This window comes from Thalia democratica, chromosome 6, assembly GCF_965202585.1.
Source record: "Thalia democratica chromosome 6, ktThaDemo2.hap1.1, whole genome shotgun sequence".
Lineage (NCBI taxonomy): Eukaryota > Metazoa > Chordata > Thaliacea > Salpida > Salpidae > Thalia > Thalia democratica.
Window position 1 is genome coordinate 6,587,918 of NC_139170.1, and position 72,089 is coordinate 6,660,006.

General features: G+C 26.1%; 1 protein-coding gene across 1 annotated transcript; it reads left to right on the plus strand.

Moving 5' to 3' along the window:
- The first annotated feature begins 31,902 nt into the window (after positions 1–31,902).
- LOC145837781 (exocyst complex component 2-like) lies at positions 31,903–53,429 on the plus strand. Its single transcript, XM_082945224.1, has 23 exons — positions 31,903–32,035; positions 33,516–33,692; positions 34,819–34,923; positions 36,177–36,331; positions 38,097–38,208; positions 38,879–38,959; positions 39,249–39,349; positions 39,605–39,731; positions 40,212–40,314; positions 42,014–42,126; positions 43,373–43,446; positions 43,972–44,124; positions 44,680–44,837; positions 45,141–45,262; positions 46,093–46,154; positions 46,674–46,814; positions 48,567–48,626; positions 49,246–49,384; positions 49,824–49,961; positions 50,372–50,427; positions 50,913–51,103; positions 52,900–52,953; positions 53,291–53,429. Exons 1-23 carry the CDS (start codon positions 31,921–31,923, stop codon positions 53,358–53,360), a joined length of 2,607 nt encoding a protein of 868 aa, XP_082801350.1. The 5' UTR covers positions 31,903–31,920; the 3' UTR covers positions 53,361–53,429.
- Positions 53,430–72,089: the final 18,660 nt, after the last annotated feature.

Sequence of the window (72,089 nt, forward strand, 5' to 3'; positions counted from 1 at the left end):
ATCAAATCCTTTGAGGCGTTTGCTAACGCGTTGTCATTTGTACTTTCCAACACGGAGATTGAACATTAAACTGTGGTGTATTTGTAACTGGTAGTATCTATTGGGGTGTAAATATCAGTAGTTGTGTGTTTTTGAACAAATGAGTTTGGCACTGCTTTGTTTTTCGAAACCGCCTGAGCTAATTTTTGGTCTTCGACAGATATCCTACTGTTTTTATCACAAATGTTTTATATGCCATCTTTTTCAGGAGCTTGCCAAAGAACGATCTCGGACTAAATAAGGGATCCCTTAGATATAATGTTTTTTTTGCTTTTTAAACGACAGCAACACAACTATCACACCAGTATTTTAATTTTATAGAAATATGTGTACTAACTTTTGCTTAACCTATAAAGGATAAAAAACATATTTTTTTAGCTAGAACTTTTTCTTCTTAGAAAGTTTATGAAACTTTAACCAATGTTTGTTTTTATTGAACTACTGGAAGAAAATTAAACTAAAATATGTTTATTTTCCGACTAAAATAAACTGTTTGACTTTTTGTAATAAAGTTTTACTTTGTAACTATTTTTTATATTATTTATCTGGAGTCTTTTAATATTACAAATTTTTTTCTGTACTAGCGTTTTATTTCATCAGCCTTAATTACTTTTAGCATTTTTTGCACGATGTGTTATCGACTAATCCAGCTTTTGTTGATGTAAGAAACCTTTGAGTATTTTGCTCAGCATGTACGAGATATTGTTTTAATTAATCCTCACACTCAAAAAACCACCAATGATTATTTCGTCATAGGTATTTGTAACATGTAAAAAGTTTTTTAAATATTTAGCTTTTTATAATATTTCTTCTTCTAAGCTGGAACAGCTAGGCATTACCTCGTAGTATTATAAAATATATAAAAATAAAAATCGGTATCCTAAATCGCTTTCACAGAAACCACTTAAAGGACTTTTGTTAGTTATTTACAAACTGTCAAATTCAAAAAAGACAGTTCAATTTTTTTATACAAGTTATTGCTTGTAATATTGTGCTGTTCAGGTTCAAAATATATACATATATATACAATTTGCAACTGTGTTGGAACGACGGGAAAGGTCCACATACCCGAGAAACAGTCCGAACAAAATTTCAGGGATTCGTGTTTGAGTGGCTACCACTAGATGGAGATTTCCTCAACATGTGCTGTGCGAATGACGGAACTGTGTTCGATACTGTTGCGAGTCACAGACAGTATTTTATTTGACTGTACAATTAGTTTTTGTCTGCTTTAGTTTAAAAAGTTTAAGCAACTTCATGAGCTGAAAAAGTTAAACTTTGAAATGTTAAGCGTAAAGAGTTAAAGGCTTTTTTTTAAGCTATTATGTTTTGAAAGTTATTATAATATTATGAGAAACTGTTTCTAGCAATAACTTTTAAAACAGCTTGCTGTTATTACGTCACAGAGCACTTTTAAGTTAAACTAGCTGTTGGTATGTGATTCTCAAAAAAAAAAAAATTTCTAAATGTTTTAGCTATTGAAAAACTCATAAACTTTGCTCTTTTTAAATTTTCGTTTCTTTATTATGTTTTGTTTAAGATTTAAGTAACATTTCATTTACTAAATTTTAACACTGATACCAGTTATTTGGTTATGTTTTTTCGTTATAATTGTACAACATGATCCTTTTTGTAACTGTTGAAAGTGGTACTTAAAAATTCTGTTATATTTAATATTATATTAGCAAATAAATTTCAGTATTGTAATTTTTTTCATAGGAAAAGGATCATGTCTGTAATATAAGCCGACTAATATGTATATATATATATATATATAATTGATATTTTGTGTTCATGACGCAGACTAGAGAGTTTTGTTGAAATTTTACTTTTTCCCCCGCTTTGCCTGTTCTGTGATGATTCCTTTTTTTCTGCTTGTTGTCGCTTTCATTCGACATCCTTGCTTTTACTCTATTTGATATACAACAAGTAACGCGACTTAATCTGTTCAGTTTTTGAAAACGAAAAATATAGGTGTATGTTTGTTTACAACTCTTAAGTTTGGTAGCGCTAAACAATATGCGTTGAAAGGAGTAAGCAGTATTTTTTTACAAGGTATTAATTTCAGCAAAAAGCGCTTGTCAGCAAAACCACTTGCTTTCTATCGAGCGATCTGAAAGTCAACGTTGGCAGTTTGATTTTTGCAGCTTTGCAGAGAATAAGTTGTTGTGTAAGTCAGATTCGTCCTTCTGAAAGCATACTGCACGCTTGTAACCAGTGGCGTCGCGTGGTATTTTTCTAAGGTGGTGCAGAAAAAAAAATCGAGTTGCCGGTGCTCGATTTGCCCTTACTTGAATTGTTCCAGCACGAGTTGCCTCTTCTCGAGTTGCTTCTACTCGAGTTGCCTCTGCTTGAGTTGCCTTTGCTCGAGTTGCCTCTGCTCGAGTTGCTTCAACTCGAGTTGCATCTACTCGAGTTGCTTCTGCTCGAATCGCTTCAACTTGTGTTGCTTCTACTCGAGTTACCTCAGCTCTGCTTAGCTTTGTTTTCATTTTTTGATTACAATAGCTTGTGGAATGATACTTAAACCTGTACTGTTTTAGGGAATTTTCAACTTAGCTTACTTACCGCAAGATATTGATTTTGCGGTAATACTTGAATAAATTTTGCTGTTTCGAGTTTATTTGCGGCAGTCAGCTAAGAGTTTGCGGCAGTGAAGTAAGCAAAATGGTCGTTTTCAAAATTGGAGTTTTATAAGAGATTTTGTTTTGAAAAATAACGAAAACGTTATAGATACTTAATTTTTTCTTACAAAATTTTAAGGTGGTGCAATTGCGGCAGTGCAACACCCCACGCGACGCCCCTGCTTGTAACCAATTATGTAGTTTGTTCTGTTTTTAGAATTTGTTAATATCACAGTTGTTGTGCTTTTATGCTGTACATACTGTTTTAATTTTATGTTGAAATGATATATTAAGCTTAAAAGTTTATAATCTTTTTTAATAAAAAAGAATTGTTCAGACTGTTTTGTTTAAAATTTTAGGTTTAGGTTTTAACGACAAAAGCAATAAAATAAGTAGTTAAATTGTCTGTTGGATAATTTAATAAACTTTTCTGTAAAAAGTTTTTATGCAATCTTGTGATATTTTTTTATACTTTTGTTGGAACAATCAAAAAACTAAATAAAACACAAATTTGAAAAATAACGTTTGTTTATTTTTAGTTTTAGTTTAATCATTTGTTATATACTTTTTAAACCATAGAAAGTTAAAATTTAATTTCAGTTTTATAAACTTTATATTTAGTTTGTTTTTTGTTGACATTTAACAAAAGTTCATTAGAATCGAAAAAATTGTTATTGTGTGTGTCCAGTTTAAAAGTTCATAGCTTATCGTAGATTTAAAATGTGCTTTAACATTACTAAAGTGAGAAACAAATAAACCAAAATTTTTTCCACCATTTATTTGTGTTTTAGATAATTTGTTAATTCATTCGAGTTTTTTGTACAAAGTGTTTTATAACCACACATTCAAAAATAATTACAATATAAGTTTTGTTAAATATTGATTAAGTTAGCCGATAGTTTAATATTTTACGTTTTTGATTAAGAGAGTTTAAAATATAAACATTAAGGGTTGTTAACTAATAAAATACTTTTTTTATAGTTATAATTAAAATGTGTACGGTTGGATTGTTTCTTTGTGTATAAATCTTTAATAAATATTTTTAAGTTTTCATATGACGTAAAACAGTTTAAAGTCATTAAATTGTGCGCTTAATTTGTTTCAAAGGACTATTTTAATTTTTTTTAGTTTGCTTTAAAAACTGCCGATTAAAAAATAAAATATCTAAATTTATGTAAATTAATTTTATTAGTAAAGTTTGTGCCAAACTACCTACTTTCGAGCATGCTTATTTTAACAAACGACCAAATTTGTTTAAGCCTTTGACACCTAACACTAAAATTATCTAAAAAGCATTTTTGATTACTTAAATGATTAAAATTAGTTTCAAAGACAAAATAAAGTTATACGACAGTCATAAAAAAATCTCCATCAATTTAAAAATAATCCAAGCCTTGCAAAACAGTCACTAAATAATCCCACGGCGTAAAAACTTAATTGTGTTAAAATTTCTATTCATGTGGGAATTGCTGCGCGCACTGTGTTACAATCTAGTGAAAAATATTTGCTCACGACAATAAACTTCACAGATTCTTATTATAGATTGTGTTCAAATTAAATAGAGTTGTTACGACATTGTTAAAAATGTGTCTCAAGACGATTTCGTTGTTTTTGATTCTTGGTTTTATTTCGCTGTCACACGGTTTGTTTATTTGTTTTGTAATTTGGTTGTAAATAAAGTTTTGAACTTTTTAAGTATGAAGTAGAGAAAAAATAATAACATCAATCTTTTAATAATTAAAAAAACATTTTACTTCATTAATTTTAAAAAACACACATTTTTACTCTTTTATCACTAGACAAATTCTTAAACATAAGCACTACTTTTCTCATATACACTTCTTTATCTATTTTTAGCATCATTACATAATATGTAGGCCATAATGAAATATTTTCATTATTTTCAAAGGTAAACGCTTGAGTGCATGGGCGGGAGATGACGTAGAACTTCACTGCCTTCCCAACCATAGACCTGGAACTAATGACCCTTTGGTTTGTTTATTTTATTTTTCATGCAACATGTTTTTTTTAATAAATCTTCATTCTTGTGAAAATAGTTCTGGAATATTAAGAGCTGTTTTGAAAGTTCTCAGCTTTGTTGAACAACTTTCATTTGTGCTTACTAATTGTTTTTCTCCATTTTATAACTAAAAAGTATTTTTTTAAATGTTATTCGTATGTTGTTCATTTAGATCTTTTTAACAATAACATTTCAAAGTCGGATGCAAAGTATTTGATTTGAAGTGTAAAAATCATTCATGTCTAAAAAAGTTCTTTTAATTAACAGTTTTAGTTTGTGTTTAAAATTACGTGAAAACATTATTTAATTATCATGTTAAAACTATACCAGGATTGGAGCGGATTAGTTAAATGGACCGCCATTGTAGATGGATACCCAGAAAGAATGATCCTTCACATTGATGGCAAAGTCGATAAAAAAAACTTCACTAGACAGTGAGTTTTAAAGTTTTATTTTAAAGTATTCCAATTTATTTGTTATTTTCTTTTAGTCACTAGCTTTCACGTACAAAAAACCAGTTAGTCAGTTTTTTAACTGTTTTATTAAGTTTAACGTGAGTGTTAAAGTTTGTTTAAAGTTTGTTTAAAACTTGTTTAATACTTAAAAAAAATGATAAAATTAAATTTCTTTGTAGCTACGAGTACGATCCGGACACGCACAGCATTCTTCTGGAAGATGTCTCCGAGGAGGACAGCACGGGTTGGGAGTGTGATCTTGACAACAGCAACTTGTACCCCGGAAAGGTACATCTCGACGTCTACAGTGAGTATACTGAACAAAAAATTACTTAATCAAGTTAAAGAAGAAAAAATATAGTATAGAAGTATTTATACAAAGTTTATTGATAAAACGAATTTTGTATATATTTTTTGAAGTAAGTAAAATAGTGCAATTATCTTTGCTTTTGTTAATAAATGTTTTACTTTAAAGTACTGTTGACTGTGACAACAACAACTTATCGATATAAAAACAAATATGTAAGTATATTCAAACTTAGTCATTATTGTAAGAATGACAGCTAAAGATATAAGAATTATGAAGTTTTTGTATCATTAACGAATTTTTTAAAGGCAAACCTGAAATTGAAGTGGTTCAGGAGGCAATGCACCTCGAAGACAGTGGTGAACAGACAAAGGCAGTGTGCACAGTGAACAACATGAACAGGAACTTCGACTACGAAGTCTTCTGGTCAGTTTACAAATTCGTGATGTTTTTGACTAAATGAAGTCGACTAGATTAAAAGCTTTCTTTTTGTATTTAACAGTATTATAGTTAGTTTGAAATCAGTACAGTTTAAGAAATTTGCAACTTTTGGACAATTTCATAAAACTTAAGAACATGATTTAAAAAAAAACAGTATTTTGAATGAAGTCGACTATATTAAAAGTAAAAACTATTTTTTTGTAATTAATAATATTATAACTAGTAAATTTCTATTTCAATAAGATATATTTAAGCACTGACGAGGACTTTGTAAAATTTGAGGAGTTGGTAAAATAAAGTTTTGAAATAGTAAATTCATACTATAATTAGTTTAAAATCAGTACAATTTATGAAACTTACTATTTTTAGACAATTTCATAAAACTTAAGAACATGATTTAAAAAAAAAAACAGTATTTTTTACATTTACACGTAGGTAACTTAAAAAAACTTTCTATCAAACAGGGCTTGAAATCTGGAAAAGGCGAGCATCAGCGAACCTGAAACTGTCGATAACGAGGACGGAACCTTCTCCATTCGGACCTCGTACTCCGTGGACACGAACCAGGACATCACCAAATCGGATCTCACGTGCAACCTGAAGCTGAAGAACTGGAACGGATCGGCGGGAGTTGAGAACTTCATCGAGAACAAGTCCATGAAGCTGCAAGTCATAAGTTTGTTGAGCAATTAAAAAAAATATTTTTTATATAAAAGCAGAGATGTTTTTAAGTTATGGTTAATGTTTTTTTCTAAAGGTAAATGTGTGTATGTATTAACTTAAAGTATTTACAAATTAACCTTGAAAAGGGAAAATAAAAGGTGATCAATGTTACTTATTAACATTGTTTATTAGTATAGCATAGATGAATAATCTACCTTAGATTTCAAAAGATGTTTGATAAAGGACTAGTTTTATAGAAAATGTGTGATTTAAAAATTATAAATGCAAATAAAAAATTTTCTTTTTGTTTTAGAAAAGTATATACTTTTCTATATAATTTTAATTTTAACGTGCAAGTGTAATACATGTGATGCGCTGTCGCAAACTTGTTGCTTTATAACAGTAAACGTATCTTATTCAATGTCGTAACGCAATTTTGCTCTCTTCCAATTCACTTGCTTTCTTTCAGCCACTACCACCCAGGCTCCCACGACGCCGACGCCCGGTAAGTTGCTGCTATGACGTAATAATTCATTTTCACACAACAAAAAATCATTCATGTTTAGTATACAGCTTCAAACTTAAAACACATACAGCATTTAAATATGATTATTAATATGAGCAAAGCTTTTCACAGATGTTTTTGAAGATGTTTTTATCGTTAAAGTAGGTTAAGCTAATGCTGCAACTTTTTGTTTTTGCTTTTTAAACTATACTCATCATACTATATGCATCACATATCTGTTTTAAAACTTTCCTTTTAGAAAATTACTTAAAATACTGTTTGTTTAAACTGTCGTTAATTTTTAAACTGTAAAATGAAAATAGTATTTAAAATCAGTTTTTTGCATAAGCGTTTTAGAAAACTTAGTTTTAGCTCTAAAATAGTTGTAATGAGTTCGCAGTAGTTTTTCAATTATTCATTTAAAATGAAAACTACATGTTTACTGTACTGTACGTAACAACTTTTTAGCATCTTCTACTAAAAGTTACTCTTGAAAAAAAAATTGTTGAAATAAGTCTGTTTTTCAAATGTTTATAAGCTTAAAACATTCTTTACTCAAAAAATAGTTGAATTTATCACCCAAAAACATATTTTAAAGTTAAGTTTATGACACTTTAAAAAAATAAACTGTTTATTTTCATTCTATTTTTAATTGAGACTGGTTTTAGTTTTAAAGTTTCTAACTAATAAACATAAAAATGCTATTCACAGTGGCACCAGTGTTCAGTAAAAAATATTGGGATGATGTTGAAGTATTCGAGGTGGGCACATCGAGAGACTACAAGTGCAAGGCGAGGGGATCCCAAGACATCACATATGTGTGGCACAAGAACGGAGAAAAAGTTATTTCATTTTGTCAATATATTTTTCAATATGTTTAAGTTTTTAAGTGAAAAGTAAACATGTTTTAAAGATTTTACATGCAACTTAGTATAAAAACTAACAGAAAAATATATATAAGACTTTTTATCACCTATTCAAGTTAGAAAATTTTTGATAAGGTTTAATTGAATATACAAGCTAGTTTATATTAAAGAATAAGTTTTGTTTTTGAATATTTTCTAATAATAAAAAAGATAAAGTAAAATAGTTTTAAACACTTTACTTGCAAATTAGTATAAAATTTAAAATAAAATTATTAAGATTTTTTATTACTAAGATCTTCAGGAAAGTAATTTTGTTAATATATCTAATGAAACATACAAGCTTAGATTATTATTCTAGTTTTGAACAGTTTTGAAAGTTTGGCATACATTTAAATCAGTTTATTTATGTAAGTAAAACTTTAAATGACTAATTAAAACAATTTGTTATTATTTTCTCAATATTTTATATACTTTAGGTGAGTACGAGACAAACTATAACCATAAAAGTAGAATCTATGGAGGAACACGGAGATGTGTACAAATGCATCGCTACAAACCAAATTGGAACCCAATATTCACAGTTCCAGTTGGATGTTCGGGGTGCACGACAATTCAAATTACGACAACTCAAACTCGACAACTCAAACTTGGACAATTTAAATTCCGAAAACTCAAAATCGGACAACTAAAATTCCGACAACTCAATTTGGACAACTCAAACTCGACAATTCAAATTCGGACAATTAAAATTCCGACAACTCAAATTTGGACAATTTAAATTCCGACAACTCAAATTCGGATAATAAAAATTCCGAAAACTCAAATTCCGACAATTAAAATTCCGACAACTCAAATTTGGACTATTCAAATTCCGACAACTCAAATTCCGACAACTCAAACTCCAAAAACTCAAACTCCAAAAACTCAAACTCGACAATTCAAATTTGAACAATCAAAATTCCGACAACTCAAAATCCGACAACTCAAACTTGGACAATTCAAATTCCGACAACTCAAACTACGACAACTCAAATTCGGATATCCTAAAGTACGACAATTGAACTTTTTAAAAATGACGACTAAAATGTAGACATATCTTACAATAAATTAAATAATGAAAACTACAAATATTTTATTAAATTTTGCTTTTTAGATTTGAGATATTAAAATTTTTATAGAATTATTTATTTCGTTATAAAAAATATATAAGTTTTGCTAATAAATAAATAAATTATTAATATAAAGTTATGTAATAGAAATATACGACTATATAGATAATATTTAAAAATAATTAATAATTTTAGACATAAAAATTAAGTAATCTTAAAGAATATTTATAATTGTTTTTGTAAGTATATAGAATATCATTATTATTATTGTTTATTGAAAGATAAAAAAGCGCTAAAAAATTTGGTCTAAAGACCTAAAGTACAAAAGAACTTTTCGGTTATCGAGTCGTACACCACATGCTTATAAAGTTTCTTACGAGCTATTACAATTAATTTTTTATCATTAAAATATTAAAATCTTTAGTAATAAAACAATCAATTAAACAAAATGAAAGAAAAGCATACTTAACTAATACTAACTGAATTTTGTGTTTAAAAATGTACTTTAAAACTTGTTTATTTACATAAGAACTAATAAATTTTTACAACTTTAAACTAACTTATAGAATAGGGGTGGGCAACGTACGGCCCACGGGCCGGATCCGGCCCGCGAAGTGAAAATGACCGGCCCCCAAACCTTTTTTAAATTTAAATGGAATCCGGCCCGCGGATAAAATTGATCCGGCCCGCGAGTAGATGATCCGGCCCGCTAAGCATTTTCAAAATTTATATTAAATCCGGCCAACCAATGTAACTATTACAAAATTTGTACAAAACCTTTTTAGAATCATTTTAATAAAATAAAAATGTAAGATTTTGACCCTGAAAACATTTGTAAAATTGGCTTTTTATTTTTGTAGTGATAAAAACCTTCTTTTGTTAAATTATAATTTCCTGTTTCGAGTCAGTTGAAGTAACCCTTTCTCAAATTAACCAAAAACAATTGTTTGCTGAACTAACTTTGATGATTTTATTTACCACAATGACTTTCATAAAAAATGGACGTGTTAAAAATTGCTGTCTTTCCCAGATGTATAGTGAGTTGTTTTTATACTTGTTTAGAAAAGTAAAAAAAATCTTTTTAAACATTGACAATTATTTTAAGTCAAACTGCTCAACATCAAATTTTAATAAAATATTTTAAGTTGAGACTACAATTTCCAGTCCTTTTTGCTATTGATTTTTTTATTTATGACTTTTTGATTAATTATATGGTTAAGTTTAGTGATGACCAATTGATGACAATAGTTTCACTTTATAATGAGTTTGGTCGTCGTTAGCAGACTTTCAACAACTCTAGCATTTTTTCATCACCCGTGACGCTCGACACCGAAAATGCACATAATAATATATAGTTATAAGTGCTAAACTTCAATATGACAGTACACTAAAAAAAAGTTCAAATCTTAAAAGTTTGACAGATTTTATGCGCTACTTAACCAGTCAAAGTTTGTTAATTTGAAAAAGATGGCAGTGAAGTTACTTGTTCTGTTTGGGTCTACACATATTTGCAAACAAACATTCTCAACCATGTATATAAACAAAAGTTAGCTACGTTCAAATCTCACTAATACCAATCTGCATTCATTACTAAGAATATCTATTTCGAATATACTTCCAGATTAAAAACTTTGATGATCCACAGATGTCTCATTGACTTCCTTTTAGTGTAATTATTCTTGCTAAACTCTTTAAACTTTACATTTAAAAATATAATATGACAGTTTTATATGTTAGTTTTTCGTTTAGTTCATTAGTGAAACTGATCTTAATCTAAAAGTCTATTAGATTATTATGATGTTTAATTATAAATAAATCTCTATTTTATTTAAGTATTTCGTTATTTTATGCTAGTACTTTTATAAAAGTATTTTAGATGAACTGTTTGATAATATTATTTTTAGAGTACAGAACTTAGTTAAATTTCATAAGTTGATCATTACTGTTTGATATTTGAAAGTAAAAGTACTAGAATTTTAAGCCAAAGTAATTTTTTATCTAGGTTTAAATGTTTTTTAAATATTATGATATGAAAATTTAAATCAAACATATAATTTTCGTTGCTTTTAGTAGATTTTTAGATAGATTTTTATATATTATTGAACGAGGCAAAGTTTGTCAACTTCAAAATATGACCATGAAGCTAGTCGTTTTGTTCGATAATTTATACATTTATAAACAAACATTTCCAACCATAAACATTAACAAGGATAAGCTAATTTCAAACCTAATCGGTATTTCGGTGCACTTGCACTATTCCCCAAACGGTCATGCAACTAGACTTGAACAACTGTAATATATGATTAACCTTAAGTGTTTAATCGAGATCTTTTAATTTTATTTTTTTGCCTTTTATGGTAAAACTGTTTATTATATCAGAATTATTTGTTGTTTTGTTTTTTTAAACGTGCAAAAATATGTAATGAATCTTTATTAGTTTGCTTAAATTAAAAGGTGATAGTTTGATTTTGTAATGTTAGTTAACTTTTAAATAATATTATTAATGAAAACTCTAGCCAAGGATTGCCAAAATTAGATATTTTAGAATAGTTAAGAATTTTTTAATGTTTTAGCTTAAAATATTAGGCTCTATTATTTTTTTGGTAAGTAAGTTGTTGTTTTTATAAGACTATCTAATATCAATTTGGTCCAGAGTTATAATAAATATAGAGTTATGAATATTTTATAAAAATTAACACAAAACCTTGGTAATTAATATATTCATTCAAATTTCTTAAATATCCGATCAATTTGCTTCCATTCGGATCCGGATCTTTGTCTAAAATTAGTATTTAGCCGGATCAGGATAATATTTTTAAATTATGATCCGGATCTTAAAAAGAATCCAGCTGAATCCTAACTCGAAATGCTCCGGCCCGCTGAGGACTTTTTTTTTTGGATCCGGCCCGTCAACTATTTACGTTGCCCACCCCTAATCTAACCTAGCCCATTATACCTAAATATATAACAACAAAACAAAGTCTTAAAACTTAAATCTAAACACCAGACTTAAATTTTTATGGTTTTTAATGTAAAAAAACGATTTTTCACAATAATACAATACCGGGGCACTGGACTCACACTAGTGAATAGTTTTATATTCCAAAAAAATAACAACAATGTACAACTAAAAGTTGAGTATTATAATAAATAAAAATAATTGCTTCGTTTTAAAGTAATTCTGTTACTTTTGAAGTACTGCTGAGTGCTGGAAATTAAATTTATATGGATCTTAACTTGGAAATACTTCTACTAAAATTCCATGATAGATAAAATGAAACATAAAAAGGATATTTTGTCGCTTATACAATTTAGGGACCTGGTTTATAACGCAACGTGCGCTTTAACTTGTATAACAGATTTCTCCAATATAACGAGTAAACTATAGTTGATTACTAGACTAATATCATTTACTTACTATTTACTAAAGGTTTAATAAATAAGTTACTTATACTAATTTAAACGTAGTTCAAATCTGTGATAATGGTTATTTTTACAATGAAATTGCGAAACGAAAAGATGATAAAATACTGCACAACATAAATCTAATAAATCGAATGATCAATTCTTTTAAAAGACGAAAGTACTTGAATCAAAAAAGCTAAAAACTAAACGTTCGTTTAAACTAAATCCATAAAGCTTAGAAAGCGAACTCAATTCGCTTAAACAAGATTAAAACCACTCATAAAGTAAGTGCAGCGAAAAGCCACACTGACTTAAAGTTGCTGCGACGCAGTCACAAATTAAAGCCCATTTTACGCACTTTTTTTTCGATTTATACTCCGCTTGTGAGAAAAGAAGAATATAAATAAGTGACAATTACCGCGTAAGCGGCAAGGAAACTTGTTTAATAAACAATTATTTTAGCTTTCTTCAACAAAGTTTAGATGCTTTTACGGTACCATTTAATAAAACCAAAAAACCCAAAACCTTGCGTAAACCTGCTATATGGTTTTATCTTAGTTAGGGTTAATCAGGCAGACATAATCCGAACAATCCTTCTATTAAAACTTAACACTTTTGTTAACAAAAAAAAAAAAAATTTAAAAGTCATATGTTTACCAAACCTTAAAATACAAACTTAAGTATAAAATAAACTTGACAAAATTTGTGTTTAAAAAAAAAAGTTTATAACCTAAAATTGAAACATTTTAGAAAATTATACTTTATATCTGAAAATGTATGTTTTAAAACCATTTGTTTTAGCTTTAATAACTAAAGCGATAATTCACTTGGCTACATTAAAGTTTTAAAAACATTTACCAGTACATACATATCTTATACCATTTTTAATTCCTGTTACCTATTCAACGTAATGTTAGTCGAGTGTGGGTTGGCGACTTTCCGAGTTGGCGGTCCATCTTTTAAGGGTGAGAATCATCAAGAAATACCTTAGCTGACCGATTATGTTGAAAATTAGTATACTAAAATATAAAACTTAAAAAAAAACTACTGATATAAAACGTTGATATACAGTAGTGCTGGGTATTAAAAAGGAAGCTAAAATTTTTCTTTTGTTTTGCAAAAGTTGCGGTTCAACTGAAAAATAGGCTGCAGGCTTGAGATAATTTTTGTTTCTTGGGTCTTACGTACCTACTTTATTATTTAAAAATACTTTTAACACTATTTTAAAAATATCTTCTAAAGCATTTAGAAAATATACAATTTGCTTGATTTCTGTTGACATAGTCTATGTAAAATACATGCATTACGGTTTGTAGAAAATTTTTAAATAAACCATACCTGTTCTAAAAGATCATAAAAGAAAAAATAAATAAATAAAACTTCCCAATTGGTAAATCATGAAAAAAGTGTACTAACAAAAAATAGTTGAAAATTTTTACTGAATCGATATCTTTCAGTAAAACACGCTTAAAATGAATATTTATATCATAAAGACTTTTAGAATAAAAAAAACTTAGATACATAAGCGTATTTTCTAACAAACAAACTTTAAAGTTATTTTCGTCAAAACTAATCATATTTGTAGAACTTAATTATTTTTACAAAAAAAACTAGAGAAGATAAAATTTTACTAAATAAGTAACAATCAATAAAAACACAATAAATATAATATTGAGACTTTTAGTGTTACAAATTTTTTTAGAGAATTTCTTCAACAGTTCTTACAAAAATCTAACTCAATATCTTTAATTTATAGAAAAAGTATACCCAAGTTTAATTATATATATATTTTTTTAATTAAACTGAACTTATGCCTTTAGAATACTTTTTGAAAAATTAAAGAATAACATATCGTACACTATCGATAAACTTTAAAAGACAAATCAATACTAGTGGTAAGAAGCTGTTGCTCTTTTTTGTTTTCTGCTACTTTGCATCAAAAAAATGCTGAAAATTTTGGTCTAAGGACCTGGTGCGCAAAAATAAACTATTTCTGTATGTTTTCAGTGGTATTTTAACGCAAGAAAATATATCCATACCTTTTGTTGCTTCACAAGACTCCTCTCTTGACCAGACATTGTTGTCAAAGTCGTAAATTAACACAGTACCGAGGTAAAGAATTACAAAAATCTTGCTTCCAAAAGCCATCACTTCAACTGGGTGAGATAAACTACGGGGAGGAAGTCTGGTTATCATTGCAAACTGGCCAGCAGACGAGTCGAACAACTCGCAGAGGTTCGCATCGAATCCACCAAATATAAACAATTTGTTCCTCACAGCAACTGATTTGTGACCGAATCTTTCCTGACACATATCGGGCATTTTCGACCAGACATCGGCTATATGGTCGTACGCTTCAACAGTTTTCAATCCAATTGCCACGATCATATCTACCGCCATGACCATGTCCACCAGACACGATAACTCTTCCTTCAAATACAGAGCACGCATACCTTGTTCTCGTTACGCCCATTCTTGAAGTTTCCTTCCATTTTTTATTTTTTGTATTAAAGTCAAGACAAGTTGCTGTTAAAGACCCTTCGACATATCCGCCGGTGATAAAAACGCTATCAATAAAAGCACAACATGAAAAACCTCTACGATCATCGTGCATTCTTGTTACATGTTCCCAAGTGTTAGTGGAAGACGAGAACTTTTCAAGGGACATTATGGTATGGTTATCCCCGTCAAGACCCCCAAATACATAAACTTCTCCTTTAATACAAACTGCTCCAAAATACGTACGGCCAACTGTCATTTGTGGCAAACTGTTTACTTCACAAATGTTGTTTGGATCAAAAGATTTAACATCAGTAACAACTCTAAACCCGTTAGAAAAATTAAGATATCTACCCCCACAAACTACTATATCAAAACAACTTTGGTTGCAAAGCCTGCTTGTTTGATCGTAGTTTGTTGCGTTTAAACTTACTTTATTAAACAAAGCGGCTTTTATATTGCTAGTACATTCACTTATAGCGCTAAAGGATGATTTTTTGTTTAATATCATATTTAATGCAGGAACTGATAGAACCGAAAGTCGTACCTTAGACAAAAGGTATAATGCGTATTTTCTACGTTCGGTTATGTCATGACACAACCAGGTATCTACTGCATCGAATACCTGCAGTTCTGAGTCAATGTTAAGTCCATTGCTTGTAAGTATTCTTAAAATAGAGAAAAAGTCTAACTGTAAAAAGTTATGAGATTCAGCAGTTAGTGGAAAACAGCGCTCAATAAAGCACATTGAAGCTTTAATTAAGTCTGATAGCCTGAAAATATTTGATAGCTTATAAAGAACTAAACTATTATTAAAATCAATTTTGGTTTCCATTAGTCCGCATATTCTATTTTCTTCATCTTTATCTAATATAACCTTGTTGTTCGTAATTGATATCATAAGATTGTCATCTTCTGCAACTAAACTCTTTTGAAAACTTACAGCTTTGAAACCTAGTAAAACTTATTGTTAGTATTTTTATTAAATCATGAAGCTCAATAGAAGCTATCTAGTTTATCGTAGACTAATAGTTTGTTTTTGTACATTAAACTAAATCAAATTAAATAGTTTAAAATTACAACGAATTTCTAATGTTGTTTCTTTATAGAAACTTAGTCGTTTAATCAAAATAATTTCCCTAGTTAAAAGTTAATATCAAGATCAAAACTATCGTAAAAATTAATTTTGTGTTTTTAGTTTGAAAATACTTAAAATGTTTTTAAAACTTTCGAAAAACGAGTTTTGCTTCATTTTCTATATATTTTAACATTTTAATAGTAAATTTTGTTGCAACTAAATAACTCTTACTTCTTTACATATAACTCTATTTAATTAAGTTATAAGTTAATTAAAGAAACTTTTATAGTTGCTTACTTTTATTTTCAAAAAACGTTTGTTTGAAAAATTTAACTTTGCTTAGAAAAAAGTAAAATCAAAACCATTCAAATTTTATTATTATTATTTTGCCACATAGTTTATCTTTGAACTAAAAAAATTATAAATTTTTTCAAACTTCAAACAATATAATTAGATCAAAAACACATTGTAGATTTTAAAAACTTCTAAAATTTATATTTTTGTAAAATTTAAAAAACAAAACTATAAAGTATATTTTTATTTATCTGATTGAACAAAATTTAAGAGTTTAAACACTTATAAAAACAAAAGTTGTAAAAATTTATGACTTAATAAGTTTAATCTTTTTTAACATAGTTTGTATTCTCAGGTTAAGAAACTGTGAAGATTCTATGTTATGTTGTTAAACTTAACAACTAGATTTTGAATTTTTTATTAGATATCTACTTTTAAATTTTTCTACATATTCAGTACTTTAAAAAAATCAACAATAAATAATAACAGTTACTTTTTACAGTTTTGCCAACATGATCTCGAGCCATGACACTTTCTTTGCAAAATTTGACAAAATCTAGTTTTCTTTTTTCATTTTTACATCTTTTATGTAGACTGTGTGGTGAAGCTCTTTTGTGTTTTAAATTAATTCTTTTCATATTAAGACTTTAATTTAATTAGTTTGTTTAATTATCAGTTTTACACTTTAACTAACTAAAATCTTATTTAATTTTCAATTACTTAAAAAAATTATGTAGTTATTTAATTTTTCTAATGATTAAGATCAGTCGTCGTCAAGCTATACAAAGTTTGTGCACTTCAAATCGCAAAAAAAAAGAAATATCTGCACTTAGAAAGTTAAAGTTTCCTAAACCTTTTCTACAACATCTAATAAAATTTTCAAAACACTATTAAAAACCCCGAAGACTATAAGGTATGAGTTGTGGTACTTAAGTTATTGGTACTACTCATTATAATTAAATCTTAACTTATTTAATTACTATTTTACAATTACTATATACTATTTTAGTCTACTTTATACAAAATCAGACAGACAGTTTCAGTAATGTATCATTGTCAGGGTTGCTAAATTATTTTGGAAATTTTTTTCCAGGTTTTCAAAATTTCCTACAGTTTTAAAAAAACCTATTTTTAGCTCTACTTTTAGTTTAAAGTTACGTTTAAGGTAAAAAATTGTGTTAAATAGTATAAAAAATATGGAAAAGCTACTGTAAAGCTACTTTAAATGTGATTTTTAACAAAAAAGTTTTTGATGATGACAAAAGTTTTTAATCTATATGATACTCTTTACTGGGTAGCTAAATTTCGCGAGCGTAGAAAATTGTACGAGGGAACAAAATTACACGAAAACAAAAAATTGCATGAAGATACTTCTTCATGAAGACTAATTTGCACGAGAGAACAAACTTGCACAAAGATAAAACTGAAGGTAGACAAAATTGCACGAAGGTTCATTTTTGCACGAGGGTATATTTTTACACGAAGGACAATTTTGCATGGGTTTTGTTTCCTACCCAGGGACTTGTCAGAAATGCGCGTAGAAATTTTTTCACGAGGGGACAAAAGTTGCACGAGAAGACTCTTTTGTACGAAGACAATTTTGCACAAAAAAAATTATAAAATACTTAAAAAAAAAAATCAGAACTAAACAATTAATAACTAAATTATAAAAAAATTTAAAAAGCAAAAATGTTTGTGAAAAATTTTAAGTATAAAATAACAAATCAATAAAAAATAAAAGAAATAAATATTAAGTAATAAAGAATCAAAACTAAAAAAAAAAAATTTAAGTGAAAAAAATAGTAAATTAAATGTCAAATAGATTAAAACAAATAATAAAAAAGTCAGAATTCAAAAAACTAAAAAACTAAATAATAAATAAATTTTAAAAAATCAAAAAATAAATAACATTTTAAAAAATTAAAAATTGATAAATTCAATAATAAATAAATTTAAAAAAAACTAAAATAAATAAAATCTATAAAAATTAAAAGTTTAAAAAAGTAATGATTACATTAAGTAAAAGTCCAAAATAAAAATTAATAAAACTAATAAAAAAAAGTCAAAATAAGTGAAATAATTAACTAAAAAGAAAATAAAACACAAAAAATTTATATAGTTAAAATAAAAACTAGATAATATAACTATATTCTTACCGTTATTAAAATATAATTACTAAAAAAGTTTTGTGTATTTTAATGAATAATGTTTTTTGTTAAAAATAGAAATTAACTTACTGGAGCTGTTGTATTATTTTGTTTGTTTAGTCAAAGGCTTGTATCTCCTTTTTTTATCTAAAAAAGTAAGAAGAAAACAGATTATGACAGTACTTTTTCGTAAGTCTGGGTTAGATAAAGAGAAAAAAATATAGCAGGAGAAACTTAAGAGCTAATTAGAGTAAAACTATTGCAAATAGTGATGCAACTAAGATAACGTTTAGACAAATAGAAAATATTAATAAAGAATTTATGTTTATATTTTTAGAAGCCTTAGATTTTGTAGATATAAAACCAAATAACATAAAATTGGCAGACCCTGCCAAATTTTCAATCAAAAGATCTCAAAGTTCCGGTATTTTTTACCCTATAGAGCCTAAATCTTAAATTTACGTTGAATATTTGTAGTAAAAAAAATTCTTTTTTTATTTTAAGATTTCGTACTTAGTATCGACTAAACATTTACGAGCTATAAAAAACCGAAATAAATTAAAATATGAGATCAAATTGCCTTATTTTTATTCTTATAACAGAAATATTTATAATATAAAAAAAATTTTAACTTACATTAATAAATGCTTAAAATTATAAAACACTTAAAAGAAAACTGAAATATCTAATTGTAATCTTTTATATAAAACAAAAAGAAACAATTTTAAGTATAATTTATGGAAGTACACAGCCATAACAGAACTTTTTGTATAATGTCAATAAAAGTTTCATTAGACGGATTTTCACCTTTCTAAATTTATCTAATTGTCTCACTATTTTGCATGCTCGTTTTTTTCTGTGCAAAAGTATCTTCGTGAAATTTTGTGCCCTCGTGCAATTTTGACACCTACACATATAAATATAATTTTTTATAAATTTTTCAATCTTGTTTTATTTCATATTTAAATTTAGTTAATTTTAATTTAATTTAAGTTTACATCAATACATGTTTATTATTAAATAACGGTTATTTTTATTAAAATAAAATTCTAGCTTTATTTTTATTAAAAACTTTATTAATTTCTATTAGTTTTTGAACACAATAATTTTTTTCAATTAAAATAAGCTAAATAAACAAAAATTAAATAAAAGAAATTAATGTAAACTTAGTTAAATCAAAACTAGTTATAATAATACATGCTTACTTTTTTTTATAAATTAAAACGTTTTAAATTTATTTTATTTAGTTATTTTAAGTTAGTATTTTTTGTGCAAAATTGATACTACGTGCAAAACTGTCTGTCGTGCAAAATTGACCTTCCAAATTGAGCTTCCGTGTCATTTTATCCCCTCGTGCAATTTTGTGCCCGCGTGCAAACTAGTCTTCGTGCAAAAGTATCTCCATGCAATTTTAAACTCAGGCAATTTTTTTCTCTTGCAATTTAGTCCCCACGTGCAATTTTGTCTTTTCGCAATTTAGACCCGTTCCATTTTTACTAATTAAAATTTAAAAACTGTTTAAAATAGATTTTCCATTTTTTAGTGATTTTGGTTTAAAATTCCAAATTTTTTCAAGTTTTTTTTTTCAAATTTTCTTAAGTTCCAGGTTTTTCTAGATTTAAGGCTAAGTTGTCAAATTTCAGGTTTTTTCTAGATTATTTTAGGTTTTTCAAGGTTTTAAATTTTTTTGCAACCCTGTATTACATAAAATAACCACAAAAAACTGTTTGAAAAATATAAGTTAGTTTTATAAATAATTTGAACTAGATAAAACTTAACAAAAGTTTAACTTTGAGTGAAAATTATTTTAAAACTTTATTTATTATAAACTGTAAAATGTTTAAAGAACTCAAATAATTAAATATTGTCAAAATAATACTTCTTATACTTAAGCTATAAAAAATATAGTTATAAATTTGCACAAATAAAAGTCTAAGTTTCAGTCTCCAAGTATATACAACAACTTTATATCACTGATAACTTTGCCTGAGATACTTGTGTTCTGGATGACTGATTTTGTAAATATCCTAAGTATTATATTACTAAAAACAACCCCAAAAAGTTATTAGGTCACTTGCTTTTGGTGTGGTTGTTCAGTTTGATGTTGTAATGAGTTATGAGTACATCAATGAGCCACATGTTGTGAACGTAACAGGTCTCAACAACAAACCAGTTCAGGATTCCAAATATGCCCCAGACAGGTGGTCAAGCTATAATCAGCAGTTCAAAAGGAAGCAGAGGCCTTAACAAAAAATCTTATTTAGTAAATGGATAATTCAATTTAAGGAAACATCAGCAGTATAGGGGTAGACAAAACAATTACAGAAGAAAATACAAATGTGAGCGTGAGCCTGAGGTAAAAAATAGATATTTTGAAATGTATGAGCCAGACTTTGATTACTATGAATCTTTATAAACCAGTGAATCTAGATATGACAAAAAAACCCATCTTATTAACATTTTTAATAAAAAAAAAGTTGTTGATTAAATACAGTTTGAAAAATAGGGAGAATGTATACCAATTCATTTAATAGTTTAAACACATTTTATGTAAGAGATAAAGCAAAAAAAAAACATAATTGCATCAGTATTAGTCAACATAAACTAAGAAACTAACTTCTGCTAGGGTATATTTCGTAATTAGTTTCAACTAGTTTAGAAAAAAATCTGATTTATGAATATTTAGAACTAAATGAAAATGAACGATTTAGTGTATACACTGACTTACTTTAATTTCAGTAGTAACCCATGTATGTGGTTACTTAAATATTAAACAGTATGGTTTTAGTATATTTTCAAAACAAGTTATAATAAAAAATATCAACACTTTTATAACTACTACTTATAATAAATAACACTTAGGGGTAACCTATATAAAACTAGAAATGACGTGTAGGAACATTTGCAAACCCTAGGAAATATATAAAGAACATTATACTTTATAAAACACTTTTAATATGGTCAAAACTTTTAGACCAGAAATAAATGTAACAGAAAAATACTTAAACAGTTTATAATTAAATTAGGACTGAACTACTGGAAAATAAATTAAAAATTAAATTATATAAATAATAAACATTTTTTAAAAAAAACTTCACAACAAATAATAAAATAACAATTAAGTTCACTTTTGGCACTACATTTGGAAGGCCTTGACTATAATCTCTACACACTTTTTGTGGCTGGTTTTTATTGATATGACATAGAAATGTGAAGTTATATTAAATAAACTGACTTTCTGGTTGACTGATTTTATATTATTCAACACGAAAAAATATATGGAAACAAGTGAAACATGTATTCAATTACAAAGTCACACTGGTATTTTCAAAAATTAAGTTTTTCCAGAATAAGTCTGAGTTGTTGTAACCAAAATAGAAATAGTACATACTATATTTTAACTTTTTAACGGTTAATTAAGTTTACAGTTAAACATATTTTTTATCTTATTAAATACATTATTGATTTAAAATTTATTTATACTATCTACTAAAATACTAATTTTCAATGAAAACTTTAAACTATTTACCTTATTTTGCTAAACTAGTTTTAAAACTTAATAGTAAAGTAAATCAAGTTACTAATTGACAAATGCTAAAATTAAATAGTTAAACAGCTTAAACAAAAGTTTTGGTACAAGTTTTGAAAGGTGGTTTTAGTTGTAGATACTTTTTTAGCTTTAGTTTAATGAAATATTGTAACATTTAGTTAGATTACTGATTTTAAATTGTCGTAAATAATTTTAAAACTCTTTAATAACTTTGCTATTAGATACAAAAAATGAGTTTTTACAATATATTTTCTAACGTTTTAATAAATAAATTACTATAAAGCACTTTTGTTTTAAATTTACACCTATCTTAAGTTTTTTATCTAAAAAATGTACAAAAACAAGTTATAAAGTTCATAAAAAAGTAATATTTAAACGATTGAAAAAAGGAATATAAATTAAGATTAGATGTTTCTGGATTTAAAATGAAAAGCAAAAAAAAAAAATTTCTCGTAACACAATATACAGCATACTCGAAACTTACTCTAGATAAGGGGTGGGCAACGTACGGCAGAGCCTGCAGGGCGGAAATGACCCCGACTGTTTTTTAAACTTTAATGGGATCCGGCCCGCAAATTAAAATGACCGGCTCGCGAGCAATTTTATATGTCTGCAAAGGGTCAATATTACAAAATTTTTGCAAAACTTTGTATCATATTTTTACGGAACAAAACTGTAAGAATTTGACTTCAACAACGTGCTAAAAAATTACTTTATTAACTGTGTACCAGTGGCGTCGCGTGGTATTTTTTTTAGGTGGTGCAGAATTTAAAAAAAAATCCCTAACTTTAAAACTATTTTTTTATCCTATATAAAGACTTTTTTCTACAACAATTACATTAAATTGCTAATGTAACTTGGGAAATTTTGTTTAAAAGTAAAACATTTATTTTTTCAAAAAAAAAATTATTTAAGAAAACAACTTTTAAAAAAAATGTAAATACTTTGAAAATTAAAGTAAGTATAGGAATATTAAAAAAAAATTAATTAATTTAAAAGACTCAAAAATTTTTAGCTTACTTATGAGTATTGATTTTTAAGAAGGCTTTAAAGTTAAAACTAGCAGTAGAAAAAATTTAGACAAAACAAATTGTTATTATAATGAAAATACAGCAACTTTAATAGTTTTTTATATTTTTGCCTCAACTTTATTTAAAAAATATCTGATTAAACATCATACTAAGAATGGTAATTTCATTAATATTTAACTTAAAAAAAAATAAATATCTTATCAGACTTGGCAAGGAAATTAAAAAGTCTACAAACAAAAAAAAAATTCTTCACTACAAAAAAAGAAACCCTTTCTTCACAATTTGATCTTATTATATGTAGTTTTTACAAAGCTACAAGATGCTTTTTACAGATTTTAAAAATTCAATATATTTTTTTAGATATAGCTGGTCAAAGTCAAAGGCAATAAAAGGTTCCTTATGGGAGGCACAAACTAAATCAGCGCTTAAAAAAAAGTGTTTTACCCCCCCCCCCCCTTTTATGCCCTTAACATTTACTTTAGAATTATTTGACTGAAATTATTTTATAAAGTTTTAATTCTACTACAACTCATCTTTTATAAATATAAAAAATTCATATTAACTTTTGAGATATGGTAACTCACAGTCAGAGGTACAAAAGAATCCTTATAAATATAATATAAACTCAAACAACAAATAAATCAAATCACTAAAATCATATCTTTTTTTGTTATAAGTTGGCCTCAAAATCTTTAGATGTTTCTTTTATAAAAAAAACAAATTGCTGAAATAGATATTTGAAACACTAAAAAAAAAATAACAAATTTTTTTTTTTTTGTATATATGAAAATATATATTGATACTTAAAAATTTAAATTTCTTTTTAACAAAAGTAAACAAATTTTATAAAACTTAGGATGAAAAAGTTTGATAAAAATTGCTTTAAGAATGATGGAAAATATAGGTTTTTAGTAAAATTGTATTCTTTTGCTGTTTTGATTTGCTCCTTGTATAATAAATCATTGTACTCTCTGGCTTTGACCGGTTGTAACTAAAAGTTCAATTGGAAATTTCAAGTTTATTAAAGAGTAACTATTAGCTTTTTGAAAAAGTTAAAATAAAAACAACATGTAAAAAAGTGCCTATAAACCTTCCCTCCCCCCCTTACCCCTCACTATTTTGCACTTTTTTTTTTACAAACATTAAGATATTAATTAGCCTTATTTCTAATTTTAATGTTTTTTTTGGAGGTTTAAAATTCAACAGTTTTTAAGGGTATCTTTTCTTTATTTGATTTTAATATGTTTTTCATTTTGATGACAGTATTTTTCTCAGGAGCTCAATTTTTTTAAGTTTAGTTGGTGAGGCTTTTGAATTTTTAAAGAATTTTAAAGATAATTTATAAATAAGTAACCCTTATAGCAGTAAAAAATTAGTTAGTTAGTTTTCATGTGGCCATAGGGGTAAGACACTTATTATTTAATTTTAAATAAGCTTGTTATTTTCAGAGTAAAAAACTATAACTGCTTTAGTCAGCCTGAATATTTTTATAATTTGGTCTGTTTTAATTTATCTTGGGTCATCTTGAGTTTTTAACATTTCTAAGTTATCCTGATTATGAGACAAAGCAACCATGTTTCAACAATTTTATCTAAAACTTTTGCTTTGTTTATAAAAAAATTAAACCAAAAGTCATATAAAGTAGACTAAATTTTCTTAAAATGTTAAACTACTCTAAGTAATCAAAGTTTCTAAGTTAAGGCTATTTACTTTATTTAAATATGTGACTGTTTCAATAATAATAATTTACATTTAATATAAATCTAAATTATTTTTCTGTAAGAGTGAACTAGAAGTTTATATTAAACTTTTTATTTTTTTTTTCAGAACTTAAACTTTACATTTAAAAATAATTTAATTAAATATTTTATTAATTTTATGATAACAAAATCAATTATAATTAAGTTTATGTATGCAGATTAAAATAAAAAGTCGAATTTCTTAGACTTTAGTGATTTAAGGTTCTTATCTTTTTTTTTTTTAATATTTCATTCATGACAAGTTTTGTTCTTTTATTGTCCAGTTTTAATAGAAGTGATCTGTTAAATTTAAATAATCATGTGGGTACATAAACTCAAGTTTAATCCTTTGCAGTAGCTTAGCTTTGTTTTTATTTTATGTTTACAATAGCTTGTAGATGATACTTAAGCATGTCCTATTTTAGGGAATTTTCAATTTAGTTTACTTACCGCAAGATATTGATTTTGCGGTAATTCTTGAAGAATTTTTGCTTTTTTGAGTTCATTTGCGGCAGTCAGCTAAGAGTTTGCGGCAGTGAAGTGGGCAAAATGGTCGTTTTCAAAATTGAAGTTTTTAAAGAGATTTCGTTCTAAAAAATAACGAAAACGCTACAGATACTTTTTTTTTTCTTACAAAATTTCAAGGTGGTGCAGTTGCGGCAGTGCAACACCCCACGCGACGCCCCTGCTGTGTACTAATAAATACACCATTTTCTCCTAATATTTCGTGTTGTTCTAACTTAGTTGGAATATTTTTTGTAAAATTATTCCAAGCAAAGTGTTTTTTTTAAGTACGATATTTTACATACGTACCTTTGTCAATTGTAATGTCAATTCTTTTTATAGACATTACATAAACATCTGACATGTCTCAATCAACATCTTAAGTTGTCAGACTTGAGAAAGTTTTTTGAATTTGAATGATTTAAAAAAGAGATCATCTGTATCCATAAATTTATATTCCGGACGGATCCGAAACTTTTATTTACAATAGAATCCGGCCGGATCTGTATCTCGACTTTAAATTAGTTTCCAGCCGGTTTCGGATCTAAAAAGTCATTATTCGGCTTGATCCGGATACTGGATCCGGTAAATCACTAATTCGAAAAGCTCCGGCCCGCAAAAGACTAAATTTTTCAGGATCTGGCCCGTTGATTGAAAAACGTTTCCCACCCCTATTATAGAATGAGACCAACAATACTTATAGCAAACATGTGGTTACTTGAATGATAGATTACAACCTCTATAAAAAAGTAAAAATGTAAAACGCTGAAATATTTTAACGTTTAATTTTATCAGTATTTTGTGCTATAAGTGTAACTTTTATTTTTTTTAATAATATTACCTAAACTGTAAAAACAACTTTACATTTAAATAGATATTTAAACTATTGTATAACTTTATAATAATTATAAAGAAGTGAATTCTACCATAACTTAACTTTTAAAAAAATAAATAAAGATAAGTACTGTAAAATTTTAATAAGCAAAAATAATAAATAAAAACAATAACAATGTTTTGAAAATGTTTGCAAAATAACAAACCATTTTACTGTAAACAGTTTCATGTTAACAAAAAAAAAAATTATACTAACAAGTTTCTAAGATATTTTAAAACTTTTACAAAACTAAACTATAAGTAAATCTTTTTTTTAAAGAACTATGTGACACATTTTACACAAGTGTTTAATATCTTAAATTTTTATAATTTCAACTATGCTATCTAGTTAATTTCATAAATTAAAGCATATAAATTTTTGGTAGGAAATAAATTATCAAAAAGATTAAAAATAAAATGATAATAAGCAATGTAAGTCATAATGCAAAAAGAATCAAGTTTTGTTTGTACGTTTTTTATATTATATTATAATAAAAAACTATTTAATTTAACTCTATTTTTAAAACTTTACACATATTATATTTATAATACACAAATATTTTATTAAAAATATAAAATAATTCATTGACGTTTTGTTTATTTTTAGACTCTTAATATAAGAATAAAAATTTAGTCATAGAAGCCTGTCAACTTAACTGTTTTTTAATAATAAAAGTTTTTGAAATTTCGAAACAAAATCCTTTAACATTTTACCAATATATGTTTTGTAGATATATAAGAACTTTACGGACGTTTTTTGTGCCTTAAACACATAAAATCTAACGACCGAGCTTTTATTAAAAACACTGATTAAATATAAGTAAATTAAACTTTTTCTTAAACAATATATTCATTTTTCAAATACTCAATATAAATATGTTTAGTAAAAAACAGTGATAAATTGTTCTGAACTTGAGTCTTTCAAACGTTTTCTAAAAACGTTTTTATTTAAAAACTTTAAATAGTAATAAAAATTGTTAAATAGATTTTCGATACACAAATCAAGTAAATATTTTGCGATAAATAAAATTTTTAGCTAAAAAATTAAGAGACAAAACAAGTTTTACTATTGATTTTATTTTGTTTACTGAAAGGAATATAAAATAACATTTAAGGTAGATTAAAAAAAAGTATCAAAGTAAAATTAAGAGTTAACTTAAACTTATATAAATAGGTTTATATTTTTATCTTAAAAGTAAAACAAAAAATAATTACCAACTCAAACATGCTGATTCTTTAGATTAATAACATATATCAGGTGTATAAAATCATTGTTATTTTTGCAAAAAGTAAAGCTAGAGTAATTTTTTTACAGTATTGGGCTGCAGTAGATATTATCATTTGTATGTGCCGAGCACTAATTTTGAGCTTCTCGTTATGCATACGTAAAAAAAATAAATTAAATATAATTTTTTTAAATGGTTTATGATTGTTTAAAAATTTCAATAAGCTTTTGTTTTCTTTAAAAATTTATTAAAAATAAACTAATCAAGGCTAGCTTGTCATTGTATTAACATTTAACAAAACCATTAATCTCGCTCTAATAACTTTTACGACTTAGCTAAACTTAAAAACAAAAAACACTGTATAATAGCTATAAAATATCTTCTATAACCTTTTTAAGCATAACAAATAAATTTGTTTGTATAAATACATCAAATAATTAAAAGTCTAAAAATTAACTATAGCTGGCTAATAAAAATTGTTTCAATATTAAATTAAAATAACTTTTTTTGTATACAAATTTTATATAGGATAACTTTAAATTATTTATTTTGTTATTTTTAAAGTTTAGTAGAAATTATTTCAGTATATTTTATCAACTAATACCGTATTCAACTGAGATAAAATTAGGTGTTAAATTCCATTGTTAAGCTTTCAAACATTAACATTTTATTTCAGCTTAGTTGTATGCAATAGTAGTTGAAAAGATTAAACTATAAAAAATAAATGTAAGATGTTATTTCTCTTTTTTTATTATACGATAATATTTGCAAATAACACTTTCGTATAACAACATTCCGTGTATTAAGTTACATTAACCGCAAAAAAGAAACAAGTTTCTGCTTATTGAAATTTGAATATAAAAATGTTTGAAATAAATGTTAGAGTTTTTTATGCAAAGTAAGTATTGCTAAAACTGTATAACAGTAAGATATTGTTTCCTTTTAAATCTAATACAAACAAAACATTTTTAATCAATTACTTTAAGAAAAAAACTTTTACATAAAATTTGATAGTTAAGAATTTTTAAAGGAATTATAAAGTATTTTCTAGAGAGTAATTTGCAGTAAATAACTTATTATGTTTATTAATTTTGTGATACAACGTAGTAAGAAAATAGTTTTAGAGAACAAAATAAGCAAAGCCTGTTAGAAATACAAAACAACTATTTATATTTATAATAAAAAATAAAGTATAAATATTTTTTGACATAAATATGAGTCTGCAAAGATCATCGTACATTAAAAAGTATACAAAAAATAAGTACAATCAGTATGCATTTATGTGTTTCATACATAAAGTATTTGTTATATAAAACATACACTAGTTAGTGCTTTTAGATTAATGCAAAAACCTTTATTAGAATAATTTTTACTATTAGCATTTACTACAAACAATATAAAAAACATGAATTATCCAAAGTAAAATTTAAAGGAAATAGTTTTAATAAAAATGAAACTTGTTTATTACTAAAGATAAGTGAAAAATTTTGAAGGAAATTATCGTGGAAGAAAAAAAAATCATAATCTTTGTATAGTTATGTGTTCTATACTAAAGACACATTTGGTTTCTTATATAAAATAAAACCTTTAGTTGATTTTTTAACAATAAAAGCTATAAAACTGAACTCGTTTTTTTCTTATACTCTCTATTTCTGTAAAATCACGTTTCTTAATGTTAAATGATGTCTTATTTTTGTTTTTTAACAGAAAATGTATAAAGTAAACAGTTGGTGTGTAGCTCAATAACCAAAAAGTCTTCCTATTTAAAAAGGTCCTCTGACGATAAAATGACTAAAAAGACTCCTTTGACAAAAAATTGGGTGTTTATTTTTTGTCGTGTTCAATAAATTATTCAAAAATAAAACTTTAGTGGAGTGCATACGAAAAATAGTTAAATTTTATTAAACAATTTAACTTTATTTCTATTGATACAACAAAATTGTTTTTTTGCTCGTACTAACTAAATAAATTAGAACTTTTTTTTCGATTATATGTTCAGTTGAAAAATGTATTCAAATGCTTTAAAAAACGGACAATTTTGCAAAAATTTTACTAATTGTTTACAAATTAATAATTGAACTATTTCAGTAGTAAAATAAATGGTTTTACGCTAAAAATAAAGTAGATTCATTTATATTTATAGCGCAAGGTATTAAGACGAATTAAATAATAAATTAAGTATTTTAAAATTATTAAAAAAATTTTATGAACATTTTAATTAAAGTAATGTAATTTAGTAAACTTAAAAATAAACTAAAAAAACTTAATTGATAAATAAAGAACTTAAATATTGAGAGACAACAAAGTATTGTCAAAAGTTAAAACATAATATAAAAAACAAAGTAATATTTATTCTGGCTTGTTTAGTTTTACAAGCAATATTGTATAACTGTTTAAGTAATCTAATTTTTTTTTCAACTAAGTTTTTTTTGATAACTATGAATTGCTTAATGTTTATTAAATTATTTTTAGTAGAACCAATGGGACTAACTAAACAAAATTAAAGCTTAAAAAGTTGATCAAGTATTTTCCAAGGGAATTTCCAAAACAAAACTAGTTCACAAACAAGAATCATAGTAAAATTTTGGGTTGTGTTTATGTTTTTATACTTGACCAACCAAGCTAACAACACATAAAAAATTGACTACCAAAAATGCAGTATCATATTAATAAAAATTGTCACTTAAGTTTTTCATTAAAAACTGCATTATTTTGGGTTTGATAAATTGTATATACATTGCTCATATTCTGTTCTTAACTAGTTTTGCTGAAACAAACTCTGTGGATTATTTTTTAAATAGATTTAGATATCATATAGTTTTGCACTAGAAAGAAAGAAGGAAAATGTGAAGGCTCATAATTCAGGTCAATGGATTGGTGTGGAGAACGACCTTTTGGTCATCAAGCTGCACACCAATCCATGCCTTCAAGCTAATCATTCTAGTTATACAACTTAGACTAGTTTCAAATTTATTGTTGTCTCTTTGAGTTACCATTTCCTAGGACAATACAATTTTATTTTAAAACAAACATTTTTTATATAAACAACTGATACTTTGCAGACATATAAATTAATTTTAGTCAAACTATTTCATTTCAGTTTTATCTTTTGTGTATTTTTGAATTTACAGCTTTTTAAATCTAACTCTTTAATTACATATACTGCAACTTCTTAAACAAGGCTTATACATTGTGACTTCTTTTACAAGCAACTTTTATATTAACAACATTGCAGACAACTTTTCAATGTTATATCTGTTAAAGTTATTTTATTTTTACTCAAATTTATGTATTTTTGAGTAAACAACCATTGGAGTTTTATTATAAAGTGACATATGAGAGACTTTGAAAAATATCAGCTTAAATATTTTGACTTTTAAAGAAAACAATTATATTTTAAAATACTTTGAGTATGTTGTTCAATGTTTTATACAAATAAAAGTATTTTATTTCTGTATTAACTATCTGTTTTACTATGTAACTTTTCAGTTAGCCATTTAAAATTACTTACAAATTTGTAGATTTATAAAAAGTAACCCAAAGAGGCTTCAATTTAAAAATCCTTGAAAAAATCAGGCTGGTTTAAACTTACTAGATTATGTAATATAACTATTTTAGGTTAGGGTTCCATTAAGCTGGAAATAAACATTCTTAAAATTTAGACAAAAAGTTCAAGGAAAACCTTGAATTAGACACACTTTGGAAAAAATCTGAAACTTTGATCAATTTTTATATGTAAAATAATGAAGCTTATAAAAGAAATAACTATTATATAAAACTTAACATACTTCTAATACTAAGTAAATGTAAAAACAAAGAGGCTCTCTACAATGAATTGTAGGTGCAAGTGAATATTATTTATCAAACACTATGGTTTTTCTTATACAATTGCTTCTCTATTCTTTTAACAGAAAAGTTCATCTGTCAGTTTATAAGATTAAAATAAAATAAAACATGAGCCAAAATGCACATAGAAGCTATAATATTAAGGATTTTTAAGTCATTGAATTAATTAGTTCAAAAAAAGAAACACTAAATTTGCATAAATGTTCAAGATTTATAAAATAGCAGCTAGAAAAATGTTTACAATTACTCAAAAGTTCTTCTGTTTATTTAAAATTAGATTAAATTAATTTGAAATTGCACTTTGAGATTAAATGCATAGGTAAATATGTATATCATTCAAAGTTTCGTTTACTTAAATCATATTTGAATTAGTGTTGTAGCATCTTTTCAGTAACTTAATTCTAAAAGTTTATCTTTAATTTAGCTTTATACTATAATGAAAGATACAACAATGCCCACCCTTAGCTTTTACTTTTGTTTTAAACTTTGAAATTTTAAAAATCCTACTTTTTGTCAGTCTCATCATTGACATTTAGTCTAATTGTTGCAGATAGTGTGTGTAAATTATGTAACCCACCAATTATTGTCCACCTTTAACTTAAACTATTTTTGACCATAAAATATTTTTGTTTTATTGATAAATTGTTGGTCTGCATAAATAAATTTTAGTCTAATTCTTTCAGGTTGTGTATGTAAATTATGTCAGCTAAAGTAGCTCCGGTTGTAACAGGGATTTCCCCAAGAGAGGGTCCACCCGGGACAAGGGTGACCATAAGAGGGGAAAATTTTGGGGAGTCAGCAGCTGATCTGCAAAGTAAGTTTTATTTAATTGCTGCTGTAATTTTTGTACTCTTTAAAATCTTTGTAGCTTGACAGTTACAAACTTGTTTGGTAGAGTTAGTTACAAATAGGATAGTAAATTTAACATAATTGTAAAATTAATTTTTTTTTGCTTATTAAATTGTTTTTTTTAAGATATATTATACAAGATTTTTCATAAAAATATGTTGTGTTAAATTGCAAAAAAAAGTAAATAAAAAAACAGTTAAATTTGTAGTTTTTGAAAAAAAAAGGGTTTAGCATATATTTTAACTGTATAGCTCAATTCAACAATGAAGTATCTTTGATAATATTAATACTTAGTTTTAATGAATAAAAACATCGGCAAAAGTCTGCAGAGCAGAAGCCTGGATTTTCAAATGCTGTGAGACAAGCTCAAGTTAAACATAGGTTGATCAGACCAGTTCTATTTAGTTTTAATGATTTTTAAAACTAGTTACATCCATACAGACTTACAAATTGCAATTAATTGTAATTGTTTTTTATGATGATATAATTTTTTATTAAGTTTTTAAAATTCAATTACTTATTGTTATTTTGTTTTAATTTTAAATAATACTAGTTTGTACTAAATAATTAATACTTAACAACAATAAAGTTTGTTCATTTACAACTATAAAAAGTCCACTTGTTATAAAAAGAAACACTTGTTTAAAAGTTATATGTGAAAACTAAACACTGTGATATAAATAAATTTAGTTTAACAATGATTACAGCATTAGCATTTAATATTTTAGTTTATGTTTAAAGTTTTACCTTTGATAAAGTGTTATAAATTTAAGAATTGCAAAAACTTTTGTGTAAAATTATATAACTAACATCTCTTTAAAGTTTATTAAAATTTTGACTAGTAGCACCCTTTTTTTTTCAAGTAGTATGCTTATAACAGCTGTAAAGTATTTTGATATCAAGAAATGGTAATTTATTAAGCAGTTAAAGTTATAGTAACAAATAGTTATTTAGAATTAAGTGTCAAACTTCCTTATATGATCATAGCTTAATGATTTTAGCTACTTTTGTTTAAGTTTTGGAAAAAAGAAGAGATACATTTATCTAATTAACAATACTAGTATAAATAGTTGCATGTAGTTTAAATTTCATATGTCATTATCAATAAGTTATTTATTCAAGTAGTATGTATACACAATCCACTTTAATATAAGATTTTTCAGTCAACATATGAAGATTTAGTATGAAAATCTATAAGTTTCTTGTTTTAATGTTGCTAAATAACATTCTATACTTAACAGTTTGTGATAAGGTATGTAGTACCAAATAAATATTCAGTATATGAATTCTTTGGTGATCATAGCTAAATAATATCATCTATTTAAGTTCAAGTTCTTGAAAGAGAGAACGAATGCTGAATAATAAATTGAATACAGTGTGAAACTGCTTATCATGCAATTTTAACAACTTTTCCAATCAGATATAATAAAAAAACAATTTTTCAGATCTTGCCATCTGTGGCAAGAACTGCACGATGACGGCCGAGTGGATGTCCCCGTCCAAGATTGTGTGCAGGACCTCGTTCAGCCCGCCAGGACCCGGTGACATTGTCGTGTTCACCAAGTCGGGAGGGATGGGAATGTCCACTGTCAAGTTCAACAGCACTGCCGCCAAACCAGTCGGTGAGTTGATTTTTTGCATATCAAAAAAATTGAACTTTTTAAAGATGTAGTAGCCATTTGTAACTATTGATGATTATTTAATACAAATTCAGACAATTACTAAGTTTCACCACTGAATGAATTATAAAACTGAATCTTTTTCAAATAAGTTTTTTTTCAACTTAAATTGATTCCTTTGTTAAATCAGTTTTAATCACATGTTAAGTATTTGTAAGTACACATAACTGAGTTTATAGTACTTGATGACTGATTTTATTAATGATTAGTATTTTAAAATTTTTGTTTAGCCATGTGTTTTTTCTTGAAATTTTATATACGCACTTATATATAAATTTAAAGTCTGTAAAACTTGCTGTTCGTATTTAAAAATGATTTTTAACTAAATGATAGTAATTATATGTTAAGATAAAGCAGTAAGTTAAAAAAAAAATATTACTGATTATTTTTATACTGACTATTTTATATAACTTAAGTTTAGCTCAATAATAATCACAAAAGTTCTCGTAGGCTGGTTTCAAGCTTCTTATACTTTGATGTTCTAAATTGTTTTGTCTTTATTTTTCATTTAATTTGAGTATACGTCAACAAACTTATAAGATAAATACAAAGACTTTTTTTTTAATTTTGAGTAGTTTCCAAAATATAATTGTTGTGTTAGGTCCAAACGAAGAGCTACAAATGATACTTAAAGAAACAAAATGAAACTTAAGATAAATTAGTTGAATTACCTAAAATAAGCTTGTAGACCAGGGTTTCCCAAAGTGGGCCAAGTGGCCCCCTAGGGGGCCATGAGCAGCAAAGGGGGAAGAGGGGGGGCCATAAGCAGTAAAGGAGCCACAGGGGGGCCATGAGGCCATAACTTGAAACTTACACTAGATATTCTTGAGTTGCAGATGAAGAGCAAAAAAAAAAAAAGGTCTTATGTGTATTTTATCGTAGTTTATGAGTGATCTATATGTAGAAGGGGGCCATTACTTTTTCAAACTCTTTAAAGGGGGCCATTAGCAAAAAAGTTTGGGAAACCCTGTTGTAGACCAACATTTTTATGTAGCTAAGTTAACCTCAATTTATAGCTACAAATGAAAAAATACTATTTTGAATAATTTTTACAATAACATATCAATAGGTCCAAATGAAGAATCACTTACGTGGGTCGACGAATCAGTCTACATTGACAAGCGGCTCGACAGATCTCAAAAAACTCACAGCCACACCAGAACTGATCCTCTTGGTATGTTGATCCATTGTTTTTTGAACTTCTAACTTTAACTTTTACAAACTTTTAATTTACTTTGTATACTTGAATTTTTTTTGAAAAAAATATTTAAATTTTATCTAAACAAAATTGAATAAAGTGTAAAATAATTTTTTTAAATAAGTTTAAATAAGTAATCACTACTCCCCTCTTGGTATATTGGTCTATTGTTTTTTGGTTTTACTTACAACAAAAATCTTGTTTATTTTAGTTTTAACGAGATAGTTATAGTTTCTCATGGTTGTTTTTAATGGTGTTTAAAAAATTTATTTAACCTTTGCTAAAAGACTTCAGATAAAAATCTTTTAAATTATAATTTTTTATAAGTTTGGTCACGTATACAACATACTAAGTTGACTTATTCAGTATATTTCTATAAAAATTATAATATTAATTTTTGTATGTAAGTCTTCAGCCTATTGTGTTAAACTTGTGTAAAGACAGTAACCCTTGTGCTTGCTCTTAGTAACACAGTTTACACAAATAAACGAAAAAAAAATGTTTTGTTTCATTTGTAAAGTTTTTGTTATATCATTAAATTTGAAATAAAGTTATCGATATATAAGGACACACTAACCAGGTATCACTATTATAAACTATTTAAATTTATTATTTTTCATCTTACTAAAAAATTAGTATCTATATTAATATCTTCTGTCTCTTTATTTATAGTTTTAAACTTATTTCAAAGTTTTTAAAATTTTAGTCGTTAAACCGCACGCGTACGTCTTAAAATTTAATATAAAGTCAGTGTGCTTGTAACAGGGTTGCCAAAAGTTATATAAACTAGAAACCTGGAAAAACCTGAGTTTTGTCAATTCAGGCTAAAAAACTAGGAGAAGCCTGGAATTTTTAACATGTTCACTAGTAAAATTTGATTTGACAAATTTTTTTTATTTGAAAAACACATTTAAAGTAGCTTTACAGTATCTTTTCAATGTTTTTATACTACTTATCACAGTAGCTTGCCTTAACTTAACTTTACTAAACTAACTAACTAAAAACTTAACTTAACTAAAAATAGACCAAAAATGTGTACTTTTAGAAACCTGGTAAAAACTTGCCAAAAACATTGGCATCCCTGTTACAATAACAATCCAGACGTCCAAATTGAAGAAACTTAAGCGTTATTATTCAGAACTTCTTCAAAAAAAAGTACTATAGTATGGTACACAATTACCTAAAAAAATTCTTACAAATTCACACGTAGTAAACATAATTAATCCCAGGCATCCTCCTCGAAGACACTTCAGATCCCGACGAGCCTTCCAAGTTCTCCCACATGTTTCCCAACAGGAGCAGTTTCGATCCCACCGACGAAAATTTCGTGCCCACCTGGTTTCTGCTGGAGAAACACAGGAAGACCTCGTTTCAGAAGCTCAAGGTATCAGTTTGTATATTTGAAGTTGATTGTAAATAGAAAAGTTGAAAATAATGATCAAGAAAGGAGCTCAAGGTATTAGTTTGCATATTTGAAGTGGGAACGGGTCTAAATTGCACGAGGTTACTAAATTGCACGAGAACAAAATTGCACGAGTGCACAGTTGTACGCTCGAGCAAGTTTGACAGCTACCCATTTAAAGTTTATTGTATATAATAGAATAGTTAAAAATCAAGAAAGATGCTCAAGGTTTCATGTTTTTGAAGGTTGTAACTAGATGAGATAGTTAAATTAAAATCATCACAGATTAGCTTGATACAGGTAAAACTACTTTCAGTAGCTGAAAGTAGTTTTATTTTTTTGAAATGTAAGTTTCAAGACAAGGTTTTAAATAATAGGTAGTTAGGTTTGTTCTTAATAGTAACAACATGTTTCTATTTTTAAATAACAAGGTTTCGTTTTGAAGGGAACTATAAACTGCTTTTCAGGAGCTAAAAGTGTTTTATTAAGTCACGGTTTTGTAAAGTATCGTACAAATTTTAAAAATTGTTGTAGATGAATTTGAATGAAAACTTAACTAAAATTTATTCTCAAATGCCCAAAATATTAACTTTTAGATTTGATAAAAAAAATAAGAGCTCTGATACATTACATAGTTTTTTATTTTTAACTGTTTGTCACGTAATAGCATTATTATTTATTTTTTTTTATTAATGGTAGAAAAATTACAAGCCACAACTAAAGTTTTTTTAATCAGCAATAAATTATGAATATTTATGTGTATTTAAATAACTCACGTTAATAGGAAAGATAACTGATTCAAAATTTACTGTTGTTAACTAACGAAAAAAATACATTCGTTACAACTAATAATTACGTCACAATCTAAATGAGGTTATTTAAACTATTTAATTTGTATTGTAAAGAACATTAATTTACATAAAAACAAAATTAATGTTCTTTACAAAACAAATTTTCATACAAACCTTTGCTGTTTATATGAAAGCTTAAAGTACAAACTGCAAGCCAGTTTTTATAGAATTCAAAAATATTATTTAACTTTGAGATATCTTGTTTTTTGTAAAAAGTTTCTGATACAACCGTGTGGACCGCAAATTTTTTGGGGTCAATTTTCTTGGAAATTTTAAAAAATCACCAAAAATCAATCTCATCTTTCATTTTCAAGCAATCTTCTTCAAATTTTCAGGAAATATTCTTAAACTATAAGAAAAAAACGTAACTTATAAATTTTGATAATTAAAAAAGATAAAAGTTTATGACAAAAAAAGTCTTAAAAAAAAAGAAAGAAAGTACTTTTACTTGAAATTTTTCAAAGTCTAAAGTAACGTTTTTTGTTATTGTATAAAGGTTAGACTCTAAAAATTTGAAGAAAATTGCTTAAAAAATGTAGGAGGAGATAGATTTAAAATAAAATATTCTTTTTTCGCTGTTTCAGTTTTTCCTTCCCATAGTGATCCTATTATGCGACCCGACTTTGACTGGTCAAACCTCAAAAACTAATTTGAGTTTTTTAAAACGGTAAAATGCAACTTTAAGACTAGTAAAACTCTATAAAATAAGATCAACTTGTAAAAAACATGGCTAACCCCCCTATTGTCTTAATGGTTACAAAAACATATTAGTCAATTATTGTGTTATGAGTTATAAATTTTGATATGTGTTTGCTTAAATTTATTCTTAAGATAAATTTATAGGTTTCCTGCTACAATATTATATGTTTTGTAATCCTTATATTCACTTCAAACAGGAAGGACACGCATACATGAAGAGAAGAGCGAACAAGCAGTCCAACAACATTCCGATACAACACGTGAAAGACAGTTTGCCCGTGTTCTTCGAAGTTCACGACACTCTGTCAGGTCTGTTTTGTCACAAGAACGTGTAACATAATACAAAATAACTGAATTTTATCATTAGTCTTAACACGAATCAATAGATAAATTTATGGTCAGCAGCAATTTAGTTAGTACGCTCTGTCAGGTTATTTTGTAAAAAGTATATGTATATAACATGTTGGATCTCCGCATATTAAATTAAATTTGTTTTATGAAGTTTTTAAATAGTGTTCGTCGAGTTGAAATAATTTTATTGAATGATGACTTTTCTTGTCATAGTTGACATAATACCCATAACATCCCTGCATATTTAATTTAAAAAAACTGTTAGTTTTTAAATAGTTGGTTGTCAAAAAAAAAACAAAAAATTGATAACTTATTGTTTTTTATGACCAAATTGTGTAGCTAAATTCGATATTTTTTAATGTTTATCATTAGCATGTTACAAATGTATTTTCAAAAACAAGTATCATGGAATATAAAAAATAAGTACTTCTTCTCCTTTTGTAAGTTACTACAGCTTTACAAATCTTATAAAACACTAATACTTTTTTTTTGTGTTTTCAAATTTTAAATTTATCGTATATCAAACTTGAATTTTTATAAAATTTATATTAACTTCTAGGTAAAGTTATTTTATTAACCCAGAGTTAGTCTTTTAGTCATTATGATAACGTTGTTGTTTCTTTTGCAGCTATCCACCACAAAATGCAGGAGGATCTGTCGACGAAAGGAAAAGAAAATATAACAGATGAAGTTGAACATTTGTTGACTGGTGTGTGAAAAGTTGATAAAATAATTATAGTGAAGTTTATTTAAAATATTTTCTACATACAAAAATACAGTACTTTTTTGTAAAAACACTTCCGAAATCTTATGTCGTAAAAAAACAATTGGAATAGTTAAACTCAAGTTCAATTAAATAAGAAAATAGTTGACTTGACAAAAATAACTGATATAATACACAAACATTTTTTGTAATAAATTATTTTATTATGTACTATCATTTTTTAAAAAAGTAGCCAAAAACTTGCTCTTGTCAACAAAATAATATCAATAAACAGAATCGAGTGAAAATGCGAACGACTTGTTCAAAACAGTGCTGACTTGCAAAGACAGAGCGGATTCAATTAGAAACACTCTGAACGTATTACAAAGATTTAAGGTAAAATTATTAAAAAACTTTAAGAAAATAGATATCTGTACGGTTTTATAGAGAATATACTATAAGAAAGAACACTCACTCCTATGTAAGTGAAGTAAAAGATATGTTTTCATGAAACTAATCTAAACATTTTTATCATTTTGTACATTTCCTTAAAGCCGTTGATTTATTTTGTATATAAACTTATTTTTCAAAAAGTACTTTGAATATAAAAATTCAAGCTAAATAAACAAATATTAATATTTTTTCCCACAGTTTTTGTTCCACCTACCACTGCAAATGAATAAAAATATCCAGCGTGGTGAGTATGGTGTGGTGATTAATGATTACGAGAAAGCAAAATCGCTGTTTCAACACACTGATGTGCCCGTTTTTCAGAAAGGTTGGAATATAAATTTATTACTAATTATTTATTTTCAAAGACTTGTTGTTTGTTTTAAAACACTTTTTTTTAACTACTATGTTAAATAAAGTGTTATATACTTGTTTTTATTTACCAGAGTTATTTTTATTAGACTTTGTTTATTTGATTTTTATTGGTTTTTTGTAAATTTTTCATAGTTTGCTTACTTTATTGAACTAATAGTTGATAAAAGTAAAAGGTTTTCAATTAAGTTCTATTTTCAAAACAAAACTCCATTCATTTACAAGAGTGATTTCTGTTTTAGTTTAATTAATTTTATCCATTATAGTTTTGCATTAAAAACTAAACATAACTAGACTTGTACTTATTATATAAAAAGTTAACGCCCCTTTATTATTTTTACCAAATAAGTAAGACCTTAAACGTTTACACTTTTAATAAGACTTATAAACATACAGTTTAAACTATAAAAACTTCTAACTAAGCCGTACTTTTCAGTTTTCAAAGTGGTTGAAGAAAAGATAGAGTCGTTCAGACACCAATTAACAGAGGAAGTGCAACAGTTACCACTCTCTCTGTCAAGACAGAAGACACTAATCAGGTAAAACTAATTATTATTATGATTGTGTATAAAATAATTCAATAAGCAAAAATGAGTTTTTAAAGATTAAAATTTTATACATTTGTGTTGGATTATCAAGGTTTGGTTAAAACTTGATTTGTTGTAACTGTATAAAATAACGCATAAAACAGAGTTGCTACTTTACTTGGAAACCTGGAAAAACCTTGAACTTTTAACAATTTAAACATTTTCAGTAGTAAAATTTCGATTTGATACAAAAAATCTATCATATAAATAAGATTTTTTTTCATCATCAAAAGATTTTTTTTTATTAAAAAACACATTTAAAGTAATTTTACAGTATCTTTTCAATGTTTTTTTTTCTGTTTAGGACAGTTTTTTACATTAATTTTAACTTAAAAATAAAAATAGACCCAAAAATGTGTACTTTTAAAAACCTGAAACGAAATTTGGAAAACCTGGAAACATTTTGAAAAAAACGATTGGCAACCCTGATAAAAGTAGTTCTATTAAAAAATTGAATAACATTTCCTTGTTTTTAAATACTTTTTTAACAATTAAGAACTAAAAGTATAAATATAAATACACATAAATAATATGAAAATTGATCATGGTTGCCAAAATACCTGAAAACCTAGAAAAACCTTAAATTTGAGATATTTTGAAAAAAAAAACCTGGAAAAACCTGGAATTTTTAACAATTTTGAGATGTTAAGTAGCAAAATTTCGATATTAAACAAAAAATCTATCCTAAAGATGAATTTTTTTTTGTCATCATCAACATTTTTTATTATAAAACACATTTAAAGTAGCTTCACAGTATCTTTCCAATGTTTTTATACTAACTAACACAGTTTCTTACCTTATTCTTAGCTGTAAACTAAAAATAGACCCAAAAATTTGTATTTTTAAAAACCTGTAGAAAATTTGCCAAAAACATTTGGCAACCCTGATTGATATATAGTAAAGTGAGCTACAGTTCAAGTATTCTACAATAACAATAGTTAGTTACAGTAGTAAACTGATTTTGAATATAATAAGTCACTTGCTCTGACAAGATTGATAACATTGATTGAGTACAGTTATGAAATATATTTTTGTAGTTGTTAAAACTTTAAATGAAGGTTAAAGAATAATTAGTTGTAGTAGCTGTACATTTGACAAGTAATGGTAGTTTTATAAATTTAAATCGAAACATCATTTAATTTCTTTAAAATAAAGTTTTAGTTTTTTGATGACAAAAGTAATACAATATATAAGTTAAATACTTTAGGACTTAACGTATACATTATATTATTATATTATGTATTATATTAAAGTTTTAAAAAAGTTATACAGCTAACTGCGGATGTAAAAAGTCATTCTAAATTTTATATAAGTTAAAAACATGAATTAAAAAACAAAACTCTAAATGAAATTAGTTTTTACAAACAAATTTATAATAGTAAATAGTAAGGTTAAATATTTTCAAATATAACAAAAATTTTTATTTTAAACATATATAAATACTTTGTTTAAAATAATATGATTTAAGTAGAAAGATATGTTTTTTTTTTATGATGTATTTAAAGGTATCTCTCAAATAAAAATAGTTAAAAAAAAATTCCTTTTTTAATTTTATTATAAATTTAATTGAAGGTACTGGTTAGCTAATATATGAAAATTTATTGAAACGCACAGTTTTAATCATATGGTTTTCTTATTATTTTATTTAAAGGTACTTGATTACGTTGGAAGAGGGTACAAACAGCGACCCCGCGTGGCAGACCCTGCACAATCAGCACGTGTGGATTCAAAAAGAACTGACTAATTGCAAAGATAAATATATTGGTTAGTTTATTACAAATATATTGGTATATTTATCATAAATACTAGTTGCAAAGATAAATATATTGGTTAGTTTGTTACAAATATATTGGTTTGATTATTATAAATACTAGTTGCAAAGATAAATATATTGGTTTGTTTATGATAGATATATTGGTTTGTTTATTATAAATACTAATTGCAAAGATAAATATATTGGTTTGTTTATGATAAATACTAGTTGCAAAGATAAATATATTGGTTTATTTACAATAGATATATCGGTTTGTTTATGATAAATACTAGTTGCAAAGATATTTGTTGTTTTGCTCATTTTAAGGTCATGATAAGTCACTTTTTTACAACTTGATATTTTTTAGAGTCTAAATAAATTGCAAGTTGGTTTTCAAAGCTCTTTAATATTTAAAATTATTTTTGAGATATAACTAGTTAAAGTCACAGAATACAAAAGGTTCCTTATAGTAAGAAAACAATGAACAAGTACAACTCATTGAAATCGATCTCTCTTATGTTTGTTTGAGATAAATACCCAAGGAAAAGCTTCTTCCAATATTTAGAAAATATTTCGTACAGAATTAAAAAAATTTTTTTTTTGGTCATAAATTTTATTTTTAATTAAAAAAAAAGTTTGTTACTACAATTTTTCCTAAATAATGCAGGACATGTCCTACAAATAGATTTTTGTTTAGTCTTCGTTTTAGTTTTGTCCTCACATAAGGAACCTATCGTGCAAAAATACTCAGACAAAGTTCAGTTTATACATTTAATTAGCAAATTGTTACAAGAAATAATTTTATTAAGAATTTTTATTTTTTACTAAGTTACTTTTTCATAACATATTAATATCAAAATGCTCATTTTTAGCTATCCTTGCATTATAATTTTAAATTTTTGTAAGGAATACAGTTTATAAATTTTATAAATGAAGTATTTTCTTCGTAATGAATAAAACACGATTATTTTGCTTTATTTTCCATAAAAATGGTCTGGAATTAAAGATAGTATTTGATAATTATTTATTCAATACCCTTTTTTGTAAGTCTTAAATACAAGTTTAATGACTCCCTACTTTTTTTTTTCAAACTAGTTTCAGTTTGAGTGTAAACTTTACTGAAATGTAATATTACTTGTGAAGCTAATTGATGTGTTTGAGATTAAATAGTATTTTGTTCTTTTAGAAAAGATAAAAATATATAAATTTAAAAATAAAAGATTTGGATTGATTTAACTATATGTATTTTTTCAACAGCTATGACAAAAGGTATAAGTAGTAAAGAAGAAGACAAAGAAAAATACATAAACATCTGTGCTGCTTACTATTCTGTAAGCTTTGTTTTTAATATATTTTGCATAAGTTGTAGAATTGTAAAAGCAATAGTTTGACTATAAATTTTATTTTTGAGTTAATTAAAACGCTTGCTTTGAGGCTTGATTTAAACTTAAACAAAAATAAATCAAAGAGTGTTAAAATGTACTCATTTTTTGAAATGCGTTGAACTAATTTATATGATGAAAATAAAAAACATAAAAAGTTTTTTTTTAAATAAATACATTAAACTTATAGGAATTAGCTCATTAAAAAAAGTTATTACTCAAAATGAGTAGCTCCTAAATCAAAATAAAAGAAAACTGTGCATACCGAATAGTAAAAAGCTTATATACATAAATAACAAGTTGTTAACAACAAGTCTAAATATCACCACAGTCAGTAAAATTAGTTTTTTTAAACAAGGATCTTAGTTTAATGTAATACTTTATTTATTAACATTTTAGAGTTCTTACTTAAAAATGATCTTTATTAAAAACAAAGTGAGAACGAAATTAGTGACTAAATTACATTTTAACCAGGAATTGGGGGAGATAGCTTGCACCCAGCTACCTGAACACTGGTTGCTATGGCAACAGTACTCAAGCGGGGCGATCCTCAGCGAAACTGGGGAGAAAAGCGCTCAGGTTGAAAAACTGAAGAGCTTCGCTTCCAGGCACACAAGAGAAATGAAAGTAAATATTTGTATGATTAAGTGTTTATAATAACATGTCTTTTTATGCGTTTGTTTTGTTCATATATAAGGTTTTTTAATTATGTTTTATAAAAGTATTACTAATGCTCCTTAACATTTAGATAACTTTCCTGAGTAAACTTTTGTATGAAAGTTTGAATCTTAAGTGAAGTTAGTAATTTGTTTATATCTAATTTAGCAAGTCAACATGTTTAGTTTCTAACAATTAGTCTTACTGAAAATATCCCTTCGAAATCTTTGTTTATATAAAAATTAGTCATGCAACTTTTAATTGAAAGCTAAGAACTAGCACGTTCAGTGCTTAGAATTTTAATTTAGTGTAAATATGAAGTAATTAATTTAATTATGATACATACTAGTTCAGTGAGTCAAAGTATTTAAAATATAACAACCATTAATCATACTGAAATAACACTTATAAATAATGATAAGTATGGTATTCATAAATTTGTTGTACTGCTTTTTAAATTAAATCAAAAGCCGTAACTGGAAGTAGTATTTTATGTCCTGTTGAATGATACTAACAAATTCATAGAGTTTGTTCGGAGACACGATGATCCAGCTGGTGAACTTTCTGAGGTCAGTCTTCATTCCCCACTCGTTAGATGAAGATTTTGGGGAGAAATTCGGAGTGTGGCCGCATATCAGTCACCTCAACGCTTCCGCACTGTCAGACTGCATCAGATCTTGCAGGTACGATGGAAGTTAAAATTTCTGATTATTTCAAAAAATATTTTGAATTTTGTTTTTTGTTATTGTTTATAAAAAGTTGCTTCAAAAATTGAGTTAATAGTTTATTATAAATAAGTTATTTGAACAGTTGGCGTACCTGGTTTTTAACACCAATGTAGTTTAGAAAATATTAATTTTAATGAAACTCAACAAAAAATATCCAAATTATAATTGCAAGTTTAGTTTAGTTGCTTTGGTCCAACCCCAATTTGTTAGGGAAATTTTCGAATAGTTAAAAAAAATAATTTAAGAAAATATTTTCAGAGAGACGCAACAAAATTTGTTCACATTGAATCTTCCGATGGGATTGCTGGATCCTCTGAAGACATTCATACAAGACGCCAGAGTTTTGTGTTTGCAAACATTCCTCAATGAGACTACGCAAGGTTTGTGTTTGTTTTTATTTATTACTTAATTTTTTTTTTTAATTATTTTTAATTCTGTTTGCAAACGTTCTTCAATGAAACTACACAAGGTTTGAATCGATTTTATTATTATTAGCTATTTAAAAACTTTAATTATTATTTTTAACTTTTGTGTTTGCAAACATTCCTCAATGAAACTACGCAAAGTTTAAATTTGTTTTTATTTTTATTAAATATAAAGTTATTGAGTTTACAAAATTTTCTTTATGAGACTGCACAGTGTTTGTGTTTTAAAAATTTGAAGAAGGTACGTTTTCTTTATTTAAATATCATTGTTTTTAATTATTATGTTTGCAAACATCGCTTAAAAAGACCACACAAGGTTTGGAAACGAACAAGTTGGTAATGTGTTTTTTTATGTTTTAATAACACTAGGTGTTGATAATCAATATCAATGAAAAAAAGAATATTAAATAATTACTAAGTAGTAAAAAACGTGTACTTTAAATATTGTTTTTAATTTTACTTTTTTTATTAAAAAAGACTCTTTATAACAAACAAGTCTGAAGTCTACTAAAATTAAAGATAAAAAGTGGTTTATTTTATAAGTTCGTTAAAATCTTATACTTTTGATAAGTATAAGTGTTCTGAACTTTTCTTACATAAAGTATTTTACATTCTAATAACTAACAGTTGTTAGGTTGTTTTATTTAATTTAAATACTTAAAGTTACTAATCATTATATTGGGTTGAAAAATTTACAGCTTTTGCTAACAACTTACGAAAGTCTTAGTAATTGACTGTAAAGAGTTCGGTATTGTTTCATTAAAAATATTTTTTAATTAAAACAGAAATATCAAAGCTAGAGTCCAAAGAAAATTGGGAACTAGAAAACGGTGGCGTTACTCAATTGGTTTGTATTTTCTAAATCACAACCTGTAAATTTAATCAATTGGAGTAAAACATAAATTTTATACATTTATATACAATTATAGATCCATTAAACTTTTTCTATAAATGTTAATTTATAAATACTTTAGTTATAAGTCCGCTAAACCATTTTTTTCATTTATAATTAAATTTGTTTTCAAATAGAATACCTGTTACTATTACTATTATACATGATTACAGATATCAATGTACGAACTAATAGTAATTCGCGTAACCATGCTTATTTACAAAATTTGTTTATCTAATCTTGTTTGTTGCTAGTTTTTTGTACCAATTGATAGTTCTGATACTTTTGTTATTGTATTTACTATCACAGCCTTCAATATACGAGTCCATTGTGACCCGTATGTTTATGCTAATTATTATCACAGCCTTCAATGTACGAGTCAATAGTGACCCGTATGTTTATGCTAATTATTATCACAGCCTTCAATGTACGAGTCCATAGTGACCCGTATGTTTATGCTAATTATTATCACAGCCTTCAATGTACGAGTCCATAGTGACCCGTATGTTTATGCTAATGAGCGATGTTTTCAACTCGCTGCCCAATGAAGACGAAATATTTCAAAGTGATCGGTTCAAACAAAACTTCCCGCAGTTGATCATCCAGCTGTTTAGTGTTAGTTTGTATGCTAAATATATTAAATGAATAATAATAGTTTAAGTTTTGAAGGTTTAGAAATAGATCATCTATGAAAATATATATGATCAAAAGTTTTAAGTTATTTTTTTATCGATTACAATAATTGATAACTATCAAAAACCAAATCAATTATGAATATATCAACTTGGTATTTAGTAAGATTTAAAAATGAACATCCTTAATTTGTAAAAAGAGTACCTTGAAGTTAGCTGCTTTAATATTCCACCTATTTGTAAAAACATTTTTTTAAATTAATTTTAAAAACACCTTTTCGAAGTTATTTCGGTTTTTAGTATTCAACTTAAAGCAGGGTTCGTGCGCGTCAGGCTAAGTCAGGCTAAATCAGTTTTTTTGAAAAAATTTGAAAAACGTCATGCTAAATCAGTTTTTTTATTTAAAAATTTGAGAATATCATTTTTTCTCAGTTCAAATGCTTGAAAATTTTTGATTAAAAAAAATTGAGAAATCTTTTTTAGATCAAATTGACATGTGAATTTATTTCTAAATAAAGCTTTAGTTATTAAAGACAAAATCAGTCAGTATTTGTAAAAATCAATGCTTAGAACCTTTTGTTGAATCTCTAAAAAATTACTAAGAATCTTCATTATTTTCTTTTGAGTAGATTATATACGTCATAATTATGAAAATTCCTAAAGAAATACAGTTTAAACATTACAGTTTAGTTCAACAACTTAGCTGTTTGTTTGAATTTGTTTACATCAGCTATGTTTTTCACAGCTTAGTTGGTTGAACTGTTTTAATTTCTAATTTAAAGGCTTTATACCAAATACTTTTTAGATTAAAACTCTTAGCAGTTTATTCATATATTTTACTGTTTGTTTATAGTTATTAGAGATATTCACAACAATAAAACTTAGCTTCAAGATATAAGTACTAAGTTTTGTGGGAGTACAAATTTTAGGTACAATTCAATTTTCTTTACAAGAACAAACTATTAAAGATTTTTTTTTTAATTTAAGTGTAAGCTTTTTAAATCTGATACGACATCAACAATCGCTGTATTTATTTAGAGTTTAATAGTTGTGTATCAATTTTAAGTATTAGTCAAAATACTATAATACACATTTTTTACTTATTTTAATACTCAGGTAAGCGTTTAATTTTAAATTTTAATAAAACATGACAATGCACGTTGTTTTATTATAAATCTTCTGGTTATAATGTTTTTACTTAGTGCTTAATTAAATTGAACAATTGTGTTTAGTAATACATTTTGAATTTTTACACTAGTAATAGGTTAGATATAACACTTATCACTGAATTTGTTATGTTAAGGGCATAAAGGAGATCAATCACATTTTTTATAATTTAGTCTTATTTTATTGAGTTGTAACTAGGCTATGGATTGCTTTTTGCAGATTTTTAAAGCTCAAAATATTTTTGAGATAAAGCTGGTTGAAGTAGGAGACTACAATAGTACTAATTGAGACACCCCAATATTTTAAATGACTTCTAAAGGGGGTTTTCCTTACTTTGAAAAAATGTCGGGCTAAGTTGGTCTCAGTCAGGCTAAATGAAAAAAACTTCGCGCACGAACCCTGTTAAAAAATTATTTTTAGCTATAAATTTTTCTTTAAAAAGTAGTTATAGTGTTTAACAATATTTGCATTATTTAATAGCTATTAGATATAAACAGGTTACACAGTTTTTATCTTTTATTGACCTTTTGATAAAACATTACTTGTGTATTAACATTTCTTTTTACAGAGCTTTGCAGAAACAATTGAAAAAGCTTGCTTTTCTTCAGTTAAAAAGGATGATAGTTTTGTAAGTTTAATTTAATAAACTTTTTGCTAATGTATATGAAATTTATATCAATAAAGCGTATAAAATGCTAAATATGTTGTTTGTTAAGATCAGTATTTTGCTCTATGTTTGTGTTTATCATTTATTAAGTCGATATTTTACATATCTTGTTGCATTAATTTATAAATCAGCATTTGCACAAAAATTTTTTTTGTAAGTTTAGTTATTTAGAAACTTCTATTTTTTTATAGCTTCAATCAACTATGGCTTAGTACTTCTACACTTAGGAACCTTCAACTTATTATTTCCAAACTTTTAATGTAATTATAAATGGGCCTTTAACCATTTATGATCTGATAAAAAACTAAATCATAACAGTCGACTGCACTTCTGTTTTGTTTTATCTAATAAATTTTGTGAATTAATGTTTATTTTAATGATTTCAAGCTTTTTTAATGCTCTCTTTTTAGTTTTAATTAAACAAATTAGTTCAAACCACTTAAAAAAGTATAACTTTTTAGCTGCAAAATTTAAACGTACAAATTAAAAAATCTCTGCTTGCAGATTAATACTTGGACTTCATCATTGTATGAAAGACTATTTAAACTTTAGATAAAATCTTCACAATTTGTTTGTCTAGATTCACGCAAATAAGATGTCGAGGCACCTTGTAATATCTCTGAACAATCTGGATCACTGGAACAAGTTGATCGTGCCCAACTTGATGAGCAAAATTAACAAGTACAAACTCTCAAACATGGAACAAATAACTAATGCTAGTTTGTTTATAAGTTAAGTTTGTTATTTCAAATAACTATATTATGATTTTTGAGAGTATTTGCAACTTGTTTATGTATAGAATTTTTGTGTATTTAATTCAGTACAAATAATTACAGTTAGTTAGTTTTTTTCTTTACTAAAGATAACTTTATTATGGTTTTTATCAGTTAACAATTATTTTCGCTTGTAATTTTGTGTAAATAAAATTTTTCAATGTTTAACTTGAAAAAAAATAATACAAAACAAAAGATTTTCAATAAATGTATTTTATAAAAATTTCTTGAAACTTCTTGAATTATTTTTAAATTGAATAAAGTACTACCCTTTTATTATTATTATTACTAAAAATATTTTTTACTTTAAATATATATTTTAGTTATTTTAAATTTGTGTTAAATATTAAAATCTAACTAATTGAAAAAGTAACCACTCAGGCAGTAGAAAGTTCAATTATGACGTCACGTGAAAAGCTGTTCACTTCTTATTGTGACATCAAAATAGAACCCTTAGCATCGGTGATTGAAAATAAAATGTACGAAGGAGAATTTACCTGGGAAGATTGCTCCCACGTTGAAGGTAGGTTGAAATTACAATAATGATGATAATTTCAATATCACATATTTCTGAAGTTAAGTAATGTTATTTTCAAGTTTTTGATTGGTTAAAGATAATTAAATTACTTGTTACGTTTTTCCTGTAACGGTTTTTTTTCGGTAAATTAAAAAAATTAAAAAGTTTCATTCTACTATATTAGATATACTTTTCAAATTAACTATTTAAAAAACGCCAAATTTGAACTACATTTTTAGTTAAATTTTGATTGACTTTGTTTTAACATCACAACTATTTGTTATTTATTTTCGGAATTTTTTTAGGCAGATCTACAACTTTATAGAAAATTTCTTCAATAATAAAATATTTTTATAATTAATATTATAAAATATTGAAATATTTAAGCAACAGTAAATTTTATGTTTTCATTGCAGGTGTTCGGCCTTACATAAAATTTTCACTGATGAAAATAATTTCAATACATGCAGAGGTTAATTTGACATATATTACAATTTAAGTAATAAAGTTTTGAGGCTAAAGTAAAATCTTAATTAAATGTTTAACAGGCTAAATAAAATTAAGTATTGTTTTTATTCTAAGGTTGTTGCCGAATAAGTTTTATAAAACTTTCAATAAAAATTTGATTAAGTCCAGAAAGTTTAAACATAATAATAAATAATAAACAATTGTTAATAGCAAATATTATTAACGTCAGTATTTATATATTTTTTTAATCACTAGGTGTTTTGTGTCACTGTTTTAAGCTTAATATGCTGTTGTTTGTTTTTAATATTTTTTACTTAAATACTTAACAATTTATAGATTAACTGTTTTTTTTAGGTGTTCAGCACCTTAATTTTTAATAAATATTTTGTATGAAATGTTTTATTTCGTATTTATATATTTAGGTTTTTTAATCCAAATGTATTCAGCAACGTATTTTTTTCTAACGTCTTTTTATTTACTTTTTATCAGGTATTCAGTATTGCTCCCAACCTGATTACTTCGGTGCTCACCGAGGCGACGCGCCACCTTGCGGAAGAAATTTGCCGCCAGATGGAAATAGTGGACGGTAACTTCAATCCGCGAGGTGGCGCCCTTCAGGCGAAAGTCGATGTGGAAAGTCTGATGGAGTGCTTGAGCGCTTACTCCAATGATGAGTCCAGGTACTAATTTTTATACATTATTTAATAACAAGTTTATTGATTCTATATTTATACGTAAATCAATGTTTCACTTAGTAATTTACAGTACACTACCGCTTAAGTACGCAAATTGAACCCGACCAAAAAGTGCGTACTTAGCATGGGTAGTGCGTACTTTTTGAAGACATAGTATAATATGAACTCAAGTTGTTTGTTTTCTTTCTTACAACTAGCCATTAAGTAATTAAACCAAATAAACAAGTCTTTTTATTTTAAATAACATTTAATACATAATTCTAATCTGCAAAACTTTTCATTAGATTTTAAAATGGTTTATTTTGTCTATAAAACGTTTCTACATAATTAATACATACCATTAAAATAGAAAGTCAATGTCAGTCAATGGTATAGAAAAGAATATTAAGCCATATTTTGTTTTGTTATAGGTAAAGTACCAAACTACATTATGTTTACCAAACATTTTGAAAACATCAATGTGTGTACATCTAAATTAAGTTATGACTTAACTATGTTGTATTTGTAGGTTTTTAGTTTTGTCATGTAGATTTATTTATTTGTTAGCATTACAGCTCAAATATCATTATTCTTTTCACTTTTCTGCAACCACTACATAAGTATTTAGTTTATTAACGTTTAATAATAGGACTGTCACAATTTCATGCCACTTAGACTACTAAGGATTACTTACCCTAGTTTAAAATTTGTGAAAGTCTTAGGCTAACTCAGTAGGTTTGACATTCTACCTTTCTTGATAAGTGCGTACTTAAGGCGTGATGCGTACCAAAAAAGTGCGTACTTAAGCTGTAGTTTACTGTATAAATAACAATTGTTTGATATAAGCGCTTACTCAAATGATGAGTCCAGGTAGAAAATACTCTCAAAACATGTATTTTTTAATTTATTGGTTCTTATTTTTTTTAAACAATATTTCACACAATTAACAGCTAAAATTAACGAGACTCCTAATCCTTGACATGAAATAACAAAATTAATGACAAAATCTAACTATAATATTACTAAAACGACCAATCCAGGTTCCAAGTAGTTCAAGTTTTACTTTTTGTTGAAATAAAAGTTTGTGTCTGTAATTTTTTATATTACAAAATCAAGTTCTCTCTCTTTGAGGTTTTTCAAGTTTATTTTCTTAAATAAAGTTCTACTTGGCTGAAATTTAAAAATAACCGCCACCCATTTTATATATCGTCTCCTTGCCTATTAAACCTGATAATAAACTTCTGCCATCACCCATTTTGGAAAACCCTTATCTAGATCTATAGAGTTTAGTGTAGTTTTTATCTCAAGTTCGATTTTGTACATGTTAGGAAGGTTTATCTAAATACGAAAGTGTCATTTGCAAATTAAAATGTACTCTACAATATTTATTATATTTTACTGCTCAGTTTTTCAATATACCTTTAAAGAAATAATTTTAACCCATTATGAAAAAGCGTTGATGTTTCTTTTTTTTACAGAAAAGTAATAAGTAAAAATTAAGTTATAGCAATAATAAAAACTTTTGTGAAAACCATTATAAATAAATCGTAGGTATTGATAAAAATCACCAGTGTTAATACTTTATAAGTGGTACTATAAACTTTTTTGTTTAATTAAAATAAGCTTAACTTTTTGATGAAACTTTGCAGTAAAGTTTTATTTTTGTTAAATTAGTATAGTGTTTTTAAAGACTATCTATCTCAGAATTATATGGTTATATATTAAAAATCTAGTCGGAATATAACATTTATTCAAATAAATTCAATATGTTTCAAAAGTTTTATTATTTAATTTTTTTATAGGTCTCTTTTCAATAAAGCATTATCTTTTATTCCTGACAGTAACATTGACCATGAGTAAGTGAAATATAACTATAGAAACTTATTTAATTTTGTATTATCAATAAATATTTTACAATTTAAACATTTAATGAATACAAGTTATAGTTTCTATTTTACAATGTATATTGAAATAATAAAGAACTAAATAAGTCAAAACAGTTTTTAATTAGTTTACTTTTTAAATAATTTTTACTTATTTAATGGAAATAAGAAATTCAAACAGTTTTTATATTTTATCTCAATTTAGTTTTTCTAGTTGTATCTAATTTTATTGCTAAAGAAAGCAAAACTATACTTTTGCTTATATTTTATTACTATACACAGTTTTCTGAAATTTTATTAACAATTTTAGTAAACTGAAAAAGTACAAAGAAGATTTTAAGAGTGGAATGATATTTCAACAAAAATGCCTTCAAAATTAATTTTACTTATTTTTTAAATATATTTTTATTTCTGATTATGATTTTGATGCAATAAAACACAAAACTGCTTTTTTGTACTTTGCATAAATACTACATATTTTTTTATCAATATTTTTAAATCATAAAAGTTTTACTATTAAAGTATGTTCTAAATTAGGCGTTCAAATTTAACAATTTTTTTTTTCTCATAAATCTGCTAATCAAAGTCAAAAAGCTTAGTTTTTACTCAAGTGTAAAAAGTATACTTTTTTTAATTTAATAGTGACTTATTAAAAAGTATCTTACAGTTAAAATTTATGTTGATTTTTATGATGTACTTCGTAGTTGAGTTTAACAAAAATACTAGAATATTGTTAATATAAATATATTATTCTGAGAATAGAATTTTATATAAACAATATACATTTTGTTCTTTTTAAGATTTCTCATTAAAAATATGTAACATTTGAGTTTTTATAGATAATTTTTGTCAGATATTTATCTTAAATATTTCGTTAATAATTTAATCTAAATTTACTTTATTTTATTAAATATTTTAATTGGTTTAGATATTGTTTACAAACTTTTTAGTTTAATACAACAGTTAAAGTCGTTTATTTAATAGCTATTTATTAAACTATGGATCCAAAAGTTGGGATTCTATTTAATTAGAATCAGTATTAGATCAGTGAAAAAATAAATTAAAGTTTTAAGAATGTTTTTATGAGTAATAGCTTACCAATATGTTATACTTTTAATCGTTTCATTTGTCAAAATATTTTCTTAAATTATATCGGAAAAACTTGTTAACCATCGTATATTTTTCAAAATGAGTAAAATTTAATTTCTATCTTTACTTAGGTTTAATTTAAAGCAAATATTTCAACAAAAAAATTCTCAAATTACTGTCACATCGATCGATAAAGAAAAATCTCAGCATTTCATAGAAAATTTCTTTAAAAGCTATAGATCCTACGAGGAATTTATAATAAACATTTAGATAATAAAGTTTTAATATAGTAACATTTTATCCTTATTTTTAATAAAAACACCTTATGTTAGTACTTATTTTTATATAGTTTTGATTTACTTAATAATTTTTGCTTTAAATACCAAACGAAAACCGCATTTAACCTTCAAGTGTCATGAAAAAGACTAAGCTATTTTTGTAGCAATATTCAATTTTAAATAAATTGTTTGTGTATTCAGAACAAGTAGAGTAAACTTTATTTTAAGTTTTAAAACTAATAGTAGCTTATGTTTGTTTCATTGAAGAAATTAGATTTTGTACCTATATAATTTAATTAAACTGTTAGGCGTACAATTGCTTAAAACCTCCATTAACTGTGCTACTAAATCAAAAACTTCTAACTCTCAGAATTAATAGAGAATTAAGGTTATCGTTAATTATTTATTCAAGTAATTGACTCGAAAAATCGAAGGTATTTAGTCTGTATTAATTACAATAAATAGTAGTTAGATATTTCAACACAATTAGTTATTAAATAGAACAGAAAAAGTAGCACAATTTTAATAAACTATAATAAAAATTTAAACGTTTTTTTTTATATTTGCTATAACACTTTTGTAAAATAAAACTGACAATTACTCGACGAAAATTTATAGTGCATTTTTTTTTCGGACAAAAATTTATACTTATTTTAGAAAAAAAAACAACGGAAAATATAACTCTATTGTTGATTAAAAGATGTACAATACTTTAACTTGTCATTGAAACTGTTTTAAATTGTGTCTTCCTAAACTTACAGTTTTGAAAAGCAAAGTTTCTTATTATTAACAATCCATTAAAAGTGAGTGGTCAAGTTGAAATTCATGTGTAGTTGTCGTAAACGGTTGTGAAAAAAGATTCTTTGTTTTGTTTAAGATAATAAGTTATCTAAAATTTAAAATATAAGTTTCAATGGATGAATATGAATTAATTAGTTTTTTTCTACTAATTTTATGATATAGTTGCACAAACATTGTGTTAAGAAAATTAAAAAAACTGTTTAGATTAATCTAAAGCATTTTAAAGTATAGTTTTTAAAAAAAGTACTCAATCTATACAAAAACTTTGGTTAGTTTTTTAGCTCGTGGAACTAATTTTTGTTTATAAATTCAAAAAAATTAGAATTTGTTTATTTCTAGTTGTTAGTAAGCAATTAAATTTTTGTTTGTTAAGCTTAAAATTCTGAAATTAATATAAAAGGTAAACTTTTCGGTAAATATTTATTAAGACATTTTTAAAATTTAGAGTGAAGTTTGTTCGTAATAAAGTTAAAACAAGATAACGATCACGTTTTCATGAAAATTGTATGTTCTGAACTACCTTTTCAACTAAGAATAAGTAAGATGTATCTATCAGATAATTAACTATTTGAAACAACTTTAATAAAATTCATGAGAACTTTAGTAAGGCACTTTGTATAAAATAAACTATTAGATTAAAATGCAAAAAGTTGAGTTAGTCTCACTAAGTCGAAAGAATGGCATGGAAAGAAATAGTAGTTTATTTAATTTTCTAGCTTGATACATCCTATTCAATTAAAATTTTAAAAGTTTTACTTTTCAAAAATTAGAAATAGTATAATAAAACCTTTGCTTCGGAAAAATATCATTTTGTTTTCTGTCGTAATCATTTAAGACTCTAGTAAGACTCACCGCAAAACAAACTTTAATTCTGTATGAGATTAAGTATTTCATAATATTTATCAAACGGATTTGTAAGTTATAACTGGCCGCATGTTCAACTGTCTATAATTAAAGAGCATTTTTCAAGGCTAACACAAATGTTATTGCGTTTAAACTGTCAATTTAGAAGTGTTACCAATGTTTCATATAACTAGTTAATCAATAAAAAATATCTTTCAAAAATATTAGTTTTTTTGGGATTTTCAAGTGTTTATATTTAGATGTTAATACTAATGAACTAACATATTTTATCTTGCATCTTTTAGATCTGATGTTTTTATACTAACTTCCATCAAGCAAATTATGCTCAATATTTTTAAGATAAAGTACTGCTTAATAATTGATTACAAAACAACTTTTTTATTGTGCTGCTTAATTTATTAACATACAAACTACAGGAAATATTTCAACAAAAACAATTCAAAACATAACATAGTATAAAAACTCAACTAAGTCAATTAAAACACAAATTAAGACTTCAATTTAATTCACTTTTTAAAAGTCAATACATCGCGGGTAAACTCGCTAATATCAGCGTTCATGCTTTCAACAATTTCTTCGATGTTCAACGGAGTATGGTCCGATTTGAAGTAGTAATCTCGCCTCAGTTCCGAAACCTCAGTGAAATCAGCTTCAATGTCTTCTTTGATCTCTTTCCATCTACTATAGGATTCGGTGCCAAAAGAAATTGCAGTTGCCATTCTATAACAATCAAAGGCACGACAAAGACCACTGCAAATAGAACGTACAATTAGTATTTTTTTCGACATTTCTTGCTTCAGCTGAGGACTGAAAATTCTGCCACATGGGGTCAACAGCTCCATCTTGAGATTCATACTAAATTCATATAGAAAATTTACCAGTAGAGCCATTCGGCGTTGAGGCAGTCCGAGTTTTACTAAGTCGCTCTTGCGAATTTCTACACTGTTTCCAAAATCCTCGAAAAAATCGATTAGATCAAATTTATTGTTGGGAAGCTTGCTACCGCTTCTTTTAATTAAACTGTGTTCACACCATTTAAGAAATTCTAGTATCATTATCATCTCACTTTTGATTAGATCCAGTTTATCCTGATCACTTACAGTATTTTTATTTGAAACTGCAGAGTTGCTAACATCTATACGATCATCAGACGTCTCCGCGTCATTTTGTGCAGCTGGTTTCTGTGACGTTGGTTTTTCACTCTTAAGATGACCAACCGGAGGATTTTGAGGGTGCGGAAGCGTCTTTGCTATTGGACTTGTTTCGTCATTTTCCGCAGCTGTGTTTTCACTCTGAAGATTACCAACCGGAGGATTTTGAGGGTGCGGAAGCGTCTTTGCTATTGGACTTGTTTCGTCATTTTCTGCAGCTGTGTTTTCACTCTGAAGATTACCAACCGGAGGATTTTGAGGGTGCGGAAGCGTCTTTGCTATTGGACTTGTTTCGTCATTTTCCGCAGCTGTGTTTTCACTCTGAAGATTAACAACCGGAGGATTTTGAGGGTGCGAAAGCTTCTGTACTATTGGACTTGTTTCGTCATTTTCCGCAGCTGTGTTTTCACTCTGAAGATTACCAACCGGAGGATTTTGAGGGTGCGAAAGCGTCTGTACTATTGGACTTGTTTCGTCATTTTCCGCAGCTGTGTTTTCACTCTGAAGATTACCAACCGGAGGATTTTGAGAGTGCGAAAGCGTCTGTACTATTGGACTTGTTTCGTCATTTTCCGCAGCTGTGTTTTCACTCTGAAGATTACCAACCGGAGGATTTTGAGGGTGCGAAAGCGTCTTTGCTATTGGACTAGTTTTGTCATTTTCCGCAGCTGTGTTTTCACTCTGAAGATTACCAACCGGAGGATTTTGAGGGTGCGAAAGCGTCTGTACTATTGGACTTGTTTCGTCATTTTCCGCAGCTGTGTTTTCACTCTGAAGATTAACAACCGGAGGATTTTGAGGGTGCGAAAGCTTCTGTACTATTGGACTTGTTTTGTCATTTTCCGCAGCTGTGTTTTCACTCTGAAGATTACCAACCGGAGGATTTTGAGGGTGCGAAAGCGTCTGTACTATTGGACTTGTTTCGTCATTTTCCGCAGCTGTGTTTTCACTCTGAAGATTACCAACCGGAGGATTTTGAGGGTGCGAAAGCGTCTGTACTATTGGACTTGTTTCGTCATTTTCCGCAGCTGTGTTTTCACTCTGAAGATTACCAACCGGAGGATTTTGAGGGTGCGAAAGCGTCTGTACTATTGGACTTGTTTCGTCATTTTCCGCAGCTGTGTTTTCACTCTGAAGATTACCAACCGGAGGATTTTGAGGGTGCGAAAGCGTCTGTACTATTGGACTTGTTTCGTCATTTTCCGCAGCTGTGTTTTCACTCTGAAGATTACCAACCGGAGGATTTTGAGGGTGCGAAAGCGTCTGTACTATTGGACTTGTTTCGTCATTTTCCGCAGCTGTGTTTTCACTCTGAAGATTACCAACCGGAGGATTTTGAGGGTGCGAAAGCGTCTGTACTATTGGACTTGTTTCGTCATTTTCTGCAGCTGTGTTTTCACCCTCAGAAGGCAGTTTGACGCGTTTTTCGAACAACATTTCGATAACGGTCAGCAGCTTTGTCTGTTTTTCTAACCATTTTGATAGTTTATACACGACGAAAGATACCACAACACAGAGCATAACCACGTCAAAATATCCCAATAGAATGATAACTTTGCAATACGCCATTAATTTTATTAGAGACCTGTAAAACGTAAAAATTTTTAGTGGCGTAAAGTATCTGCTGTAGGAACATACTAACAAGTTTATACAAACAAGCAGAGCCCTAAAAAGTAAACTAATTTTTGACTGATACAAGTTAATAAAGTTAAATTAAAAGATTCTTTATGAAACTAATGCTTTTCTTTTAAGTAAAATATATTATTATGATTATTGACACAACAAGCAACTTTAAATGAGTTATTTGGTTTTAGATATTTATACTTTAGTTACTGGATTGTCAAAAAAACTGTTTGAAGGATTTAGAGAATTATAAAAAAAAGTTTTAATACTATCATTAAAAAATTTTTAGTCTTCTGAAGTATTAATTTGTAACATGAAAACTAATTTTCTATCGTTTTTTTTAAAGAATGTGTGCAGTCATAAGTATACTGAAGTACTTTTTTAATAATTTTAATGAAATACTGTAATCTTTTTAGATGATAAATACTATACTACTGACTATTAAGAATTATAAAATACTGTACACTGGTAATGCCTGTGTTATATAAAGCTTCTTTATTGTAAATTTAAACTATCAAGTAAAGTTTTTCAACAAATCAAATATTGTTAGACAGACGTTGTTTAAACTGATTGAATTCCTGTGTAATACTGAACCTCTAGTCTTTATTAATTTAAAAAAAAGCCATTTTGTTTAAAAAAATATTTCATAATTCTACGTAAGCTTTTGGTAACAAAAAGTCACATCTTCGATTATTTCAAAAAAAAAGTTGACTTGTTAAAAGATTTTACCTTTATATTCCGCAAACGAGTTCTTTTAATAGTATTAAATTTTAAAAAGTTTTGAATCACTTTTTCTTTATTTAATCTTCTTCTAAACGAAAATACCGATAAAAAAAATAGTATCTAACAGTATACTCATATGAAACTTATATTGAACTTTACATTAAAAGGTAAATTTTTTATCTGAAGTGTTTTCAATTTTTAATTTTATCATCAATTTTAGCAAATTACTTAACATATTAAATGATTTTAAATAAAATAAAATAATTAAATTTAGAGTTGTAAAAAATATGTTTGAAAATATGGATTCTATTATCAACTTGTTTTAACTTAATAAGAAATGATTAATAAGAAAAAAGGTAATTTTTTCTTTTATTTGATCTTCTTCTAAACGAAAATACCCAAAAAAAATAATAATTATTCTTAAAGTAAATTGTTATCAACTTTTGAGTGACAGTCTAGTTTGTAGAAAAATGTTATATGTATTTTTTATGTTTATAGTTTGTAAGTGTATTAGTAAACAAATTCATTTAATAGTCTACATTTTATCTGCTTAAATAAAATTACTAATCTCTTTATATTTTTTTCTCAAAAAAATTGTTTACTATTTCAAGTGCTTTTTATGGTTGTTTACATTATTATTTTGGTTTGGATAAACTCCTGCATTGAGTAATTTACTCAAATTTTTTAAAACAATAGTTTTAATTAAAACGGTATATTTATTCTATACTTTTTATGTAGTTTATGCATAGCATTATTTTTTTGTTTTTATTGGATATAGCTTTACTTTACTTTTTTTTAATATTGCAGCTTTATTTTGTTTATTTTTTTATTTTAATGTTATAGGTTTTTTTTTATTAAGCTAAAACAAGTTGATAATAGAATCCATAATTTCAAACATATTTTTTACAACTCTAAATTTAATTATTTAATTTTATTTAAATTATTTAATATGTTAAGTAATTTGGTAAATTTGATAATAAAATTAAAAATTGAAAACACTTCAGATAAAAAAATTACCTTTTAATGTAAAGTTCAATATAAGTTTCATATGTGTATACTGTTAGATACTATTTTTTTTTCGGTATTTTCGTTTAGAAGAAGATTAAATAAAGAAAAAGTGAAACAAAAATTTTTAAAATTTAATACTATTAAAAGAACTCGTTTGCGGAATATAAAGGTAAAAACTTTTAACAAGTCAACTTTTTTTTGAAATAATCAAAGATGTGACTTTTTGTTACCAAACGCTTACGTAGAATTATGAAATATTTTTTTAAACAAAATGGCTTTTTTTTAAATTAGTAAAGACTAGAGGTTCAGTATTACACAGGAATTCAATCAGTTTAAACAACGTCTGTCTAACAATATTTGATTTGTTGAAAAACTTTACTTGATAGTTTAAATTTACAATAAAGAAGCTTTATATAACACAGGCATTACCAGTGTACAGTATTTTATAATTCTTAATAGTCAGTAGTATAGTATTTATCATCTAAAAAGATTACAGTATTTCATTAAAACTATTTAAAAAAGTACTTCAGTATACTTATGACTGCACACATTCTTTAAAAAAAACGATAGAAAATTAGTTTTCATGTTACAAATTAATACTTCAGAAGACTAAAAATTTTTTAATGATAGTATTAAAACTTTTTTTTTATAATTCTCTAAATCCTTCAATCAGTTTTTTTGACAATCCAGTAACTAAAGTATAAATATCTAAAACCAAATAACCCATTTAAAGTTGCTTGTTGTGTCAATAATCATAATAATATATTTTACTTAAAAGAAAAGCATAAGTTTCATAAAGAATCTTTTAATTTAACTTTATTAACTTGTATCAGTCAAAAATTAGTTTACTTTTTAGGGCTCTGCTTGTTTGTATAAACTTGTTAGTATGTTCCTACAGCAGATACTTTACGCCACTAAAAATTTGTACGTTTTACAGGTCTCTAATAAAATTAATGGCGTATTGCAAAGTTATCATTCTATTGGGATATTTTGACGTGGTTATGCTCTGTGTTGTGGTATCTTTCGTCGTGTATAAACTATCAAAATGGTTAGAAAAACAGACAAAGCTGCTGACCGTTATCGAAATGTTGTTCGAAAAACGCGTCAAACTGCCTTCTGAGGGTGAAAACACAGCTGCAGAAAATGACGAAACAAGTCCAATAGCAAAGACGCTTTCGCACCCTCAAAATCCTCCGGTTGGTAATCTTCAGAGTGAAAACACAGCTGCGGAAAATGACGAAACAAGTCCAATAGCAAAGACGCTTCCGCACCCTCAAAATCCTCCGGTTGGTCATCTTAAGAGTGAAAAACCAACGTCACAGAAACCAGCTGCACAAAATGACGCGGAGACGTCTGATGATCGTATAGATGTTAGCAACTCTGCAGTTTCAAATAAAAATACTGTAAGTGATCAGGATAAACTGGATCTAATCAAAAGTGAGATGATAATGATACTAGAATTTCTTAAATGGTGTGAACACAGTTTAATTAAAAGAAGCGGTAGCAAGCTTCCCAACAATAAATTTGATCTAATCGATTTTTTCGAGGATTTTGGAAACAGTGTAGAAATTCGCAAGAGCGACTTAGTAAAACTCGGACTGCCTCAACGCCGAATGGCTCTACTGGTAAATTTTCTATATGAATTTAGTATGAATCTCAAGATGGAGCTGTTGACCCCATGTGGCAGAATTTTCAGTCCTCAGCTGAAGCAAGAAATGTCGAAAAAAATGCTAATTGCACGTTCTATTTGCAGTGGTCTTTGTCGTGCCTTTGATTGTTATAGAATGGCAACTGCAATTTCTTTTGGCACCGAATCCTATAGTAGATGGAAAGAGATCAAAGAAGACATTGAAGCTGATTTCACTGAGGTTTCGGAACTGAGGCGAGATTACTACTTCAAATCGGACCATACTCCGTTGAACATCGAAGAAATTGTTGAAAGCATGAACGCTGATATTAGCGAGTTTACCCGCGATGTACTGATTTTTAAAAAGTAAATTAAATTGAAGTCTTAATTTGTGTTTTAATTGACTTAGTTGAATTTTTATACTATGTTATGTTTTGATTTTTTTTGTTGAAATATTTTCTGTAGTTTGTATGTTAATAAATTAAGCCGCACAATAAAAAGGTTGTTTTGTAATCAATTATTAAGCAGTACTTTATCTTAAAAATATTGAGCATAATTTGCTTGATGGAAGTTGGTATAAAAACATCAGAACTAAAAGATACAAGCTAAAATATGATAGTTCATTAGTATTAACATCTAAATACAAAAACTTGAAAATCCCAAACAAACTAATATTTTTGAAAAATATTTTTTATTGATTAACTAGTTATATGAAACATTGGTAACACTTCTAAATTGACAGTTAAAACGCAATAACATTTGTGTTAGCCTTGAAAAATGCTCTTTAATTATAGACAGTTGAACATGCGGCCAGTTATAACTTACAAATCCGTTTGATAAATATTATGAAATACTTAATCTCATACAGAATTAAAGTTTGTTTTGCGGTGAGTCTTACTAGAGTCTTAAATGATTACGACAGAAAACAAAATGATATTTTTCCGAAGCAAAGGTTTTATTATACTATTTCTAATTTTTGAAAAGTAAAACTTTTAAAATTTTAATTGAATAGGATGTATCAAGCTAGAAAATTAAATAAATTACTATTTTTTTCCATGCCATTCTTTCGGCTTAGTGAGACTAACTCAACTTTTTGCATTTTAATCTAATAGTTTATTTTATACAAAGTGCCTTTCTAAAGTTCTCATGAATTTTTATTAAAGTTGTTTCAAATAGTTAATTATATGATAGATACACCTTACTTATTGTTAGTTGAAAAAGTAGTTCAGAACATACAATTTTCATGAAAACGTGATCGTTATCTTGTTTTAACTTTATTACGAACAAACTTCACTCTAAATTTTAAAAAATTCTTAATAAATATTTACCGAAAAGTTTACCTTTTATATTAATCTCAGAATTTTAAGCTTAACAAACAAAAATTTAATTGCTTACTAACAACTAGAAATAAACAAATTCTAATTTTTTTGAATTAATAAACAAAAATTAATTTCACGAGCTAAAAAACTAACCAAAGTTTTTGTATAGATTGAGTACTTTTTTTAAAAACTATACTTTAAAATGCTTTAGATTAATCTAAACAGTTTTTTTGAGTTTCTTAACACAATGTTTGTGCAACAATATCATAAAATTAGTAGAAAAAAAAACTAATTAGTTCATATTCATCCATTGAAACTTATATTTTAAATTTTAGATAACTTATTATCTTAAACAAAACAAAGAATCTTTTTTCACAACCGTTTACGACAACTACACATGAATTTCAACTTGACCACTCACTTTTAATGGATTATTAATAATAAGAAACTTTGCTTTTCAAAACTGTAAGTTTAGGAAGACACAATTTAAAACAGTTTCAATGACAAGTTAAAGTATTGTACATCTTTTAATCAACAATAGAGTTATATTTTCCGTTGTTTTTTTTTTCTAAAATAAGTATAAATTTTTGTCCGAAAAAAAAAATGCACTATAAATTTTCGTCGAGTAATTGTCAGTTTTATTTTAAAAAAGTGTTATAGCAAATATAAAAAAAAAAACGTTTAAATTTTTATTATAGTTTATTAAAACTGTGCTACTTTTTCTGTTCTATTTAATAACTAAATGTGTTGAAATATCTAACTACTATTTATTGCAATTAATACAGACTAAATACCTTCGATTTTTCGAGTCAATTACTTGAATAAATAATTAACGATAACCTTAATTCTCTATTAATTCTGAGAGTTAGAAGTTTCTGATTTAGTAGCACAGTTAATGGAGGTTTTAAGCAATTGTACGTCTAACAGTTTAATCAAATTATATAGTTACAAAAATCAATTAATGAAACAAACATAAAATACTATTAGTTTTAAAACTTAAAATAAAGTTTACTCTACTTGTTCTGAATACACAAACAATTTATTTAAAATTGAATATAGCTACATAAATAGCTTAGTCTTTTTCATGACATTTGAAGGTTAAATGCGGTTTTCGTTTGGTATTTAAAACAAAAATTATTAAGTAAATCAAAACTATATAAAATTAAGTACTAACATAAGGTGTTTTTATTAAAAATAAGGATAAAATGTTACTATATTAAAACTTTATTATCTAAATGTTTATTATAAATTCCCCGTAGGATCTATAGCTTTTAAAGAAATTTTCTATGAAATGCTGCGATTTTTCTTTATCGATCGATGTGACAGTAATTTGAGAATTTTTCTGTTGAAATATTTGCTTTAAATTAAACCTAAGTAAAGATAGAAATTAAATTTTACTTATTTTGAAAAATATACGATGGTTAACAAGTTTTTCCGATATAATTTAAGAAAATATTTTGACAAATGAAACGATTAAAAGTATAACACATTGGTAAGCTATTACTCATAAAAAGATTCTTAAAACTTTTATTCATTTTTTCACTGATCTAATACTGATTCTAATTAAATAGAATCCCAACTTTTGAATCAATAGTTTAACAAATAGCTATTAAATAAACGACTTTAACTATTACATTAAACTAAAAAGTTTGTAAACAATATCTAAACCAATTAAAATATTTAATAAAATAAAGTAAATTTAGATTAAACTATTAACGAAATATTTAAGATAAACATCTGATAAAAATAATCTATAAAAACTCAAATGTTACATATTTTCAATGAGAAATCTTAAAAAGAACAAAATGCATGATGTTTTTATAAAATCTTATTCTCAGAATAATATATTTATAATAACAATATTCTAGTATTTTTGTTAAACTCAACTACTATGTACATCATAAAAATCAACATAAATTTTAACTGTAAGATACTTTTTAATAAATCTCGATTTAATTACATTTGAACGACTAATATAGAACATAGTTAAATAGTAAAACTTTTATTGATTTATGATGTAGTAGTATTTTTGCAAATTACAAAAAGGCAGTTGTGTGTTTTATTGCATACAAATCATTATCAGAAAACAAAAAAAAAAATAAAATTAAGTAAAGTTTATTTTGAGGGCATCTCTGCTGAAAAATCATTTCACTTTTGAAATCATCTTTTTACTTTTTTAGTTTACTGAAAGTTTTTTTTTTTATTTCAGACAAATGTGTTTAATAATAAATTATAAGCAAAAGTAGGTTTTGCTTCCTTTAGCAAAAAATTGAAAATAAATAAGAGAGCTATTTGAATTATCTTTAAATAAGTAAAAATTATAAAAATAAAAACTAATCAAAAATTTTTTTTTGTTTTTTTTTTTTCAAAAAAGTATGAAATATAAACAAAAACTTGTATTGATTAAATATTAAAAATATAAAATATTTATTGATAATACATTGATAAACAATGATATACAAATAATAAATTTTATGATTAAATATGTTTATAACTATATTTCACTTATTTATTGTCAATGTTACGGGAACGGGTCTAAATTTCACAAAGATAAAATTGCACGAGAACAAAATTGCACGAAGCAAAATTTGTACAAGGGCACGAAATTGCACGAAGACGATTTTGCACCAAGGGTCAATTTTGCACGAGAGTAAAAAAATAGAGAAAAAAAGCTGCTGACCGAGGATAAGTGTTAGGGGTAACAGTGACAGTATAAAAAAATGAATAATAAAGAAAATAAAAAATTTAACTCGTGCAAAATTGTCTGCTTGTGCAGAAGTGTCTTCGTGCAAATTTATATTCGTGCAAAAATATTTTCGTGCAATTTTGTACGCTCGTGCAACTTAGACAGCAACCCCAATGTTACTGTCTGGAATAAAAGATAATGCTTTATTGAAAATAGACCTAAAAAAGTTAAATAATAAAACTTAAGAAACATGTTAAGAAGTTTGTAAATTAGATTTAATAACAAAAGATTTATTAACAAAAGTTATATTGTTAATTTCCAACTAAATTTTTAATATATAACCATAAAATTTTGAGATAGCTAGTCTTTAAAATCACTAAACTAGTTTAACAAAAACAAAACTTTTCTGCAAAGTTTCATCAATAAGTTTAAGCTTATTTTGATTAAACAAAAAAGATTCTAGTACCACTAAAAAAGTATTAACACTAGTGGCTTTTATGAATACCTACGATTTATTTATAATGGTTTTCACAAAAGTTTTTATTATTCTTATAACTTAATTTTTACTTTTTTTTCTGTAAAAAAAGAAACATCAACGCTTTTTCATAATGTTGTAAGGCCTCTGGCTAAATAAAATAAACTTTTCAATATTGCAAACATTAGGGTTTTTTTTTTATTGTTTTGCCGCCAAACAAACAAAAGTTCTATAGTGTGGTTTTTTCCTTTTTGAGTTTTTAGAGGTTTTTCTTTTTGGAGTTCCATCTGGCGGCAAATTTCTTCCGTAAGGTGGCGCGTCGCCTCGGTGAGCACCGAAGTTATCAGGTTGGGAGCAATACTGAATATCTGATAAAAAGTAAATAAAAAGACGTTAGAAAAAAATGGATTGCTGAATACATTTGGATTTAAAAACCTAAATATATAAATACGAAATAAAACATTTCATACAAAATATTTAATAAAAATTAAGGTGCTGAATACCTGAAAAAAAAAACAGTTGATCTATAAATTATTAAGTATTTAATTAAAAAATATTAAAAACAAAACAAACAACAGCATATTAACTTAAAAACAGTGATGCTGAATACCTGGTGATTAAAAAAATATACAAATATATCTACTGACGTTAATAATATTTGCTACAAACAATTTTGTTTATTTTATTACTATGTTAAAACTTACTGAATTTAATTAAATTCAAAAGATTACAGTACATGTATGTGTACTAATAAAAAAGAGTTTTTGAAAATTTTAAAAAACGCATTTGGCAACAACCTTAAGAATAAAAACAATACTTAATTTTATTTAATCTGTTAAACATTTATATATTATTGTTAATATACCTATTACAGTATTTAATTAATATTTTAATTTAGCCTAAAAAACTTTATTACTTAACTTATAATATATAACAAATGTATTGAAATTATATTCATCAATAAAAATTTTATGTAAGACCGAACACCTGCAAAAAAAACAAAAAATTTACTGTTGTCTAATAAAAATTATTTTTTATTGAAGAAATTTTCTATAAAAATGTAAATCTGCCTAAAAAATATTCCCGAAAATAAATAATAAATAGTTATGATAAATGCAAACAAAGTCAATCGAAAATTAATTGAGAATGTAGTTCAAATTTTGTATTTTTTAAATAGTTAGTTTGAAAAGTATTTTTAATATATTATAATGAAACTATTTACTTTTTAAATTTAATGCAAGAAAACCGTTACAACTTACTTAAAATTCTTTAACCAATCAAAAACTTGAAAATAACACTACTTTAATTTCAAAAATATGTGATATTGAAATTATCATCGTTGTTATAATTTCAACCTACCTTCAACGTGGGAGCAATCCTCCCAGGTAAATTCTCCTTCGTACATTTTATTTTCAATCACCGATGATAAGGGTTCTATTTTGATGTCACAATAAGAAGTGAACAGCTTTTCACGTGACGTCACAATTGAACTTTCTACTGCCTGCGTGGTTACTTTTTCAATTAGTTAGATTTTAATATTTAACACATTTAAAAAATTATTAAAATATACTTTAAGGTAATATTCGTTTCTAGTAAAAATAATAAAAAATAGTACTTTGTTAAATTTCGAAATAATTTAAGTAGTTTCAAAAAGTGTTTTTAAAAAATTATTTGTTAAAAATCTCTTGTTTTGTATTCATTTTTTTAAATACTTTATGCTTTTTTTTTCAAGTTAAACATTGAAAAATTTGATTTACACAAAGTTACAGGCGAAAATAATTGTTTACTGATGAAAACCATAATAAAATTATCTTAAATAAAAAAAAAACTAACTTTAGTTATTTGTACTGAATTAATTACATAAAATTCTATACATTAACAAGTTGCAAATACTCTCAAAAATCATAATATAGTTATTTGATATCAAATTAAAACTTAACTAACATTAATTATTTGTTCCATGTTAGGGAGTTTGTACTTGTTAATTTATTTCATCAAGTTGGGCACGATCAACTTGTTCCAGTGATCCAGATTGTTCAGAGATATTACAAGGTGCCTTGACATCTTATTTACGTGAATCTGGACAAAACATGTAAGCAGTTTATTAAACTTTTATTTCATGTAAAATAAGCTTTCATGCAATGATAAAGTATCAATCTGCGAGCTCAGGGTATTTTATTTGTACGTTTAAATTTGGCTGAATTAGAAATGGTTTAAATGTAATTTTTCTGATTAAATTAATGAGGAGAGTATTAAAAACCATGTAACTATTTTAAAAAAACATTTATTCTCAAAAAGTCTTGTCAACTTTTGTTAATTTTTATTTTAATTAGATTATAAATACTTAAAGGTTATACATAATAAAAATAAAAGTGTAAAATAATTTAGTTAAAGGCTAAGTTTAGAAGTACTAAGCCATAGTTGATTAAAGTTATAAAAAATAGAAGTTTCTAAATAACTAAACTTACAAAAAAAAAGGGAAAATGCTGATTTATAAACTAATGCAAAAAGATATGTTATATTTACACTTTATAAATAATAAACAGAAACATAGAGTAAAATACTGATCTTAACAAACAAAACATATTTAGCATTTTATATGCTTTGTTGATACAAATTTCATGTAAATTAACAAAAAAGTTTATTAAATTCAACTTACAAAACTATCATCCTTTTTAACTGAAGAAAAGTAAGCTTTTTCATTTGTTTCCGCAAAGCTCTGTAAATAAAAATAAAAACATTTACAAAAACTAAAAAATAAAATTTTTGTGCAAATGTTATTTCTTAAACTAATGCAACACGATATGTTATATATACACTTTACAAATAATAAACACAAACATAGAGTAAAATACTGATCTTAAGGGTATAGGGGTGTCCGACATTTTTTTTTTTACTAAAAATAACATTGAATCTTATATGAAAGATTTAAGTACAAACTACAAGCCAGTTTTTACAGAATTAAAAAAATCTTATTTAACTTTTGAGATATTGTAATTTAAAAAAAATTTTCTGATACAAACGTATAGACCGCAAATTTTTTGGGGTCAATTTTCTCGGAAATTTAAAAAACCACTAAAAACCTATCTTCTCCTTCATTTTTTGAGCTAGAGACCTCAAACTTTTAAGAAAAGTTCCTTTTATAGTTTAAAAGACTTTGAACGTTGGAATTTCAAAAATGTTGAAAAACAAAAATTTAAGCTAAAAAAAAAAAAATAAGTGGTTTTTTTTTAATAAAAATTTTATTTTTCAAAATTAAAAAAATTCATGCATTAAATCTTTTTAAAATTAAATAATACACTTTCTGTGTAAATTTGAGGAAGATTGCTTAAATAATGAAGGAGAAGATAGATTTTTATTGAAATGGTCTTTTTTCGCATTTTTAGTTTGTGCCTTCCATTAGGAACCTAATGAGGTAACCAACTTTAATCTCTCATTTCTCAAAAAATACTTTGAATTTTTTCAAGCGGTTAAAAATTTCTGATAGCTCAGATAAAACTTTAGAAAATAAGATCAACTTGTAAAAATCAAGGTGGACCCCCCCCCCCTTATGCCCTTAACAAACAAATATATTTAGAATTTTATATGCTTTATTGATACAAATAACATTAACAAAAAGTTTATTCAATCAAACTTACAAAACTATCATCCTTTTTAACTGAAGAAAATAAAGCTTTTCCAATTTTTTCTGCAAAGCTCTGTAAATTGAAATAATAACATTTACAAATAATGTTTTATACAAAAATCTAAGACAGGATTCATTCCAAAACATCTTTTATTAAAGCAAACAACAAATAAAATTGATTTCGGCTAACACTTATCAACTACTTTTAAGATTAAATTTTGAGTATATAAATAGTTAGAGGTTACACCAGAAAAAATAATCAATTAACACTAATTAGCATAATTGAGGAAAAATTAATTAGACATTCACAATTCATAAATACATATTTAAAAATAGTTGATAAGTAATTGAACTAAGATAAGCAAGAATAACAAAACAAACAATAAAACAAGCGACAAAATTCGAATAAAACTAAACAAGATTTAAAATTTCATTCTAATCTATTCCTACTTATAACAACTTATAAAGATTAGAAATATAAACGTATTGTTGCTTGCACAAATTAGGTTTGAACGTTTTTATAATAAAGATTCTAAAACTTTTAGGTGATAATCATTACGAGCTTTACTTATAATTAAAAAATTACTATAACTATAGTTCTTTGCACAGTTTGAATTGTTTAATAAGTGTTCGGCAATTGCCGATGATCTGTTTGATGGTTTTTTAAACCCGTGTCCATCCAACTTCTGAGGGCTTTAAAAACATGTTGATCTCTTCTTATATGAAATCTCTGGGACGTTCTGCCAATTTTTTTACATCACCTTGTGTGGTTTCGTGAAGTAATGTTTGCAAACACAATAATTAAAAACAATGATATTTGAATAAAGTAAACGTACATTCTTCAAATTTTTAAAACACAAACACTGTGCAGTCTCATAAAGAAAATTTTGCCAACTCAATAATTTTATATTTAATAAAAATAAAAACAATTTAAACCTTGCATAGTTTCATTGAGGAATGTTTGCAAAGACAATAGTTAAATAAAATAATTAAAATTTTTAAATAAATAATAAAAATAAAATAAATTCAAACCTTGCGTAGTCTCGTTAAGGAATCTTTGCAAACACATAATTTAAAATAATAATCAAAATTTTTAAGTAATAAGTAATAAATAAAAACAAACACAAACCCTGCGTAGTCTCATTGAGGAATGTTTGCAAATAGAATAATTAAAACTTTCAATAATAGTTAATAAATAAAAAGAATTTTATACCTTGCGTAGTATCATTGAGGAATGTTTGCAAACACAAAACTCTGGCGTCTTGTATGAATGTCTTCAGAGGATCCAGCAATCCCATCGGAAGATTCAATGTGAACAAATTCTGTTGTGTCTCCCTGGAATAATTTTCTTAATTTTTTTTTTTAACTATTCAAAAATCACAAAATTTTTCCTGATTAGTTAGGATCGGACCAAATAAATTTTACTTAACTTGCAATTTTAATTTGGACGTTTCTTGTTCAGTTTCATTAAAATTATTATTTTTAAACTACATTGGTGTTAAGTACTAGGTTCGCCAACTGTTTAAATAACTTGATTATAATGTAACTATTAATTCAATTTTTAAAGCAATTTTACTTTAAACTATAATAAAAAAAAAAAAAAAAATATTATGAAAATTAATAATTCAAACAATTTTTTGAAACAATCAGAAATTTTAACTTCCATCCTACCTGCAAGATCTGATGCAGTCTGATAGTGCGGAAGCGTTGAGGTGATTGATATGCGGCCACACTCCGAATCTCTCACCAAAATCTTCATCTAACGAGCGGGGAATGAAGACTGACCTCAGCAAGTTCACAAGTTGGATCATCGTGTCTCCGAACAAACTCTATGAATTTT

What these genes read in the sequence shown, in the direction of transcription:
- LOC145837781 (XM_082945224.1), top strand. Translation starts at nt 31,921, where the DNA reads ATGTCAGCTAAAGTAGCTCCGGTTGTAACAGGGATTTCCCCAAGAGAG. An exon ending in CACTGCCGCCAAACCAGTCG is followed by an intron (nt 33,693 to 34,818) that starts GTGAGTTGATTT and finishes ACATATCAATAG; the next exon opens with GTCCAAATGAAGAATCACTT. An exon ending in GGCACACAAGAGAAATGAAA is followed by an intron (nt 44,125 to 44,679) that starts GTAAATATTTGT and finishes ACAAATTCATAG; the next exon opens with AGTTTGTTCGGAGACACGAT.